The sequence below is a fragment of the Lynx canadensis genome, chromosome X, assembly GCF_007474595.2.
Source record: "Lynx canadensis isolate LIC74 chromosome X, mLynCan4.pri.v2, whole genome shotgun sequence".
Classification (NCBI taxonomy): Eukaryota; Metazoa; Chordata; class Mammalia; order Carnivora; family Felidae; genus Lynx; species Lynx canadensis.
In genome coordinates, this window is record NC_044321.2 from 93,809,053 (window position 1) to 93,881,141 (window position 72,089).

Consider the following 72,089-nt stretch of genomic DNA (forward strand, 5'->3'; position numbering starts at 1 on the left):
AAACAGATTTGCACCACCTTTGTGATGTTTGATTTAAAGAGTGTGTAGGATGCTAGGATATGTACGTCTCGTAAATACATCTGTACGTACATCTTGGCACCACTGTTTAATTAACTCCTTAGACTAAGTTTGCGGAGGTAGTGGTGTCGAAACACTTCTTTCGTTGCGATTATTGCCACCCCGGTCCTCATCTTCTTGGGAGGGCGTGGTGACACTGCTCCTTACGGATAAATCTACTCGAATATGTACCCACATAACTCGGTACACATACTGCGATCTTCGGCTTCCCAAAACATCACTTTGTACGTATTATCTTCCGGTTTAGACAACCTCCGTGGTAGCCTAAATTGCTCACCTCATACGCAAGTTCCTCCAAATACGCTTCCTGCTTGCTTCGATTGTATGGTGCCAGCGACATGTAACATCCTATATAAAGATCTCTCCTTGGGCCAAAGTAGTCTATGCTCCCTCAACTTGCCACACACATCTCTGCCTCGTCTTTCCTCATTATTTATAATCCCCTTGGCTCCCAGACCTCTAAGTCTGGCTTGTACTCCCAAAGATCTGGCCCGAGTTCCACTCACCAGTCCCGACTCCCATCATCCTGGAGCCTGTTAGATCTTCAGTTGCCCTCACTGATCATTTCCTTCTTTGACCTCTTCTAGCATCATCTGTGTCACTCACCTGGTGCCCAGCCACACCATCCTTTATTGTTTATTTTTATGTACCTATTCCCGATCAACCCGGCTAGACTATACCATTTCTCTAGTTACATTTCGTCTTGGTCCAGAAAGGATGCAAGGTGGTTCGACTGGACTGTAAACATCTCAAGGCACTGGTGCAGGTTCTTCCGGCACCAAGGGTAGTACTCCACAAATGACCAACATTAGAAACTCCATGAGAGGAAGAACCGTGGTATTTTGTAGTACTTATTACGCACCCAACGACCATTTGTTGTTGAGTGACAGAATAAATGAACGGGCCTTATAATTTTGTTATAATGATCAATGATGCTTCCCGGTACCAAAGACTACTTGAGTTGTGGAGAATGATTGAGGCACCCGAACACATCAGAAACTCCACAGTCCACACCGTTAGCTCCCCCAAACTGTTGACGGTCTGCATAAATCTGCTGCGTGCCTCTTATTCCAACGCAAGATCGATAGCTAACATTAACTGGCTGCTTGATGTGGACTGGGGCCGTGCAAAGCAATATTGCATGTAGGATAGAATCTTTAGAATGGTCATGTGGGGCAGGCACTCGGATTGTTCCAGATTACAGATGAGGAAACTCAAGCACCGAGAATATATAACCTGACCTACATGTCACGGTTAATGAACGGGCAAGTCACGACTTGGAAGCATGACATCCAAGTGAACACTCTTAAGCACACTGGGACCATATGGAAAAGATAATGATGGGTTCAAACAGGTACATGTGAAGAAGGTTAGTATCTGGTTCCAAATGAATCAATGCATTCAATCGCTTGTTTGCAAACTGGTTTGTGTCTGTAAAAGAAAAGGAAACACTGACTGGGCTTCTACTAACATCAGGTGCTCTCACGTTCCCTATTGCGCTTGTCTGTATCTCCAACCCCAGCTTCGAGAAGGAGGGGTCACCTTTGTTGCACAAAGTCCGCAACAGGCAGAGCTTGGTTTGGACTCCAAGTCTGGGTGTTTTACCCTAATTGCTCATCTCAGACACATTCAGAGGTTATAAAGGCTTCCGTGTGCTATACAACTCGAAGGTCTCCTAATGCTCATTGTTGCAGTGTGTTATCTAATACCCTAGCAACCTACGTAAGGGGAAGAAAGTGCTAGCCCATGTAATATCCATAGACCATAACTTCCACGTTTTGGGCATCTAGTCAACGTCCCTATAACTCAATTAGCCTTCAGGACCATAAAATACCGATTTTCCGCAGATCCCAGGACAGGCCAACACGCAAATCAACGTCCAGTACATATTATTAGCTGACAGACCTCTTTAGACCAGCTGAAGAAAAGGCGGTACCCATCAAGACCCTAATTCTATTTACCGTATATATCTTAGAATCAGAGTGATAGTTATTTGCAGCCTGGGACATCTTACAGATTTCGTGAAATATGACCTTTGGTGAAACGCTTTGTGGCTCACTGCCACTATATCTTGTTTATGCAATATTCAATTAGTAACATGGCATGCCATTTATCTCAATAATTATCTCACTAATTATTCTATTAAATCTAAATGAGTATTCTTAACTCAATCTATATGCTAGAAGGTTCTCCCCCATGCTGGGGTCCGTCATCTGTTTACAGAAGTAGCTCCCTCGGAGGCTACACAGCAAGCCAGCATGTAGGCAACTGAGGAGAACCAAGTCTTTGTGGGTCTTACCCATTGTTTAGGCAGAAGAATTAGCCAGATGCTTTGCATACGAAAAATTACTCAGTGCATGAGTCTGTCCGCTCACCCCCCACCTCCAAACTCAAAAGAGATGCTTAAGCATAGTGCACGCCGTCCTAGCCAGGGCAGGAAAGAACTCAGTCAAAGGAACGGAAACTAGTGGCCACTCAGACAGAGGGAGGAAAACGGGTTGGGTCTCTTTCTTACTGTCCCCCACTCACTGCACCATGCCTGCCAGACTTGCGGGAAGACAAAATTGAAGATATTTAAAAAAAAAAAAATTTTTAATGTTTTTATTTATTTTTGAGGCAGAGAGAGAGCATGAGCAGGGGAGGAGCGGGGGGGGGGGGCGGCCACAGACTGGGAAGCAGGCTCCAGGCTCCGAGCTGTCAGCACAGAGCCCGACGCGGGGCTCGGACTCACACACCTCGAGATCGTGACCTGAGCCGAAGTCGGACGCTTAACCGACTGAGCCACCCAGGCGCCCCCTCAAATCGAAGGTATTTTAGCTGCCTCAACGCTCCTATTCTGGACCAACGGTGCTGCGGTCCCCCATCTTCTATTAGTGGGGAAAGGAAATTGTACATGGAGACCGTACATTTCATTCCCCCACAAATCGTTTTCTGTGGTGTTCTTCCGGCAAGCCTCCCAAACTCAAAAGAATCAGGAGCCCACGCGACGTTATGAAGCCGAACCGTGATGCGTTTTCCCTCTCAGTGCCACGCCACGATCCTTCGTTCAATGGAGGGGTAACGTGCAGGAACTCGGGTGGTGGTGAGCCAGGGGTGGGGAAAGGTGCAATCTCCCGCCTCACTGCCACCTGCCGCGCACCTCGCCTCTGAAGATGGGGACGGAGGGAAGTACCGATTAGTGCTCGCATCCATCATCTCCCCTATTTCAACCTCTAAAATAACTTGAAAGTTAGAGCTCGAGGCCGTCTGGAGACCCACGGGGATCTAAGGAACAGTGGGAGATACTTGTGGTAAAGGTATTATTCCTTTTTTTATATGGTCAAAACGGGGGGGGGGGGGGGGGGGGGGGGGAGGGAACATTGGAGGCCTGACAGGAGAGGCAAGTCACGGCCTGTCGAACCCACCCTGGGAGAACAGGTGTTTGCTCTCCGCATACGTGCTCTCTATATAAAAGAGGAAACGGGGGAAGATATATTAAGTACCAGTAACAGTCATTTCTTTAATGCCGGCAGTAATGGCCAGACCGTGAAATTACGCAGGTCTTTCAAGTATCATAAAAAGGATATTAAATTTACAGTCAAGTACAAATTAGAAGAGACTTTAGGGAGCACGGCTCCGAGCCCACCTGAGATGAAAGAACCTTTTACAGCACCACCCCCCCCCCAGAAATGGGTCCTGTTGGCCACCGGGTCACTCTCCTCTCCGAGCCTCAGTTTCTCTATCTGTACAAAGCCATCGCCGGACCAGGCCGGTGGTTCTCAAAGTGTGCTGTATGAAACACCTGTATCAAAATCACCTGGGTGGCTCAGTCAAGTCAAGGGTCTGGACTCTTGATTTCAGTTCAGGCCACGATCGCATGGTTCGTGGGTTCGAGCCGCGCATCGGCTTCTGTGCAGACAACACGGAGCCTGCTTGGGATGCTCTCCCTCCCTCTTTCTCAGGCCCCTCGCCCCCCTTGATAAACAAGCCTTGTGATTCTTAAGTGCTTGGAAATGGAAAACTCTGAGGCTGGGGCCCAGGAATCTGTATTTCGAACACATCTCTTCCCCTTCACCCAAAACGGTCCGGGTCTGTACTTCACAAGTTAGAAAAATGCTTCGCACCACGGTGATTAGGTTCAGATTGCTACTTTTTTCTAGACTGCACTTTTCCCTCCGACGTTTATCTGTAGGTGTCCTGCCGGTGTTTCTGGACTCAGGTCAAATTCCATCTCCTCGGTGATACCCTCCTTCGCTGAATTGAACAGATGTCAGCTCCCCTCAAGCCCAAGATGACATCTGTACCAGAATGATGCTGTACCAGAATACCACCAACTGTGTGGCTGATAACAGAAATTCACCACCGCTCACAATGCCGGAGGCTGAAGACCAAGGTCAGGGTGCCGGCGCAGTCAGGTGAGCGCCCTCTTCTCAGCGTACCTTCGCACGGCGGAAGGGGCTAAGGAGCTCAGTGAGATCTCTTTTGCAAGAGTACTGATTCCGGGGCGCCCGGGTGGCTCAGCCGGTTAAGCGTCCAACCCTCGATTTCGGCTCAGGTCATGATCTCACGGTTCGTGAGTTCAAGCCCCGCGTCGGGCTCTACGCTGACCGTGCGGAGCCTACTTGGGATTCTCTCTCTCCCGGTCTCTCTGCCCCTCCCCAGCTCAAAGTAAATAAACTTTAAGAAGAAAAAGGAAATACATACGGAGTGTATAAAAATGCACGTGTCTGTGAATCACAGTCTCCAGAGCCCAATAATCACCATGTGGGGGCACCAGATGGGCTCCTCTCGACATTCAACTCTTCACGCGTCAAGTTTCTCATCTTTCGAGTTCTGGAAGCTTTGAGAGAAGAGCCAGAAGCACAAGCCATGAGAATCCGTGCCCAGGAGATGAGAGGCTCGGGGGGAGAATTCCAGTCTCTCGACTTGGTCAGAAGGATTCAGGTAAATCCCACCGACAGACATCGCCACAATGGGGTTTCTTTTCAGACCCTTTCCTGATTAATATTTTCAACCTCCCCCCCCACCCCCCACCTGCCTCCAAACAGAAAAATAAACCAACCAAGTGCCTTGGTCAAGGACATTCTGCCTTTGTTGCTTCTGTAGGAACAGTAGAGTGCCACTGTTTATTTTTCCACAGACCTTCAATTATCTTCTTAATAACCTCCCATATACAATAAAATTGTCAAGCCCAGGCTCCTCTATGGACTTTGCTAATTTATGCCAGCAGACTCACCATCTGCACCCATAGGTTTACATGCAAACGATCTCCCCAACTCCGGCTCATTATTACTTATCAAGCCAGGTGTCTAATATTCCTAATACCTCCTAGAGCCTGTTTAACGGAACTCAGAACTCCAAAGCTCTATCTACATTCAAGGTGAGGCATAGGAAATTACGTGGGTAATTTAATATTTAAAAAAAAAAAAAAAGGTTTACCTTACAGCCACACAAGTTGTTGCCAAATAGACAGCCTATTTTTTAAATATTTGATGCAGCTTCTAAAAAGAAATGCTATGCAGGAGGACGGTACAACATTAGGATTCTTTTCCAGTTAGAGCTGTAATCTTTTCTAACAAGTTATGGGCCCGTCATCTGAAGACGGTTCCGTACCATGGTGGGATACCACTCTCGGCCATAACAACAATCCCAAAAGGCAAAGATCTTCGCCATATCCATCCATCCGACAAATATTCATTCTAGTATTCCCCCAAAGTCCTCATCTAGATGCTGGGATACAGCAATGAGGGGCACCTGGGTGGCTCAGTGGGTTGAGCGTCCGACTCTTGATTTCAGCTCAGGTCATGATCTCACGGTTCAGGAGTTCGAGCCCTGCGTGGGGCTCTGTGCCAACAGCATGGAGCCTGCTTGGGATTCTCGCTCTCTCGTGTTCGTGTGCATTCTCTCCCCCCCCCCAAAATAAACAAACATGTAAAAAACATCTTTTAATTGAAGGAAAGAAAGGAAAGAAAGGAAAGAAAGGAAAGAAAGAGAGAGAGAGAGAGAAAGAAAGAAAGAAAGAAAGAAAGAAAGAAAGAAAGAAAGAAAGAAAGAAACCAAAGCGGAAGTCAGAGAAGTCAGAGAGGGGGAAATTATGGGGTGGTCGAGAGAGGCCTCCCTGAGCACATAACAGGAGAACTAAAACCTGAGTGACAAGAAGGATCCTCCAACTGGAGGGAAGAGAAAATGCAAAGACTCTGAAGCAAGAAAGAGCTTGATGTGACTGCGGAGTGACAAGAAGGTCAATGCGTAACGGAACGTGTTACAGGGAGAGAGTGGCTGGAGAGGAGGTCAGGTAGGCAGGCAGAGCCAGATTGCGCGGAACTCTCTCGGCCTTGGAGAGAAGGCCAGACTTTATTCTGTGAACAAACGAGAAGGCGACGAGCTTGTGTGCACTGGTGTAAACGTCATAACTGAAGCCATCTTTGCCTTCTCAGTAGCTTCAGAAAGTGTCTAGTTTAAACCTCTCAACAAACCTAGAAAGCATAACCGGTCCTAGAGGAGGCAGGAAACTTAAAGAGTTCACCCGAGGTCACAGCTAATAAATGGTGAAGCCAAGGGGCGCCCCGGGGGGCTCAGTGGGCTCAGCGGCCGACTTCGGCTCAGGTCATGATGTCGCGGTTCGTGCGTTCGAGCCCCGCGTCGGGCTCTGGGCCGACGGCTCGGAGCCTGGAGCCTGCTTCGGATTCCGTGTCTCCCTCTCTCTCTGCCCTCCCCTGCTCGCATGGTCTCTCCTTCTCTTTAAAAAATAAATACATGTTGAAAATTTTTTTAAAAATAGTAAGTGGTGAAGCCAAGATTCAAACCTCTGAATCCAGAGTCAGAAGGGATTAATTGCTACACAAAGTAAGATGTCCTCTTCGGGGATACCCAACTTGCTGTGTGTGAAGAGTTCGCTGTATGCCAGGAAGTGAACTAGACTGTTCTGACTCAGCCTTACTCTTTCAGACAGGCGCTATTATTAGGCCATTTTGCAGACGAGCCAAATGAGGAAGAGAGGGGCTAACGAGCCAACCAAAGTGCTTACCGACAGTATTTTCCCACCATGCCAAACGTCACTTGTTTTCAGAAGAATCTGAATTCAAATGTGACTCTCGTTCAGACACTTGTCACTATCCTGCTCCTTTACGCACAGTCAGCGAGGGCTCTGGAGGTGCGGCACACGTCCCACAATCAGAGTTGAAATGTATAGGGACGCTTCGGTGGCTCAGTCAGTTGCCTGTCCGTCTCTTGATTTCAGCTCAGGTCATGGGATCGAGCCTCACATCGGGCTCTGTGCTGAGTGTCAAGCCTGCTTGGGATTCTCTCTCTCTCTCTCTCTCTCTCTCTCTCTCTCTCTCTCTCTCCCCCTCTGCCCTTCTCCCCCACTCACGCTCGCTCTCTAAAATAAAATAAATAAACAAAAGATCTGAAATGGTGTAGAAGGCAAGGCAACATTTGTAAGCTAGCCCTCTTCTCTGGGCTCTTTGCAGGCAGAGGACGCTGCACATCTGTGTGAGACTCTTATGTCTTAGCTGTGAATAAGAAACAATCTGGAGCGCTTGGGTGGCTCAGCCGGTTGAGCATCCGACTCCGGCTCAGGTCACGATCTCGCGCTCGGTGCGTTCAAGCCCCACGTCGGACTCTGTGCGGACAGCTCGGAGCCTGGAGCCTGCTTGGGATTCTGGGTCTCCCTCTCTCTCTCTCTGCCCTTCCCCCACTTGTGCTCTGCCTGTCTCTGTCTCTAAAAAATAAATAAATGCAATAAAAATTAAAAAAAAAAAAAAAAAAGGAAAGAAACGATCGGGTAGGTCTGTAACGTCTGCAACTGTACATGAATGCTAAGGCCCAAGCAGCCGATATGGTAACGCACCCGCAACAACTTCTGGTATCCACCCCTCCCCACGTGCCCCACAATGCCTGCCACTCCCCAAAGCCCCTTCTACTAGCGCCAGGGAAGAGAAGAAAGAACCACCAGGAGGGCACCGAACAAGTTGGAGGGTGAAGGCAGAGATTACGGAAGCATGGGAAAGCACCAGACAATGAAATATTATTCGGCCATGAAAACGAATAAAGTTCTAACACACGCTGCAGTTTGAGTGAACCTTGAAAACGTTATACCAAACGAAGGAAGTCAGACACAAAATGCCACGCATTACGGGATTCCATTTCAATGAAATGTCTAGACGGGGCGCCTGGCTGGCTCAGTCAGTAGAGTGTGAGACTCTACATGTCAGGATTGTAAGTTCAAGCCCCAAGCTGGGTGTAGACATTACATAAAAATAAGATCTTTTAAATCCTAAATAAATAAATAGATAGATAGTCCAGAATAGACAATTCCACAGAGACAGGGATTAGATTGGTGGTTGCCTAGGGCTGGAGGGGTTACGGGGAATAAGGAGTGATGGCTGAGGAGTTTGGGTTTCTTGCAGGCGGGGGCTGAGGGGATTTAAAAAAAAACTACTCCACTTAGCGGTGCTGGTCACACAACACTGAATCTACTAAAAACCAGTGAATTTTATACTTCAAATAAAATGAATTTTCCAGTATATAAATTATACCTCAATGGAGCTCTCATAAAAATTACGCATTTGGGGAAATCATCATACTTATTATTACATATTATACATTTTATATATATATATATATACACACGTATCAAGTTCAACATCGATACAAGTCTCAGAAGCTATCTAGACTAAAGCAATCCTGGCCAATGGCACCCAGGCTGTGTGAGAACTTACTCCTGGGCACCTGGGTGGCTCAGTCGGCTAATTGTCCGACTTGGGCTCAAGTCACGATCTCACGGTTGGTGAGCTAGGGCTCTGTGCTCACCGTGCGGATCCTGCTTGGGATTCTCTCTCTCTCTCTCTGCCCCTCCTCCCCCCCCCCAACATAAATACACTGTAAACGAAAAAACAAAATATTCCTGATCATGTTTTCCTTCCTTGCATCTCTTCTCACTTAGCGTCCTAACAAAGAGTCTTCTTACGACATCCCAAGAGAGCAAGCGATGGTGTCATTTGAGAATGGTGCCAGGACCCCTTACATCGTTACGCTGGAAAGGCCCTCCCAAGGCCCGACTCGTTATTAATTACCATGATGGCTTCCTCAGGGATAACTAAACGAGCCCCCGATATCTGAGTGTTCGCTACGTGCCAGGCACTACGTTAACTGCTTTATGTACGTGGTCTCATTCGCCCCCTCCCAAACCTCCTGTTAGACAAGGACTGCCGTGCCCCCCACCCCGCCATGTGACAGGTGCGGAAAACGAGACACCAAAGCGAAGCCACTTCCCCTGTGTCAAAAACCCGGCGCGTGGTGGGACGAGAACAGAAGCCCCGTTATTCTGATGCCGGACTCACGGGTCGGCCCCGACCCTACACACCGCTTCCTAAGGCGGTGGTAAATACTAATAGGAGAAATAGCAGCGAAAATGCGTGTTCTACCTGACGTCGATGACCTTACTGATCTAGCAGTTGGCAGGCGAGGAGACAGAAGCACCCCATGGGGAGATTCGGCACCTGCCCGACACCACGAGAGCCAACTGCGTTCATGGTCCAGCTGACTGCACCTTGTAAAACTGGCCCACGCGGGTGCCTGATGGCCCTCTCCTCCTCTCGCTGCCTTGCCTGCGGCTGCCCTCTGGACCACCCCGGGCTTCTGGCCTGTCTGCAGAAGAGACTGATTTTTCTCCCAAACATAAATCATCCAGCAGCGAGCACCTGGACCAGATCGGAAGTGCACAAAGGCAGCCCTGGGTTTGTTGTTGTTGTTGTTGTTTTTCCTTTTCATGTATTTTGCACAACAGAGAGCCACAGGGGCAGGCGAAGCCCCACTGCCTAGAAGCTCCAACAGGAGTTTTACAGGGCTCCTCATCTAATTAAGGAAAGGGGAGATTTCTCTGGGTCTGAAAAATCCCTTTAGTCTGAAATACATCCATTATACTCATTGGGGGGGGGGGGGAAAGGCTTCCTACAATGAGGCATTAAATAAGAGCGCTGATTGAATTTTATCACCCTAAGTAATTAGAAAATAAAAGGGAATCTGAGAATAGATTTTTAAATGATACTACCCTTCACACACAATAAATTCCTTTGATTTTTATCCCTCGTATATACCTTCAGATCTGCATAACCTACTTTAAAGCAAATGCTACTTTAATGCGGGTGCTCCGGCGTCGCCTGTCAGATATAAATCTAAAATGTGTTCTAACGTTAGGACACAGGCAGTGCCGGAGTCAGGGTGCTGAGGAGAGCGAAGAAAAGGCCAGATATCTAGAAGGTCAGAGTAGGGGGAACGTGTAGGTCTCTACAGTCTGGATTCGAGGAGGTCTGACGGAGGAAAAAATACTAAGAATCGTACTACACGCAAGGACTCCTACAAGCCTGAGACCGGGATAGAGTTTCATTGCCAGAGGTCTTTTGCACGCGTACGTGTGGGCACACACACCCTCTCCGCCCACAGCAACCAGGCAGGAAATGGTCTTAATGTATGAGTGGAGCCGGCTTCAAAAGGGTCAGAAGAGTGGCAGCAGCTGGCAATGCAAAGAGGGAGAAATCGATGGCTACAGCCGGGTCCTAATAAATGTCAAAAAGTCCTTCACTAAGGCAGTGTTGTTCTCCATCATGAATATGCATGGACTGAGCTGCTGGGCAGCAGATCGCGTGAATGGCCCTTTCAACAGGGACCCAATGTCAGGCCGGAGTCACCGAGCCAGGGATGGCACACAGGACGCTGCTGTCAACAGCACCTGCTCTAGACTCTTCTCTCGTCAGATGGTGGCCTTCCAAAGGCCAGACTGCGTTAAGCACGTCTTATACAATGCGGAATGCTTTCCGATGGAATGTCCCCGATGGAAGGAAAACGGTTACTTTTGTGCCCCTTCAAAGAAATCTTGTATTATTTAGAGGAAAGGACAGTGGAACACTTGGTGCCACGCTGGTGGCCTTAGAAAATGCTTTCATGAGACCGGACCAGCCCAGTGGGTGTGGGCGAAAATCCCGACGGCCCATCTTTTATGAGTGTTGCATTTTTCAAGCATTTGTATTGTGCTACATCCTGTTTTTGTAATATCCTCGGTAGAAAGTGCGTCAGAAAGTTTATGTACGTGACGGCTGGAGGGAGGGGGGATGAGGAGTTGACTCCTTAATGGGTAGGTGGTTACGCAATTTCCTTTTGGTGTGATGAACAGGTTTTGGAACCAGACAGAGAAACGCACTCAACACCACTGAACTGGACACATTCAAAAGCTTGATTTTATACTACGTCAATTCAGTTCTAATTAAAAAAAATGACGACGCTCCGCGCCAAAGAAGACCGTACTGAATCCCTGATTTGCGCCAGAGATCGCGCTAGGTTCTGGGGATACAAATAATAATCACAATTAAGTGTTAAGTCCTTACAAGATTCCAAGAAGCGATCTGAACACTGCGTATGTATTAACGAATCTCTTCGTTACAGCAATCCTCTGAGGAAGGCACGATTATTCCCATTTTACAGATGAGGAGACTGAGGAATAGGGAGATTGAGGAACCTGCTCAAGATATATATAACTCGTAAGGGGTGGAGCCAGGATTTAGACCAGCCCATTTGGCCCCAGAGACCGTGCATTTAAAAATTGTGCTACCTTGCCTCAGATGCAGACACCGGCCTCAAGAGGTACACAATCTGATGGTGAGTGCTGAGATCAAGTCCAGTAGAGGCACCTGAAGGTTGGCGGAGATCAGGAAAGTAGCCCAGGAGAGAGGGCACGTGAGAGGAATCCTAAATGATTAATCTGAATTAAACACACGAAGAGGAAGAAGAAAGAGTGTTTCAGATTGAGGGGTTGGATCCTGAATAGCACAGAGAGTGGGACTAGGTCATAAGCACTTGGGAGTCACTGGAGTAGGAAGATTTGGCAAGTGGCAGAAAGGCTGAGACCTGGACAGAAAAAGGGGACAGACCATAGAGGCTTTCTTTTAACTGAAGTGTGTATTTTTGGGAGAGAGCGCGAGCGAGTAGGGGAGGGGCAGAGAGAGAAGGTGAGAGGATCCATGGAAGGCTTTCTACTCACCTTGTGGAGGAAAGCTATTGACGGGTTTTAAGCAGGGGTGACAGTGACGGAGGACTGTGTTTTGGAAATACCATTTTGGTGGCTCTCTGGTGGTTGGAATGTAGAGGGGCAAGACAGCAGGGCACCAAGAGGCTCGGAAGGAGTGAATATTTAGTAATTCAAATGCAGCGAAGACGCCTCAGAAACTGCCAGAAAGATCAAAAGCAAACCATTTCCCTTGGTAAGTGTCACCTCCCTATTGTTCTTTAAGAAGTGTTAAACATCGTCATTTCTAAACAGCTCAGGAATCGCTAGTCTTCTTCGTTTTCAGGAGCCATCCCCTTGAAATTCTCAGCGCAAACCAGGCTTTCTAAAGCAGCACTCGCGAATACCAAGTCTCCTTAGGGAAGAAACATCCAGATTCGGTGCGTAAATAGAGTCCGTGCTTTCCCAGAGGCTTGAAGAGAGACCGGTTTGAAATGAAGATCGGAAATTAATGATGCCGCGCGTGGTTGTCCGGATGGCTTTGTCCTCCGAACTGCATGTGGTTTCAAGGTAGCAGGAATTCGAAAACACCACGCCAGCAGAGTTAAGACCTCCACTGGGAAATGGACTTGGCCTCAGAAAGAAGAACTGAAAGTTCATCAATCACACGAACAAGTGGTGATTTGTTCATCCGTCTCGTGAACCCGAGGACCCTTCGGTCCTCGTGATGTGCTGGGCTACTGAGACACCACAAAATAAAAAAATAAAAAAATAATTCCATCCTCCCACCCTCGACGAATGAACAGAGTCACCGAGGACATGAGATGTACTCAAATGAAGCAGTTAGAAAGAGAGGAGATTCAATATGGCGAAGGGTCGCTGTGAGTGTCATTGGAGAGCATCAGTATTGTGAAGTCAGGGCAAGGAGGGTGGTTGGGGGAGCTGCAGGGTCCCCCCACCCAACATTCACAGCAAAGCAGCAGCAGAAACCACAAGGAGTGTGCAAGTGGGATGGCCAGAGGAGAAGGGGGAATCACGAAAAAGTGTAGAAGCAACTGAAGAGACTGAAGGCTGTGGGCAGCCTCAGGGAGGTAGGGACAAGAGGAACAGGCACAAGGACACCTTTGGATGAGTAAGATGGGGTCAGATGGCTTTGGACGCTAGGTAAACACGTTGGCTCAAAGGTTTCTTCCTGGCACAGGGCCGTTTTTCTTTTAATATTTATTTTGGAAGAGACTGCGTGCACGCAGAAGCCAGGAAGGGGCAGAGAGAGAGAGAGAGAGAGAGAGAGAGAGAGAGAGAGAGAGAATCCCAAGCAGGCTCCATGCTGTTGGTGCAGAGCTTGACTCGGGGTTTGATCCCATGACCCTGGGATCACGACCCGGGCCAAAGTCGAGAGTCAGAAGCTTAACCGACTGAGCCACCTGCGGGGGGGGGGGGGGGGGGGGGGGCGGTCTCACACACTTTCTCCTTCTGTAAAACACATCAATCCTTTCCTGCAAGTAGAATTATTCACGTGGAGGGTCAATCGAAACCAGAGAAGTTACGAAAGGATCGTCAAGTTCCTTCTGCCCAGCTCACCCCAGGAAACGGACTTGCGTTGTTCTACGGTTTTAATTTCATAGTCATCAGGGACCGGGGATCTGAGCATTGCATGGTTCTGTGTGACTCTTAGAATGCCACCTCACTTTTGACCCCTGTCCCATTAGCCTGACAGTTTCCCTGGGCAGGGAGGAGCGTGGCAGATTGTCTGAAGTTTACGGAGGGCCAGACTTCGTGGTGAAGTGGGGCGAGGAGGCGGTGGGGGACAGTCTGTCCTACATTCAGGTGCACGGCGCGCGTGGCAGGACAGGATGCCCAGAGAAAATTCGAGCATTTGTCATTTGTCAGTGCTTCACTCTGGAAGAGAATTGGTGATAGAAGCCTCTGACCTCATTCAGGCTACAGAAACCTCTGTAGTCCGGAGGCAGGCTGCATCTGACAGGAATGGCTGAAGGGCACAGCAGAGAACGGACAACCTCTGGTCTCGGAGACGTGCTCGCCAGCCCCGCTCCCCGGCACGGCCCTTAAGCACCTTAACGCTCCTCGAGCTTCACAGCATGGCTGCCTACCTGGATCTCCGATACCTTCCATAAGTGACTTTCTAGCATCTACCCCTCAGCCGTCTACACTTGTCATATGGGTCACCCTCCACCTACTTGGATGGGTTCCAGAGCTGCTCCAGCCCGACCCTTATGATCAACCGCCTCCCTGAAATCCAAGGTCAGGTGTGCAAGGGACCAGACAGGTCATCCACTAGCGCCCCCTCCCTTAGAATCCTCCAGATAAATCCTGTCGAAGAGGAAGATTCTAGAAGAGAGCCAAAGCAGGTGTTCCTCTGCAACACGACAGCATGCTCTCTTTTTGTTCCCGTGGCCCAAACACAAAGGGGAGTAACCTGACGAGGTGGATCCTGCACTTGGACAATGACCCGTAGACGACCCTGCATAATTATGCTGCCTATTTGTTGCCTACGATAAGTCAAATCAGACCCTCCTTGCTAAGACAACGCCGTCCAGGAAGAGCTTAATATCAGCATACAGGATAATACATATATAATCCCACCCAAGTGGCCAGCCCCAAATTGGGATCAATAGGATAAAAAGAAGAGAAAAAAAGAAAAACAAATGTGAAAAAAATGTGAGGTCTTTGGTGTTTCTATCCAAAAGGCAGATGATGCGGAAGTGAACGGTTGGATTCATTGAGAAGGGCTGTGATCGTCACCGCTGGACGCCTGCAGCTGGGCCTAGACCACTAATGCCACCAGAGGATGCACTGCAGAAAGCCGAGAGCCCTCCAAGAAAAACCGGTTTAAGAAAAGAGTGGGGCGCCTGGCTGGCTTAGAGCATACAACTCTCGATAGCGCAGTCGTCGAGGTCAAGTCCTAGGTGGGGTGCAGAGATTATTTAAAAATAAAAGCTTTAAGGGCGCCTGGGTGTCTCAGTCGGTTGAGCGGCCAACTCTTGATTTCAGCTCAGGTCGTGATCCCAGCGTCATGCGATCGAGCCCCGCATCGGGCTCCGTGCTGAGCGCAAAGCCCGCTTGAGAATTCTCTCTCTCCCTCTGCGCCTCTGCCCCTCGCCCCAGCTCGTGCTCTCAGTCTCTCTAAAATAAATAAATAAAAATAAAAATAAACTCTTTAAAAACCAAAGAAAAAGAGACAGCCTCCCTGGAAGAGAACCATACTCACAACCCTCCCAACTCTTGGCTTCCCATTTGAAAGGAGCAGCGAAAACTCATTTGGGGGAAGTATTGCCTTTGGGGGACCTCTAAGGAGCTGGGGCCACCGTGGAGCTCCATTTTATTACAGCTTATAACATCGATATTTCTAAACTCGTCCGCTGTATTTACTTGCCTTTCAAACACCCAGGGTCTTCCCCTCCCCCTCTCCCAAGTGATTTGGTCATAGTTGTTGGCAAGGTCCAAAAGAGGTAGCTATAATCAGTGAAATTGTTAGAGCTCTCTGCTTTGCTGATTCAGCAGATGTGCTTAAGATCTATAAAAATATAATGATCTTGTGTAAATAGTCAGGGCTGGCAGTTCCAAAAGGAATAAAAATAAAGGTATAATCATTAATCATTTTCATATGCAGTACTTGGAGGGGGCTGGAAATGAACGGAGAAATTACCACAGGCAAAATGCTATGCTGACAGACTAAATACCTGTTATATTTGAAGGAAATGTTTGCATTACCAGCGTCCTGGGCATCCTCCCTAATAAAAACAGAATGCCAAATGAGGTAGCCCCCAACTGACTCACTGCTGAGACAACTAACAATTCATGGGGGAAAAAAAAAATCAGGATGCATTTGCTAAGGATACGAATTTCCTTGGCATCTAAAACTATCCACCAAATCAAAAAGGGTTGGTCTCCCATAGCAGTTCTAACGAGCTCTCTGAAAAAGCCTATCAAAATCTTGATTTTTTTGGGGGGGGGGGTAACTGTTTAATGGAAGATTTTTCTGTCTTTGGGACACGCGGCCCCAAAAGAGACGACCAACGTTAAGTACGTAAGCCCCGCTTTCACCAAAGGCTGCTGTGGAGACCTTCAGCGTTTCCTCCCGGTGAAAATTACTTTTAACCATTTTTAAAGATGTATGAGTGGAGAAAAATTGAAATTGCCAACCCTGATGAATGCGAAGGCGTGAACAGCGGACTCCCGTTGGACTTTCGCCTTCTGTCGAGAAATCCCATCTTGTGCGGCTTTTTCAGGAGAAAGAGATGGATTTCCTTTTCTAGCCCCACCCAAGCCACACAGGCAAGAGACGCAGGAGGCCATCACTCAGTCACCGGCAACTTGGATTTTTGAAAGCATCGCTAATTGCACTTACGAGGTACGGAGCGCTGAGGCTGGGCCAGCTTCGGAAGCAGAGCCTAAGAATATTGTACTTCCTGATGGCCTTCATCTTTTGTTTGTAAACCCGAGACGGAGAGTAATTTAGGGTGCGTGTGAATTACTCCCCGAATCACAAACAAAAACAAAAACAAAAAAACCAAAAAACCCACACTGGACGTTTGCGCAACGGCGAGAAAATGTCACCTTGCCGAACATCAGACTAAGCTGCGGACAGCGATGTTAATTGGGACCATAATGTGCTATATTAATTACGCAGGAAGGATGTAAACAAGAATAAAGAATAACCTCGGGTTTAAGGTGTTTGCCCAATGTGAATTAGCTCCCTCGCCTCTTTCTCTCAGATAGACAAGCTAAAGCCACGAAAACGAAATTTTCAATAGGAGCACGTAGCATTCTTCCAGCTTTAAAGGGACGTTATTACCCAAACCCTGATGACCCTATAAGCCTCTGACCCTGTAAGGTATCTAGGGGACGTGATTTTCATCCGAGGCCAGCAACAGGAGAGACCCTGTCTGGCACTTGAGAGGATGTGGCACAGCAAAATGTCAGAGCAGGGCCAGGAGTGGGCTTTGGGGATTCGGTCACACCCGTGAGGAAAACGGTTTTCTCCACTGCATTAGAAAAAGTCTTCATGAAATGAAGGCAAGAAAATGAGGAGAGTTCTTGAGGGAGAAAAAAAATAGCGTAAACATTGTAGGTTTTTACTCTCTCCTAAACATCCCCGTGTCTTTTCATTGTCCTTTGTTTTCACCGCCTTTGGAGTTTTTGTTTTTAGCAGGACAGCGTATAATTTTTCAAGCCTGTAACCTGACTAGACAGGGCTTGAATCCCCCTCGAAGAAATCAAAAGTCCTTTGTGAGTGTGTGTGTGTGTGTGTGCGCGCGTGTGTGTGTGCGTGCATGCTTCATCGTCTCCTACCCACAAGAACAGAGGAGTTAGAATTTTCCATTTAAATCCAGGGATGTATATATATATATCTTGCCCCCGACCACACCTCATCGTGTTTTTTGTTGTTTCTGGTCTGTTTTTTCTTCCCCCCAGACCTCTCCAAACCATCGGCATCTGGATGTATCCCAGGTAAACATCTATGGTCAGGCCATTTGTGACTGAATCACTATTGTCTGGGGCCAAGTATGTGCCAGGTAACATTAACCCTTTTGCACCATTAAATTAATCCTCTTGGGGCGCCTGAGTGGCTCAGTCGGTTGGGCGTCCGACTTCAGCTCAGGTCATGATCTCCTGCTCTGTGGGTTCGAGCCCCGCGTCGGGCTCTGTGCTGACAGCTCAGAGCCTGGAGCCTGCTTGAGATTCTGTGTCTCCCTCTCTCTCTGGCCCTCCCCCGTTCATGCTCTGTCTCTCTCTGTCTCAAAAATAAATAAACGTTTAAAAAAAATTTTTTTAAATAAATTAATCCTCTTGATGGCCCTGATTGCTTTATCTTCCAAGAGGTAGAACATGGACACGAAGAGGACCATTTACTGCCATGTTGTTGGACTACTACTGACCGCCCCTTCTAAATGAGTTCTTTCGTGAGAAACAGCCCTCTTCCCAACTTCCTGCATGTTCTACACAAACATTTTTTTTTAATTTTTTTTTTAATGTTTATTTTTGAGAGAGAGAGACAGCGCACGAGCAGGAGAGAGAGAGGGAGACACAGCATCCGAAGCAAGCTCCAGGCTGCGAGCTGTCAGCACAGAGCCGGCCATGGGGCTTGAACTCACAAACTGCAAGATCACGACCCGAGCCAAAGTGGGACATTTAACCGACTGAGCCACCCAGGCACCCCCATACACAGGCATTTTTAACGAAGCCCACAAAATCTGATCTGTTTGCTCGCACAAATGGATATCCACATGCAAAAAGAAAAAAAGTTAGACCCAAATACCTTCATACCACCTACCAAACTGGATCCATTTTGAGTGAACAATCTATATACTCAGAGCCCAAACTCTAGAATCCTTAGAATGAAACCTAGGAATACATATTCATGACCTTGGATTTGGCCGTTATTTCCCTAGATAGGACACCAACGGCACACGCAACGAAAGAGAAAGCAGACTAATTTGATTTCTTCAAAATTAGAAAGAGTTGCACCCCATGATGCCATTAAGGGAAAATACGACTGAACCACAGGAGAAAACATGTGCAAATCCTCTGCTTGATAAAAGACTTGTGGTAGAATGAACAACTATTACAATGACGTCAAACTAAATATCACAATTAAAAAATGGATAAAGGGGCGCCCGGGTGGCTCAGTTGGTTAAGCATCCCAGCTCTTGCCCTCGACTCAGGTCTTGGTCTCAGGGCCATGGGTTCGAGCCCCACATTGGGCTCCACGCCCAGCATAGAGCCTATTTAAAAAAAATTTTTAATAATAAATAAAAATAAATAAAACAAAGCGTCTGACTAGACATTTCTCCACAGAAGATATGCGAACGGCCAATAAGCACATGAGTAGATGTGCCCCGTCATTAGCCGTCAGGGAAATGTAAATCAAAATCCCACTGAGGGACACCTGGGTTACACGTCCAACTCTTGGTTTCAGCTCAGGTTGTGATCTCTCGTTTGTGAGCTCGAGCCCCGAGTCGGGCTCTGCGCTGACAGTGTAGAGCCTGCTCGGGATTATCTCTCTCCCTCTTTCTCTCTGCCCCTCCCCCACTTGCTCGCGCGAGCGCTCTCTCTCTCTCTCTCTCTCTCTCTCTCAAAATAAACATTTTTTTAAAAACCCATTGAGGGGCACCTGGGTGGCTCAGTCGGTTAAGTGTCCGACTTCAGCTCAGGTCATGATCTCAGGGTTCATGAGTTCGGGCCCCACATCAGGCTCTGTACTCAGAGCCTGGAGCCTGCTTCGGATTCTCTGTTTCCCTCTCTCTCCACCCCTCCTCCGCTGGCACTCTGTCTCTCTCTAGCTCTCAAAAATAAACAAACATTAAAAAAAAAATTTTTTTTTAATTTTTTTTTTTTTTTTTTTTTACCGTTTATTTATTTTTGAGACAGAGAGAGACAGAGCATGAACGGGGGAGGGGCAGAGAGAGAGGGAAACACAGAATCCGAAACAGGCTCCAGGCTCTGAGCTGTCAGCACAGAGCCCCACTCGGGGCTCGAACTCACGGACCGCGAGATCGTGACCTGAGCCGAAGTCGGCCGCTTAACCGACTGAGCCACCCAGGTGCCCCTAAAAAAAAAAATTTTTTTTTTAAAGAAAACACCATTGAGATACATGTTCACACCCACCAAAGTACCTAAAATCTAAAAGGCTGATAATCATAAGTGTTAGTGAGGATACGAGGAACACTGGTACCCTCACATATTGCTGAAAGAAATATGAAATCGTACAGCATCTATAGATTACAGTCTGACAGTCTCTTAAAAAGTGAGACCTAGAGTTACCACGTGACCCAGTAATCTCACTACTAGGTATATACCCAATACCAATAAAGCCATAGGTCCATGCCAAAACTTGTACGGGAATTTCCATAGCTGCCCTTCACAATCGCCAAGTGTGGAAACAACCCACACGTCCATTAAGTGATGACTGGATAAACAAAGTATACAATGGAATATTGAGGAGATATTCTGGAATTAGATAACGGTGGTAGCTGCATAACTATGTGAATATGCCAGAAGTCATTTAATTGCTTTTTTTTTTTAAGATCTTATTTTTAAGTAATCGCTACACCCAACTCAGGTCTCGAACTCACCACCCCCAGATCAAGAGTCACCTACTCCGCCAACTGAGCCAGCCAGGCGCCCCTTCATTATAGACTTGAAATGGACATATTGTATAGTATGTAAATTATACATCAGTAAAGCTTTTATTACACACATTTTTTTTTCCGCGCCACAAACATATGCCTCAGGAGAACTCAAATTTCTCACATAGAAGTGTTTCGTAATAGGACAATATAATGTTCATTTGGGCCGAGTGGCATCATTGACTAGATATGGTCAATGAGAGCAAGGATGGACGGTAAGAGCATGGTGTGAGCGCCGAGAAAGGAAGAATTGAAGTCATTGTCGACCCTCCTACTTCTTAACCCTCTTCCTCTTCCTTCACGATAAGTAAGATTTTCTTCCACTGGATGAGCATTAAACTTTTCTCTTCCCTATATGGGGCACCTGGGTGGCTCCGTCGGTTAAGCGACCGACTTCGGCTCAGGTCATGATCTCACAGTTCGTGAGTTCAAGCCCTGCGTCGGGCTCTTTGCTGACCGCTCGGAGCCTGGAGCCTGCTTCAGATTCTGTGTCTCCCTCTCTGCTCCTCCTCTGCTCGTGCTCTGTCTCTCAATAATAAATAAACGTTAAAAAAAATTAAAAAAAAAAAAAGAAAGTGATCTCTTCATGCTCTATGGAAAATGAAATAGAAGGGGAGATGATAAACAGCGGCTCAAAAACCACTGATGCAGGGGCACCTGGGTGGCTCAGTCGGTTGAGCGTCCGACTTCGGCTCAGGTCATGATCTCGCAGTTCGAGCGTTCGAGCCCCACATCGGGCTTGCTGCTGTCAGCCTGTCAGTGCGGAGCCTGCTTTGAATCCTCTGCCCCCTCTCTCTGCCCTTCCCCGCTTGCGCTCTCCCCCAAATATGTAAATATTAAAAAAAAAACCACTGCTGATTGTCACCCTATCAGAGTCACCCATGGGAAACTAATACCTCCAGGATCTCCCTTATCTCGATGACCTTCTCAACTGAGCCCCTTAAGACAGAGGACATTATTTATCCCTGGTGCTTTGTCGGAGGTCTACATGGGCACCCACTACTGGAAATGAAGGACTCTCTCCTAGGCGGTGGTGGCAGAAACGACACCCTCCCCGCTCCTTCACGACTGTTAAAAAGAAGTGGGGCGCCTGGGTGGCGCAGTCGGTTAAGCGTCCGACTTCGGCCAGGTCACGATCTCGCGGTCCGGGAGTTCGAGCCCCGTGTCGGGCTCTGGGCTGATGGCTCGGAGCCTGGAGCCTGTTTCCGATTCTGTGTCTCCCTCTCTCTCTGCCCCTCCCCCGTTCATGCTCTGTCTCTCTCTGTCCCAAAAATAAATAAACGTTGAAAAAAAAAAATTAAAAAAAAAAAAAAAAAAAGAAGTAACACAAGATGATTTTGTTGGCCCATCCATACATCTGAATTCTCCACCCTCCTCTACCTTGGTCTTCATCAACAGGCTGACCTTGATGGATTAAGTCAGATGAGCTCCCTTGCCCTCTGGCTTCCTGCCGAGTCTGGCCAATGAGAAGCCCCACAGGAGACCTGGCTGTCTTCCTGCCAGGCCGTGGGTCAGCAGTGGCTGTGGGCCTGGATCCTAGGCCACGACACCCGGTGCGCGGCCCGCTCCGACCATGAGTCCTCTGGTAGAGTTGCGGCAACGATGCCCTCCCCAAAGCCCTTGGGAACCAGAAAGGGCAGCAGCTCCTTGGGGGCGCCTCACCAACCCTTATTTCCATTAACCCTGCCCACACAGCCTTAATAAGTCCCTTGACTCAATTCCCTTCAATCACCCCCTGTGAAGGTACCACCTGCTTTCTGTCGGGACGAGGAAGGATGCTGGAGTTTTTTTTTTTCTTTTCCTTATGGCAATTCCATCATACATGGCTGTCGCAGATTAAACCTCTACGTTGCCTGGAGCAACGGAGCCCAGGTCACTTAGGCCATTTAAGTAGTAGGTTCCTTGACATTTTAAAGAAAGACCAAGCGGTGCCCTTTTCAAAGGCTCTGGTTAAACGCCCCCGCAGAATGAAAGCGCACCTCAATCTGAAAATGACTATTCGTGAAGCCAAAGGCCCACTTCAGTTGTAGCTAATCACTGCTATTAGGGAGCGATTTCACAATTGCTAAGGCAGGGACTTTTCGGTCGTCCGCGCCTAAATGTATGAATTTAGCACGCAGTCGTGCTTAACGCACAAAAATACAGGCTACTTGCCACCCATCCCTCGACTCCTGTCTTTCGAGCCAACGGTTCTTTCTAGAATCTCCTGGGACCTTGAATTTGCAGCTTGGGGTTTTAAAAATGCGTTTACTGTGTGATTTCATTAGTGAAATTAGTATCAGCAACACCACTGCGGGCATAATAATGTTCTGTTATTTAGATTTCCACCTGCTTTGTGCTTGTTTATAAAAACCTTCCACCGAAGTTAAAGTAACCGTCATTCGTAGCAGCCTTGAAACCAAGAAATTACGCGATCCACCACCACGTTCTCTGACCTTTCCTCATCTCTACAAATAGGCAGTCGAGGCTTCCTTTTGTGAATTAATCGCCCCTGCACTTAATCCTCTGAGAACGAACAGGAATGTGACCCTGGTGTGTAGGCATTTACTGCAACGCTGGGGAGGTTTTCCAAGCCTATCCGACACCTGCATTCATCGGATTTCCTAGTAAGCCCTAAACTTGCACCCTTCCTTTTAACCCCTTCCTCCTCCCCCCATCTTTCTCCTTGCCCGGACCCCTTACTATATCAGAACGTAACCAAGGTCACTAGGCTTCCACTGAATTGGAAGGATAATTTGAGTGCTCGGGGCCTTCTAGTCTTCCACAAACATTACACGGTACGTGCATTTTGTCCTCACACTTCTCACCTCTCATGCTCCCTCCATCAGCCCCTCATGTACCCAGACTATGGCTCACGCGGAAAAGAGATCCAATGAACCAGGAGATGTCAGAGATGCCAAGCGTCACATCTTCCAGGGGGATCATTTCATTTTAAAAGAGGACAAGAGCCACATTGCACTAAAAGGATTTTTGTTTGTCTTATTAGGTAGTACCTACAGCCAACAGGAGGCTCGAACGCACGATGCTGAGGTTCGAGAGTCGCACGCTCAGCCAACGGAGCCAGCCGGGCACCCCGTCCACTAAAAAGACTTGTGGACGGTGGAACTTCAAACATCTGGAAGAGATTTGTGCAGAAAGGACCATTCGGTGTTTGTCAGCGTTCTCTGAAACGTCTTTATTCCAAGTGTTCTTAAACACGTCTCTACATCCTTTGCAGAATGGGTAGAACACCCATGCATCGGTAGAACTCCGTTTTCAAAGCAGGGTGCAGGTAGGGTTCATTGCAACCTATTCCAAGTCGGGTGTTGGTGGTGATGGTGGTGGCGGTTTTTAATTGAAATGTATTTGGCATGTAACACTGTGAAAATTTAAGCTATACAACAGGTTGATTTGATACCCTTGTGTGTTGTAATATAATTGCCAGTGTAGTAATAATTAGCAGCACTATCATGTCAGAGGATTATCATTCCCCTTAGTGGTTGGGATAAGATCTTGTCTCTTCAATTCGATGGTGATCATACAACATTGTTGTCTGTGTTGACGATACTGGGCATTAAGTCCAGCATTCTTAAAGTCACACAGCACGTAGGTGGTGCCCACTTGGCTTATAGACCATCTGGCTGTATTCCAGGTAGAAAAGAGGCATAAAAGGAGGATTCACCTAATCGTTTCCTAACACTGTTTCAATTCAAAGCATCTCAAAGAAAAATAGAAAGGTTTTTCCCCTGAAAAGGATTTAAACGATCAGCTCTTACATCTCACATAATCACTGACGGAAGCCAGGGTCTCAAAGTTATAATAATTCTGCGTTCACGAATATGAAAGAAGAGACATACGGTATTGAAAAATACATGAAATATTAATCCAAACCAGGAACAAACAAATCCTCATCGCGGTCCTCCTTGACAAAAACGACCGGCTTTGAGAACCAACAACGTAGGTGCCTGTAGGATCAACAGTTATTCATGCTCGGCGACCTGATAACAGGAACAAAAGGCACAATGGGCCACTCATAGAAAAAAAAACAATATATACGCCACATTCCGCGATGAGCCATAGCTGGTACAGAAGTTGCCTCCCAAGAAGGCTCGTCCGGCAAAAAGGCTGGACTTTTCTGTCAACGTTGATTTCTCCTACTCCAGTGGCTGGAGTCTGGCCCAACATCTTTTATTGTACTTAAAAAGTCTTGGTGTGCCCGGGTGGCTCAGTCCATTAGGTGTTGGGGCTCTTGATCTCGGCTCAGGCCATGATCTCACGGCTTGTGGGATCAAGCCCCAACTTGCACTCTGTGCTGAGAGTGTGGAGCCTGCTTGGGATTCTCTCTCTCCCTCTCGCTCTCTCTGCCCCTCCCCCCACTTCTCTCTCTCCGTCATGATGAATAAATACACTTAAAAAAAAAAAGTCTTTATCATTCTTCTTTGGACCATAATAGCTAAACAAGGACCTATCATCCCATGAGCTACTGGTTGGCCCAAGAATCAACCAAGGTCAAGTAAAATACATAGTGTTATTTGGACTACCACAGTGAAAGTTCCAAGCAGGCTGGGATAACACAAAATACAATGACAGATGTAAGTTCAACTGTATCAGTAATCATAATAAATTTAAATGACCTAAAATGTTCCAGTTAAGAGGCAAACGTCATCAGACGGGGAAAACAAGAAATTTCAGTTCTATGCTGTTTACAATAAACATACAGAAGCCATGTGAATCTAAAAAGAGTGACAATTAAAAGCTGGAAAAAACTTACCAGACGAATTTTACCCAAGATTAAGAGGTTATGATTATGTTCATATCCAGCAAAGCAAACTACCTGGCAGAAAGCATTCATAGATACTGACCCTCCCAATTTCCTTTGATGGAAAAAGCTGCTCTTAGGGTGAATGCTTCTGGCACAGCTTGGTTTACCCGTCCAGGTTTGGACTCTAACTCACCTTTTTGACCTAAAAAAAAAAAAATTTTTTTTGGCCCTAACCATTGGTGAATTTAAGGGGACTTTTACAAGATATTTTGCACAGGGTTCGCTTGCTTTCAAAAGGAAAGTTGAGGGGCGCCTGGGTGGCTCAGTCGGTTGAGCGTCCGACTTCAGCTCAGGTCACGATCTCGCGGTCCGTGAGTTCGAGCCCCGCGTCGGGCTCTGGGCTGATGGCTCAGAGCCTGGAGCCTGTTTCCGATTCTGTGTCTCCCTCTCTCTCTGCCCCTCCCCCGTTCATGCTCTGTCTCTGTCTCAAAAATAAATAAAATGTTAAAAAAAATTAAAAAAAAAAAAAAGGGAAGTTGATCTAAGTGCCTAACCTAATACTCAAAACAGAAATCTACATGTTGGGTTTCTCCTACAGTTCAATTTATTTAAAGGACTAGGTTTAGTCTGAAATCACATCTATAATACTTTAAGTTCATGTTATAACATTTACATTTTTAAAAATGAGGGAAATTAGTAATAATGGTCTTTTTCTTTTTAAAGATTTATTTATTTTTGAGAGAGAGAGAGAGAGAAAGCAGGGGAGGGGCAGAGAATAAGGGGGACGGAAGATCCAAAGCGGGCTCTGTGCTGACAGCACAGAGCCCGACGTGGGGCTCCGAACTCACAAACCATGAGATCGTGACCTGAGCCAAAGTCAGACACCCCACCAACTGAGTCATCCGGGTGCCCAAGTAATAATGGTCTTAAAAATTGGGGGTAGCTGAGTGAGGGGGAGGTTGTTACAGGCAGCTGAGTCCATTCCCCAACAGCACCCAAGAACCCTTTTTTGTCTTCCAACCTTGAAGCCAGCATAAGATAAATACAGATGTTTCCCATACGTTAACTCACAGCTCAGCAAACCGACTCTGCCAAAAGGTGGGCTAGCCAAGCAAATTCTATCTTTTGTTTATTTGCAGATGAAAGTTAGAGTACTTTTCTAGAACGGAGAACTCAGGTTTTATAAATATTAAGAGATAAACCTCAACTTTTCTAATTTGAAGAAAAGCATATTAGATTTTATTTATTGATGTTCTCCTTAGGCTGTGTTATTCCTTATTAATGAAACGGGGCAAACACACAAACAATAAGATGACCCAAGACAGGCTTTTCCCCGTTACGGGAAATGCAATTCAGAAGCCGAATGAGGTGTACCAGAAACCTTTCTGTTGATGAATACTTCAGCTCAATCAATCACACATAATAGAGGATTATGGATGAATTTGAAATCATGTCAAGTAGGATGGGATTTTCCGCGGTAAACAGACTAATGAAAACTCGACTGGTCTGAGTCGAGAATCTGATGAAACAAAATAACCTTTATGGTATCACGATTAAAAAAACAAGGCATTTAAAGACCATCAACCATGGGGGAGTCCCAGGAAGAAATCCTTCAATCAAGCACTTAAAAAGAAGATACTTTCTGGTGGCACGCTTCCAATAATTAGTTCAGATGGTAGAGTCTGGCTTGTAACCTGCATACGTTTCTTTCTCACGGTGTTTGAATGTTTCTTGGCATAAAAATGGTAACTGGGCTTTCTCTGTGTTTATGTTTCACTTTTTTGTTCTTTTGTGTGTTTTTCATTCTTCCACTGGAACTATGATCATGGTGGTAAAAATAAAAACAGGGATCTTTTCTTCCACTTTTACCGATTCTTTTTTTTTTTTAATGTTTATTTATTTTTGAAGGAGAGAGAGACAGAGTGTGAGTGGGGGAGGGGCAGAGAGAGAGGGAGACACAGAATCCGAAGCGGGCTCCAGGCTCCGAGCTGTCAGCACAGAGCCCGACGCGGGGCTTGAACCCACGAACCGCGAGATCATGACCTGAGCCAAAGTCGGAGGCCTAACCGACGGAGCCACCCAGGTGCCCCCAACTTTGACCAATTCTTGAGTGAACAAGAAGCACATCGGATGATGTCTCATATTGTTCGAATATTATTGTTCAAAAAGAATGACAAAGGCCTTTTTACGTTTGGAATAAAAAAAAAAAAGTTGGGCTGGACTCCAGCCACCCTACTCGGTAAGAAAAGCAAATACACCCGTGGGGAGAACAACAGAGCCTAGAGAAGTTCCATCCCTACGTTGTACACCCGAAACCAATGTAACAACTTGGCTGCCAACTTTACCTCCCCGCCCCCCATTCAAAATTTTGATGAAAAAACCAAAAAGCTAAGGAAAGTCAAGCAGGGATGAGGTTTAGAAGGAAACCTTTGGGGACGCCTGGGTGGCTCAGTCGGTTAAGCATCCGACTCTTGATTTCAGCGCAGGTTGTGATCTCGAGGTTTGTGAGTTCGAGCTCGGGGCTGACCGAGCGGAGCCTGCCTGGGATGCTCGCTCTCTCCCTCTGTCTTTGCCCCTCCCCTACTCGCACCCTCTCGCGCAAAATAAACTTTAAAGAAGAAAAGGAAACCTTGGTATGAGCTAAGCCTGATAGCGGAATGTAACATCCAAATCAAACTCCCAACGTTTCTCTTTTGTGAAATTTGGCAAGCGAATTCTCAAGTTAATAAGGAAGGACAAAGGGCCGAAAATAGCCAACGCACACATGACGGACAAGAACGAGCTGAGGACATTTCCCTACCAGACATCCAGAGTTGTCACGGAACCAGAGTAATTAAGAACATGGTCACCAGGATAAAGGGAGAGGCCAATAAATCAATGGAACTCAATAAAAAGCCCGGAAACAGAACTGTGCATACGTGGGCACATGATATAGGCCAGTGGTGTTAATGCAAATCAGTAGGAGAATGGACGGACTCTTGGTTTTAATTAAGCTCTATGCCCAATGTGGGGCTTGAACTCACGACCACAAGATCAAGAGTCACAAGTTCTACCGAACGAGCCAGTCAGGCACCCCTGGAAATGGACAGACTTCTTTTTTTTTTTTTTTTCCAACGTTTATTTATTTTGGGGACAGAGAGAGACAGAGCATGAACGGGGGAGGGGCAGAGAGAGAGGGAGACACAGAATCGGAAACAGGCTCCAGGCTCTGAGCCGTCAGCCCAGAGCCCGACGCGGGGCTCGAACTCCCGGACCGCGAGATCGTGACCTGGCTGAAGTCGGACGCTTAACCGACTGCGCCACCCAGGCGCCCCGAAATGGACAGACTTCTTAAAAACTGGTGCTGGAGGGGCGCCTGGGTGTCTCAGTTAAGCACCTGACTTTGGCCTCAGGTCATGATTTCACAGTTCGTGGGTTTGAACCCCACCTTGGGCTCCATGCTGACGGTGTGGAAGCCTGCTTGGGATTCTCTCCCTTTCACCCTTCTTTCTCTCTCTCTCTCTCTGCTGCCCCACCCCCACCACCCCCTCAAAAAAAATAAATAACCTTTAAATAAACAAGCAAACTGGTGCTGGAACATTTGGGGGGAAAAAAGAACCGCCTGAATCTTACTCAAACCATACACAAAAAAATAAGTTCCCAGTGGATTAAACATGTAAAAGCAAAGGATAAAAATCAGAGTAATTACCACACAAGAAAGGAGACTAGAGTTACCACATTCAAGTAAGGAAAGGCTTCATGAAACACAAAGTACAAGTTCATACAGGAAAAGACTAATAAATTTGCCGATTTCCTAAATTCAGAACCTTCACGGGGATACCCTAAAGCAAATAAAAAGCCACAAAGTGAAAGATCTGTACGTAACACTACATGTTCCTTTTAGGAAGAAGGGAAAAACTTAATGAAACCCTCAATAGCAACGAGCACGATGCAAAATTAAAATCTTAATTATATGCCCACAAATATTCACCAGATTGGTAAAAAAAAAAAAAATTATAGTCCAACAAAATACCAACTACTGAGTCTGTGATGCTTTGCTATTTCTTAGGTACCTTAGAAAATTCTAGAAACTTTAGAAAACATATTGGCATTACTACGTGAAGTTGAACACGCACATATGCTTTAACCCAGCCATTCTACTCCTGGGTGAATGCCCAAGAGAAACCCTCACATATATACAGTGAGAGACAAGGAAAATAATGTTTATGATGGTATTTGCTTGTAATACAAGAACCGCTGGGGAAAAAAAAGAAATCAAGCGTCTACAGATAATGGACCGGCCAAAAGAATCGTGTTGTATTCCCACACAGAAATAGAAATAAACTACCGTGGGGCACCTGGGTGGTTCAGTCCGTTAAGCATCCGATTCTTGGTTTCAGATCACGTCATGATCTCACGGTTTCGGGAGTTCAAGCCCCGCATCGGGCTCTGTGCTGGCATCACAGAGCCTGCTTGGGATTCTCCCTCTCCTCCCTCTCTCTGCCTCCCCCCCCCTTCCCCTGCACTCACACACTCACGCTCTCTCTCTCTCCCTAAATAAACAAACTTAAAAAGAAAGTAAACTACAGCAGGAGTAAAACCTAAAGGTGCAATTGAGGATGACCCAGCCCATCGGTGGAATTGTAAGGTAGTGGAAATACTCTATGTGTTTACCTGGGGTAATTTTTTTCCCTTCAAACTATATTTATAGGTCTTAGGACATATACATAAAATTATTGCCAAGTGAAGACACAATACACTTGAACTACATCATATCAATGTGGCTAGATCTCACCCTGCCCAGCGCCGCCCCCCCCCCCACCACCAAAAAAGGCTCGCTGCATACTGATCTCATTCTGCAACCTTTGTGAAGACCGGCGAAGGCTTGATCACAGATTGCAGCAGTCTACCTTTTAGGAATCACCGTTTCCCTCATTCCTGTCCTTAGAAATCTCCCTGTCAACCTCTGCACATGAAAAGGATCAGGGCTGAACGTTTCAGAAATGGACTCTTTCAGAGAAGCATTCAGACAAGGTCATTTTGATCAAGTCCGCCCTCCTTTGGAGGCAGGACGTCACGCTTGGCCTTTAGAAGGGCTAGAGGTGAAGTTAATCCCGGACGTGGCCACACTCTCCTCCCGAGATCCTAACTTTCCGGAGGAAACCCCGAGTTACCGCTGTAAAAAAGAAAGAGCCCGAGAGCATTGCCAATACAACTCCGTGGTTGAGCCCTTACGATAGCATCCAAACACCCTACCTCTTCTCAGTTCTTTTGTCTCCCCGGTAACAACCAACCTTGGCTTCCCGACCACTTGGCTGCCTAGTCATCATCTGTCTCTTCCAGTTTATAATTCAAAACATTTCACGTTGGGCTGCTGGCTCCAGGGAAGAATTTGGACTCAATTACTGCTCATGATCCTGCCTTGGCCACTAATCCAACTCCTTCCTTTCTCGCTCTTGGCCACTTTGATCCACACCTGCTAGCATCAGCTGGCATTGGCCTTGCTTCTTTCCAGCATCCTGCCACCCCAATTCCCAGGCCCAAGTCCATGACCTTCTGCCGTTACTTTTCTCCAAACACCTTCAAGTAGCCCTTTCTTTCTACACCACCGCCAATTTGACAAGTGTGAAAATTGCCACCTTGCCACACCTTAACTGACACGCACGACAGAGAGACTCCTGGAGAGTTCGAGATGCCCGTCTCGAGATGCACAAGATGGACGTATGCTAGGCTGTCCTAACCAGCGCCAAAGAGACAAAGTGTGACTGGCCAGGGCCTGAACACCACACGGACCCACGGGGCACATCCTTGGGAAAAGCCCACATGAGTGGACCTTATCAAGATATTTCCTTTAATGTTTATTTTTTAGAGAGAGAGACCACACACGAGCAGGGAAGGGGCAGGGAAAGAGGGGGACAGAGGATCTGAGGCAGGCTCCATGCTGACAACAGAGAGCCCGACGCAGCGATCAGACTCACAAACTGTGAGATTATGACCCGAGCCGAAGTCAGACGCTTAACCGACCGAGCCACCCAACGTGCCTCAATCATCAAGACATTAATCTGTGGGCCAAAAGTGGATGCTCTGAGAAGAGGGAAAACACAATATTATGGTGAATAGCAGGCACCAAGATTGAACACAGGCGGAACATCTAAGAAGCACAAGAAATCTCTTCCAGTCTCTTCTAACTTGTTCTGCCTGGTTAACTTGTATGCTCATTTTTCAAACCTCAGATTAAACATCACCTCCTCTATAAAGTTCCAGCCCCACTGAATTAGGAGATTCTACTATGTGCTCCAATCCAGAACATCCTGTGCTCACTCTTTTTTTTTAAATGTTTATTTTTGAGAGACAGCACGAGGGGGAGGGGCAGAGAGGGAGACAGACGATCCGAAGCAGGTTCTGCACCGTCAGCACAGAGTTCAAGGCGGGGTTCGAACCCACGAACTGCGAGATCATGACCTGAGCTGAACTGGGACGCTTAACCGACCGAGCCACCCAATGGCCGTGTGCTCACTCTTATGGGATTATATATAATACATCACACAGTATTACAATGACCTCTTCACTTATTCCGTTTCCCCTGTTAGAAACATAAGCACCATCAGGACTGGGCAGCATTTAACAGCGTCTAACCCGTGGGAAATCTAAATACAGTACTTGTAAACACAAGAAACCTTTTTGAATAAACCAGTGACTCCTTTAAAAGACTGGAATGGGAGTGCGCCTAGGGGGCTCAGTCAGTTAGGCGTCTGACCCTTGATTTCAGCTCAGGTCATGACCTCGTGGTTTCAGGAGTTCAAGGCCCACCTGCAGTGCGGAGCCTGCTTGGGATTCTCTCTTCTCTTCTCTTCTCTTCTCTTCTCTTCTCTTCTCTCTCTCTCTCTCTCTCTCTCTCCTCTCTCTGCCCCACCCCTGCTCTCTGTCTCTCAAAATAATTAAGTTTTTAAAGGACTAGAATGGGGGGGCACCTGGGTGACTCAGTCGGTTGAGCGTCCAAGTTCGGCTCAGGTCATGATCTCCCAGTTCGTGGGTTCGAGCCCCACGTCGGGCTCTGTGCTGACAGCTCCGAGCCTGGAGCCTGCTTGGGATTCTGTGTCTCCCTCCCTCTCTCTCTGTCCCTCCCCTGCTCATTCTCTGTCTCTGTCTCCCAAAAATAAATAAAGACCGGAATGGGTGGTTGGGAGCAAAGACAAAGGATCTGAATTCCAGGGCATGTGGGCCAAGAGGACACAACCCCAAATGCAAATCAAGGAGCATCTTGGCCAGGAGCAGTATCTTCAGTACAAAGTCAGACAAGGGTTAGCAACCGGGTTCATGATGCTCAGTCTCCAAGAGCTACTCACTGAACTTTGCTCAAAAGCATGGGAACAAAAAGAAAGAAAGAAAAGGAAAATGGTGGTCCCAAGCCCTAGGGTAGGGCAGAGACATTAAAGGAGGGCCTAGTCCTATGCCAACAGCAGGGTCCAAGGTGGCCAGTAGATCTCTGCAGCTGTTGAAGCTCTTCCAGGGTGACAGGTACAAACCAAAGACTCGAGGGCTGCTCGGGAAAAGCAGTTCGTTCCACAGTACGCAGAATTACTAATACTTCAAATCCTTCCTAAAAGCACGCAACGAATAATTTATGAAGTCATTAACGGACTACATCGCCACTCTACTCGTGGCTTTCTCAGGACTCCCAGGGAAAGAGAGCCCCAACAAGGCCAGTTCTTCTCCTCAAGGTAAGGCAGTTTCCCTTCCCCTTACCGTGCACCCTTCCTAAGGCAGTTTACAGAGGACCCTCACTATTGCCTTGCAGGGTCCACCCCAGCCCCAGAAATTAAGTGTACCTAGAAATAATGGCAATTTGTCTTTAAAGGCTCCCCAAAGTGAACTAGGTTAAGAATTGCTTCGGTCTAGGGGTGCCTGAGTGGCTCAGTCGGTTGAGCATCCAACTTTGGCTCAGGTCATGATCTTACGATCTGTGGCTTCAAGCCCCGTATCAGTCTCTGCACTGACAGCTCAGAGACCCTGGAACCTGCTTCGGATTCTGTGTGTCACTCTCTACCCACCCCCACACCCCTACCACCCATGCTCTCTCTCTCTCTCCCAAAAATAAACATTAAAACTGAAAAAAAAATGTTTTAAATATGTTAAAAAGAATGGATGCAGGATAAGTACAAAAGTGTACCCCTCGTCCGATTAAGTCAATTGACCTGTCTAAAGTCATGCAGCTTAACATTAGCAGATCTCAAACTACAAGTTCTCCCCAATTCCTCATCCATTGATTTTTTTTCTTTTTTTTAACATTTATTCATTTTGGAGAGACAGGGAGAGACGGAGCGTGAGCAGGGGGGAGGCAGAGAGAGGGGGTGACACAGAATCTGAAACAGCTTCCAGGCTCCAGCTGTCAGCACAGAGCCCGACACGGAACTCGAACCCATGAACTGCGAGATCATGACCCGAATCAACATCGGGGACGCTTAACTGACTGAGCCACCCAAGTTGCCCCCATTGATCTTTTCATTATATGAACCTAGGGACAGACCAACAGGAAGAGAATAAGGGCTTAAACAATGAAACAGTTGATCAGCAATTTCATACCGTGTCACTTAAAAAATGGATTTTGAGATAACGGAGAATGAAGAGTATCTAAACATATAATTTTATTTAAACCTTTGTATAAACACTGGACAACATTACTATGAGGGTCTCTTAAATATGCTGTGAACAAAAGTACTTTCAGCTAATAATCATCTTAACAGATGTGAAGGATATCTCATTGTGGTTTTGATTTTCATTTCCCTGATGATTGGCATTGCTGAGCAGATTTCATATACACGTCGACCATGTGTAAGTCTTTTTTTTTTTTTTTTAGAAAAATCTCTATTTAAGTCCTTTGCCCAGTTATTAATCAAGTTATTTGGTTTCTGGGTGCCTGGCTGGCTCAGTCGTGATCTCAGGGTCATTGGTTCAAGTGCCATATTTGGCATAGAGCTTACTTATGTGAAGATTTTTTTTAAAAAGAACTCCGGGGCGCCTGGGTGGCGCAGTCGGTTAAGCGTCCGACTTCAGCCAGGTCACGATCTCGCGGTCCGTGAGTTCGAGCCCCGCGTCGGGCTCTGGGCTGATGGCTCAGAGCCTGGAGCCTGTTTCCGATTCTGTGTCTCCCTCTCTCTCTGCCCCTCCCCCGTTCATGCTCTGTCTCTCTCTGTCCCAAAAATAAATAAACGTTGAAAAAAAAAAAAAAATTTAAAAAGAACTCCAAGGGCAAATATCCCTTACTGCCTTAAAAACAAGAACTAATCTGGGTTTTTTTTGTTTTTTGTTTTTGTTTTTTTGTTTTTTTGGCTATTGAGATCTAGGAATTCTTTATCTATTTTGGAGATTAACCCCTTATCAGATGTATTGTGTGCAAATATTTTCTCCCATTCCATCAGTTGACTTTTCATTTTGTTGACTGTTTCTTTTGCTGTGCAGATGCTTTTTAGTGTAATTGCCATTTGTTTATTTTTGCTTTTGCTACCTGAGCTCTTGGTGCCATAATCCCAAAAATCACTGCCAAGTCCAATTGCAACGTTTTCTGTTTTCTTCTAGGATTTTTTATGGCTCCAGGTCTAAGGTTTACATCTTTAATCCATTCCGAGTCGATTCTGGTGTATGGTGTAAGATAAGGGTCCACTTTCATTCATTTGCATGGATATTCAATTTTCCCAGTATCATTAACTGAAGAGACCTTTCTTTCCCCATTGTGTATTCTCTGTGCCCTTATCAAAAGTTAGTTGATCATATATGCTTGAGTTTATTTCTTCGCTCCTTATTCTGTTCCATTGGTCTAGGTTTCTCCCTTTATGCCAGTACCACACCGTTTTGATAACCATAGCTTGGTAATACAGTTTGAAATCAGGATGTGTGATGCCTTCAGTTTGTTCCTCTTTCTTAAGACTGCTTTAGTCACTCAGGATCTTTCTTGGTTCCATACAAATTTTAGAGTTGTTTTCTTTTTCCTATTTCTGTCAAAAATGTCATGGCTGTAGAGACAAGGGATCCCTTGTACGCTATTGGTAGGAATGTAAATTGGCACAGCCATTATGGAAGGCAGTACGGAAGTTTCTCAAAAATTTAACATGAGAACTACTATCTGATCCAACAATATGTCTTCTTTATTCCCGAAGGAAATAAAATCAACACCTTGGAGAACAAGCTACTCCCTCATGTTCATTATAGCCAAGATAGGGAGACAACCTAAGCTTACGTCACTAGATGAATGGATAAAGAAATTGTGTGTGTGTGTGTGCGCGCGCGCGCGTGTGTGTGTAATGGAATGTTATTCAGCCTTCAAAAAAGAAGATCCTGTCTTTTGCAACAACGTAGATGAAACTGGAGGGCATTATGCTAAGTGAAACAAACCAGACACAGAAAGAAGAAAACGGGGAGAGATTAATCAAAGGGTACAGAGTGACTTATGTAGGATGAATAGATCTACAGTCTAATGTACAGCATGATGATTATAACTAATATTACTGTACTGAATACTGGAAATCTGTTCAGACCGCAGATTTTAGGAGCTCTTACCACAAAAAACAAAGTGTCAACTAGGCGAGGAGATATATTAGCACGACTGAAGTAATCAATTTTTGTTTTAAGAAATATTGGTAAGAATAAATGTATGCCAATCCTAATTATTATGATATAAAATTGTCTTAATAAAAATCTTTTGTTATACGGGGCATCTGGCTGGCTCACGCCATTAGAGCGCACGACTCTTGGTCTCACGGGTTGGGAGTTCCAGCCCCACTTTGGATGTAGATTTTACTTAAAAATAAAATCTTGGGGAAAAAAAAAAAGTCTTTTGTTAGAAGCAAGTGCTTTCAGCTTATCATAAAAAGGAACTACTGTTTCAGTTTATTGCGAATCAACATAGAATAGAAAATACGTTTTTGGGAATGCTACTTTATAATGGAAGCTACAAAGTAGCAAAAAGAGAAGCCCCAGTTCCTGGGACTTTCAAAATTCGTCCCCATAGATCAGGGGATCAGGGAAGAGCGATCAACAAAACTGTGCCCTTCTGGGGCACCTGAGTGGCTCGGTTGGTTAAGCATCTGACTCCTGATATAGGCTCAGATCATGATCTCACGGTGGTGGCACTGAGCCCAATGTCAGGCTCCGCGCTGACGGCATGGAGCCTGCTTCGAATTCTCTCTGCCCCTCCCTTGCTCGCATGCTCGCTCTCTCTCTCTCTCTCTCTCAATAAAAAGAAAGAAAGAAACTTAAAAAAAAAAAGAAAATTGGGCCCTACTTCAAGTAGTATTGCTCAGCCCCCACTGATCTCTCCCCTTCCCCCTACAACCAGAACCAAAACATTCATAATACTAGCTGCCCTTGTACTGGCCTTCCGAAGCCTTTCCAAACTACAGCCTGTCGTCAGCTAGCTGATAAAATTATCCATCCTTTCTCATGATAAATTCACGCTCACATTAAACACAACTAACTTGGGAGTAGGAATCTCATCACCGTGTATACATACATCAAATCATCGAGTTCTACACTCTATATCAGAATTGTATTTGTCAATTAGAACTCGAAGCAGAAAAAATACGATGTTAAAAGGAAATGAAGAAACACAACAAGAGCTCGTCTGTCGTTTCAGCCTTTAGGTTAATTCACCAAAACAACCAAATCGCCCAAAGCCAATCCTCTGAAATTCACCTTACAAAACAAGCCATCTATCAACGGCTGTTAGCGGCCATCGGGTTTCAGAACAACCCCAGTCTTTCTGCCCTCCTGCCTGCCCCACAGAGCCTCGCGAGGGGCAGAAAAGGACATCGAAGACACCCAAGCCTCTGCCATGGCACACAGCCTCCCCTGCCCCTGTCGACCCTCGTTCATCACCCATCTCCAGCCGCAGGGAAACAAATGGTTACAAAACGCAGCAAACCTAAAGCTTCAGAAAAGGCATCCAAAATGATTCAGTCTATGCGTTGATCTTCGTGGTCACCAATTCCTGGTCCCCATTCAGCAAAAGGGACCTAGCTCGTCAGCCGTTAGGTGGGAATACGTGACTAGTTCTGGCTAATCAAACACAGACACAAATTACACGTATCACTTCCCGCCTAAAAACAGGCAAAAGCCTCTAGTGGCCCTCCAGCTTCTGCTCTTACGTGGCACGTGTTCCAAATCGTGCATCTTCAAGAGAGTAGAATCTCGATCAACCTGGGTTCATCCTTCATCAGCCTGGGTCCCTGAGTATCTGAGCTTTTTCCGAAACTCCAACTTGCACTGGTATCACCCATATGGGAGAAACAGACCTTTTTCCTATTTTAGGACACGGAGAATCCAAGGTTAGTTACTATAGAGTAGTCTGGCCCTTTGGCTAATACGTTATCCCATAGAACGCAAATTACATTTTTAAATGTTAAGTTGTTGATTGAAACAAGTCTTCGGTGAGTCCGTAAACAATTTCAGGGGCGCCTGGGTGGCTCAGTCGGTTAAGCGTCCGACTCTTGGCTTCGGCTCGGGTCGTGATCTCACAGTTTGTGAGTCCCAGCCGCATCAGGCTCCACGCGGACGGTACGAAGCCTGCTTGAGATGCCCTCTCTCTCTGCCCTCCTCCGCTCACTCTCTGTCTCTCTCAAAATAAAAAGCCACATGAAAAAAAATAATAATTCAACAATTTCAGAGAGCCTAGCTAGCTAGCTCAGTGGGCAGAGCCACGTGACTCTTGATCTCAGGGTCGGGAGTTCAAGCCCCCATGTAGAGATTACTTAAAAAAATAAAAAATAAAATCCTTTGGGGTGCCTGGGTGGCTCAGTCGGTAAAGTGTCTTGACTCCTGATTTCAGCTCAGATCAGGATTCTACGGTTCACAAGATCGAGCCCCGCATCGGGCTCTGTGCCGACAGCAGGGAGCCTGCTTGGGATTCTCACACTCTCAAAATAAATTTTAAAAAATGTTTTCAAAAACTTAATGTCAGAGGGAGTGGAGGCAGGGAGACAGGGAGAGAGAGAGGGAGACACAAAATCCGAAGCAGGCACCAGGTTCCGAGCTGTCAGCGCAGGGCCCGATGTGGGGCTTGAACTCACGAACCGTGAGGTCATGGCCTGAGCTGAAGTCAGACGCCTAGCCGACTGAGCCATCCAGGTGCCTTCAAAAAATGTTTCTTCCTAGTAGCACCTAAAGAAGTTTTCCTTCATGAAAACGCAACAATGCTCCAGCCTCTAAGGTTACTTCCCATGAGTATTTCCACAGAGTACTCAGATTTGCTGGTCTTAAAAGAACAAGATCTATGGGGCGCCTGGGTGGCGCAGTCGGTTAAGCGTCCGACTTCAGCCAGGTCACGATCTCGCGGTCCCTGAGTTCGAGCCCCGCGTCAGGCTCTGGGCTGATGGCTCGGAGCCTGGAGCCTGTTTCCGATTCTGTGTCTCCCTCTCTCTCTGCCCCTCCCCCGTTCATGCTCTGTCTCTCTCTGTCCCAAAAATAAATAAACGTTGAAAAAAAAAAAATTAAAAAAAAAAAAAAAAAAAAAAAAAAAAAAAAAAAAAAGAACAAGATCTAAATGTTTCCCTGATAGTCTCCTCTGAATTAAGTTTTGGGTACTAGGGAGCTAATAGAAGGGTAGAAAAACGTCAGAGCCTGGGCACTAAGGGAGGTAAAGACCTGAAGTTTGGGGAGTATTAGGTCCCTGGATCCTATATTCTCCTATTACTTTCTATTTCTTTGTAGTGCATAACATATGTTTGTAACCTCCCTCAGTGCCAACTCGAGAGCCTAGCAAACTATAAGCCCCTCAAATATTTGCGGACAAAGTCAGGGGACGACTGAATGGATGGATGGATGATCAATTCTTGGCTCTAGCTCTCCAGGATCACACCCACCCTAACAGGAGCAGGTGCAGGTGAGGAGAAACTTTCAGGTAATAAGTTCCCAGAGTGCTACATTGTGTGTGCACGCATGTATGTATTGGCGGGGGGCGGGGGGGAGGGGGGGAGACGAGAGGACCGTTGGCCTTTGGTCCAGGAAGTATTTGCAGCCATAGCCCTTACACCTGAACTACAGATCCCAGAAAACCACGAAGGGAACGGAATCCCGAGAAAGCAGTACGTCTAGGGATCCGTGTGCCGGGGCGGCCGTGGCTCGGCGTGAGAGTGACTCCCTGGGAGGTTTTGTTCCTCAGAGTTTCTAGCTGTTCTCGCCTGGGCAGCAGACTGTCTGCTGTTTGCCCCATTCCTGTTTTCTAATACAGGACAATAGCTCGCTTCCTTTTACAGATAAGAACACTTTTCAGAGACCTCATCTCCAATTTGTTAAGAGATTTAGGTATAGATGGAAACAAGAGGTTCAAGGAGACCCTTCCTTAATGTGTGGTCCATCCCGGCTCAGCCCCTTCCAGCCCCAAGGTCACACAGCCCAGTGGAGGCCAGACGCAGAGTCCCTGCCACTTAGCCCTCGCCTCTAGCTGCGGGGAAGGAAAGATGGTTCAACAAAGCCCCTTTTGGTCAGATTAGTAATGTGTGATTTTAACTCAAAGATGTACTACTTCTAAGAGTCAGATGATGGGGCGCCTGGGTGGCGCAGTCGGTTAAGCGTCCGACTTCAGCCAGGTCACGATCTCGCGGTCCGTGAGTTCGAGCCCCGCGTCGGGCTCTGGGCTGGTGGCTCGGAGCCGGGAGCCTGTTTCCGATTCGGTGTCTCCCTCTCTCTCTGCCCCTCCCCCGTTCATGCTCTGTCTCTCTCTGTCCCAAAAATAAATAAAATTTGAAAAAAAAAAATTTAAAAAAAAAATAAAAAGAAAAGAAATAAACAAACTTAAAAAAAAAAGAATGTAGAGCAACACGAACTCATCATACACCGCTGACAGGAACGCAAAATGGTGCAGCCACTTTGGAAGACAGCTTAGCGATTTCTTACAAAACTACACATGCTCTTAGTGTATGTTCCAGCAATTGTGTTCCTTGGTATCTGCCCAAAGGAGTTGAAAACTTATGTTCACGCAAAAACCTGCCCAGGGAAGTTTATAGCAGTATTCAGAATTGCCAAAACTTGGAAGCAACAAAAACGTCGTTTAGTAGGTGAATGGATAAACTGTGGTACGTCCAGACAATGGCATATTATTCAGTGCTCAAAGAAATGATGGGGCGCCTGGGTGGCGCAGTCGGTTAAGCGTCCGACTTCAGCCAGGTCACGATCTCGCGGACCGTGAGTTCGAGCCCCGCGTCGGGCTCTGGGCTGACGGCTCGGAGCCTGGAGCCCGTTTCCGATTCTGTGTCTCCCTCTCTCTCTGCCCCTCCCCTGTTCATGCTCTGTCTCTCTCTGTCCCAAAAATAAATAAACGTTGAAAAAAAAAAAAAAAACAAAAAAAAACAAATGAGCTGTCAGGCCATGAAAACCTATGAAGGAACCTTGAATGCATGCTACTAAGTGAAAGAAGCCAATCTGAAAAGGCTACATTCTGTGGGATTGATTCCAACTGTACGAAAAACTGGAAAAGACAAAACTACACACATAATTAAACAGGCAGAGTACAGAAGATTTTTAGCGTAATGAATAGACTCCATAACATTATTAAGACAGGTATGTGACGTTATGGATTTGTCTAAACCCACAGAATGTACAACACCAATAAAAAAAGAAAAGGGTTTTTTTTTTTAATCTGGGGAATTACTGTGGGATGGAAAGTGCTCCGAACCGAGTCAGGAGACCCTGGTTCTAATTAGGATTCAGCCACTTACCAGCTTACTAGGCAAGTCCTCACCTCTGTAGACCTCAATTTCCTTTACTATCAAATGGAGTAAATACTTGTAGACAGGAGACAGCACAGGTATTTACAAACAAAGAACTACAAATTAATCAACATAAAATGGTGATTCTGTGACTTCATCAAAATATAAATGGTTCCTTCTTTAAAACAATTCCAGGGGCGCCTGGGTGGCCCAGTCAGTTGAGCGTCCGACTTTCGGCTCAGGTCATGATCTCACAGTCCGTGAGTTCGAGCCCCGCATCAGGCTCTGTGCTGACGGCTCGGAGCCTGGAACCTGCTTCGGATTCTGTGTCTCCCTCTCTCTCTCTGCCCCTCCCCTGCTCACACTGTGTCTCTCAAAAATAAATAAACATTAAAAAAAAAAAAAAGTCCAGGAGCACCTGGCTGGCTCAGTCAGAACAGCATGTGACTCTCGACCTCGCGGTCCGTGAGTTCGAGCCCCGCATCGGGCTCTGTGCTGACAGCTCGGAGGCTGGAGCCTGCTTCAGATTCTGGGTCTACCCCTCTCTCTACCCCTCCCATGCTCATGCTCTGTCTCTGTCTCTCCATAATAAATAAACGTTAAAAAAAATTTTTAATAAATAAAAAAATAATAAAGCACATGTTTCATCCCCCACCTCCCAATATTCCACGCTGCCACCCATTAGATAGATAAGCCAGAGAGCCTCTAAGATCCCTCCCAAGCCTGACCATTCTATTTCAGGACCCTACCAGGGCTGTGGTTAGGCTTACCTAATACATCACTGATTTCACAGTCCTCACAAGCCCTGTCCCTTTATTTTACCATGACATTCTTAAACTCTCTTTCTCAACATTTGCTCACGTCTTCATTGAGGACCTTGAACAATTACCTCTTAGCAAAATGAGCTCGGGTACTTTTGCAACTTTTGGAGAAAACCTTAGCCCTTTCGTTGAATCAGGAGACAGGGGAAACACCTGCTCTGGAACAGATCCCTGCCTGGCTTCAGAGAAAATCCCACCATCATTATAAATGCCGGTTATTTTCCCTGGAGAATGGGGCTGCCTCTGGGGGGGGGGGGGGGCACGGAGAATGATGCACACCCTTCTGCGATATTCCACCACTAGGGAGACAGTCCCTTGCTCTTCCAAGGGTTTAAGTCTTTTAAGAGGTCCCTGTTAAAATAGCAAAACCCACCAAAACAGAGTACCTTAAGCCTGGAGGGGAGCGAGAAACAAAATTAGTTGCATTCCAGGCAATTATATAATAATATAATAAATAACATAAGCCCACTGTGTATGGGTGGGGTCACAGTTTCAATTCCTGATGAAGAAAGAATTCTCCCAGGAGAGAGGAGTGGAGTGGAGAGTGAGAGCGTGTCAAGATCAGCTTGGCAGGCTTCCAGTTTTGCTGCACATGAATCCTGCCCATGGAAAACTAAGAGAACTCTGACAAGTGAGAAAGAATGAACCTGACAGCACCATTAAAATGGGAGAAACAATGGTCAGAAATTAGAGACTTGCTAACTTTCATACCTAGAAAAAGCCTGGAACAAAAAAAAAAAAAAAAGGAAAATAATCAATTGACAAAGATTTTGAGGTACACAGGGCAATCTATCAAGCTGACAATGAAGAATACGATGTCAGACAAACCTAATTTCCTTCTATGACAGAATGACAAGCCCAGCAGTTTGGAGAAAGTAACAAATGTAGTATACTTTTCATGAGCCTTTATATTCTACCCCCGTGGTGACGGAGGGAAAGGAGGTCCTCAAACAGCTTGCCACCTCCGGGTCCCCAGGACTGAGTCAGAGCCATATAACAAGCAAAGGGGCTATAACTGCATGGTCACTTAAAGCCTACCACACATACACACACACACACACACATGGCTATTCAACTTTTTTAAGTTTCTTTATTTTGAGAGAGAAACAGCACGCGAGTAGGGAAAGGGAGGAGGAGAGGGCGGGGAGAATCCTAAGCGGGGCTCTGCACCGTCAACGCAGAGCCCAACGTGGGGCTCGATCTCACAAACCGGGAGATCACGACCTGAGCCGAAACCAAGAGTTGGACACTTAATCGACTGAGCCAACCAGGTGCCCCTGTCATTCAACTTCTATTACGACTGTCCAGAATGGGAGAGGATTTTTACGTGGGCTCTACAGGTCTTGCATAGGGATTTTACCTCAGCCCCCAGCTCTCACTCCAAGTGCTAGAAGGAATCTAACTGCTGGTCAACCAAGGAATAAGCATAAAACTGCAATAGTTTACATCACAAACTAAATAAAAATCCAAGCTACTTATTTATAAGCCAAAAGTATCATCTACGTAATTAGTAAATGAAACTGAAGTTAAGAAATACCCATTAGGGCAAATCCAGAAACACAAAATCTTTTCTCTTACTGATTTTTGCATTGACTTACACCCAACCTCTCAAAGACCAGTTTCTTTTCCAACTTTAGCCTTGCCAGGCACTGAACTGACTTGCCTTCCTGACCACCCTGTCTTGACAGACCAATGGCAGGCTTTATAAAGTGAGTTATGGGCAAAGCTGCTTGGTTTTCTCCACCATATGTTGAAGAATCCTTACAATTTCACCAGTGGAAAGAGAATCCTTTCAGTTACCCTCCACCATCTGACCATCGCGGGGGCCCCACACTATCTCGTTTTGTTACAAGTCCCACCTCAGAACCCCCGGGGCCTGCATCTAACAGATAGTCCAGTGGGGTGGTATGATAGGAGGTGCTGTCTCGCCACCGTAATTCATATGCTGAAGCCCTAAAGCCCAATGCTACTGTATTTGGAGGAGGGCCTTTAAAGAGGTTAACTAGGGGCGCCTGGGTGGCTCAGTCGCTTAAGCATCAGACTCTTGATCCCCGCTCCAGTCGCGATCTCATGGTGTGAGGAGTTTGAGCCCCGCGTCGGGCTTTACGCTAGCACTTTGTGCGCGCTTTGAAGATAAATAAACTTTTTTTTTAAATTTTTTTTTTTAACGTTTATTTTTGAGACAGAGAGAGACAGAGCATGAACGGGGGAGGGTCAGAGAGAGAGGGAGACACAGAATCCGAAACAGGCTCCAGGCTCTGAGCTGTCAGCACAGAGCCCGACGCGGGGCTCGAACTCACGGACCGCGAGATCATGACCTGAGCCAAAGTCGGCCGCCCGACCGACTGAGCCACCCAGGCGCCCCAAGATAAATAAACTTTTAAGACATTTGTTAAAAAAAATAAAGAGGTTAACTAAAAAGGCCATAAGGGTGGAGCTCTAATATATACATGGAGCATATATATATATATATATATGCTCCATATATATATATATATATTTTTTTTTTTAATTCATTTATTTTGAGAGAGACCACGATCTGGACAGAGGGGCAGGGAGAGAGACAGAGAATCCCAAGCAGGCTCTTTGCAGTCAGTGCAGAGCCTAACACGGGGCTCGAACTCACCAACAGGGAGATCATGACTTGAGTGAAATCAAGAGATGCTTAACCCACTGAGCCACCTGGGCACCCCCGGGCGTATTTTTTTTTTTTTCACAAGCCTCATCGGAATTTCTATGGCTCTCCGGAGCTTTGATCAGAGTCCCCTTCCCCATCACAGACAGAACCCCACTGTACCTCCCACAATGGCGGTGCACACCAAACCAGCATGTAGGCACAGGCCAATTTGACTTCACATCACCAGACAGCAGTGATGGAGAGATATAATAAATGTAATTCAAACATTTACAGTAAAAAAAAAAAAAAAAAAAATCACATGAGATTGATTTCCTGTTGTTCTCTAATCAGAGCTAAAGCTTGCTTGTTTAGAAATGGCAGAAAATATGCAAAAACAGAAGTATATAAACACAAATCATCCGAATTAAAGACCAAATACAACTTACGCCCATAATCCGGGACAAACGTGCTTATCAGATGAGGTTCCACAGATACTGCTGTTGTCCTAAATAATCGTTAAAGAAGCTTGCCCTCGAAGGCCATCGGCGGCCATGAGAAAATGAAAATATGGGAGTTTCCAGAATCTAGCATAGCATCGGATAGACCTCAGTTCCAGCCCCACCTGGGCCTCTTGTAACCCGTGTAAGTTGCAGACTGTAGGTGCTCAATGAATACTAGCTTTCTTTATTCCCCTTCAGAGTAGGGACTAAGGCAAAATTTTAGAGTAGACACCAAAAAGTCGAGTCCTATAGTTTTACTGGTTATCTTCACTCAAGTTATACATTAAAGGACTCGCAGGGAGAGGCGCCTCCATGGCTCAGTCAGTTAAGCATCCACCTCTGGGTTTCGACTCAGGTCATGATCTCACAGTTTATGAGTTCGAGGCCCACATCGGGCTCTGTGCTGGCAGCGCAGAGCCTTCTTCGGATTCTCTCCCTCTCTGCCCCTTCCGGCTTGCTCGCTCTCTCAAAAAATAACTGAATGGGGCGCCTGGGTGGCGCAGTCGGTTAAGCGTCCGACTTCAGCCAGGTCGCGATCTCGCGGTCCGTGAGTTCGAGCCCCGCGTCGGGCTCTGGGCTGATGGCTCAGAGCCTGGAGCCTGTTTCCGATTCTGTGTCTCCCTCTCTCTCTGCCCCTCCCCCATTCATGTTCTGTCTCTCTCTGTCCCAAAAATAAATAAACGTTGAAAAAAAAAAAGAAAAAAAAATAACTGAATAAACATCAAAAAAAAAAAAGAAAAAAAAGGACTTGCCAGTTTTTCCTCACGATGCAAATATTATTGTTTATTCTTCAACACGCTCTTCAAAGAGCTGGACTAAACAGCGGAGCACACAGATGACGGATGCTCATATTGCGAGAGCAAGTCATCGCACGGTGCCAGGGGTAGAACGCGTGTACGTATTTCTACACCTCAGAGGCACAGAGAGGATTCCAGCTCTTTCTTAAAGTATAGTCCCTGAAGTCACTTATCCTTTGTGGATAAGCAGAGGTGGCAGGAAGGTGGCAGAGGCAATAAAGGATGCTTGATGAGCATAGGTGACCAGGTCAGCAGCAGAAACAGGAATTGACAGAGTAGGATGCTAAGTGAAGGTCAAAAACAGAAACCAGAGTCCTTTAGCCAGGCCACGTAAGAGACGGACAGAGCGGTTAGCCCCGCCGAGTTGGCTAACGCTAAGGAGCTACGTACAGGGGCACCCGGGTGGCTCAGTTAAGCGCCTGACTCTGGATTTCGGCTCAGGTCATGAGATCTCAGGGTTTGGGAGTTCAAGCCCCACGTGGGGATCTGCGCTCACAGCACGGAGCCTGCTTGGGATTCTCTGTCTCCTTCTCTCTCTGCCGCTGCCCCGCTTGTGTTCGTTCTCTCTCTCAAACACTTTAAAAAATAAATAAAAATAAAGAGCTATGTACAGACACGTTGGGCACTAGTCCGGACGTAACTGAATTTTAACAATTTCGGTCTCTTCCCATGGATAAAGTAGGTCTGTGGTTACTGGCACGGACTTTGAAACAAAGAGATACCAGAGTTAAACAGGAGGATGTGTTTTAACCCTGGAAAGACTCCAGCGGCACGTATTCAATTTTGCGAAAAGACACAGCAGTGGGGGCTCTGGACTGAGCCAGGTCACCACCGTGAGAGTTCACCAGAACTCAGGAATCACATGGTTTTCCGATTTTGCATCACCCACTTAACAACGACGGCAATAAGGATACATCAGCTATCGTTGCATGGCATTGCATTCCTAGCCGTCCTTGATTATACCCAGGTAGAGTATCAGATAGGGTGGCATAAGGCAGCTCGTAGCGGGAATGAGCTTTACAGGGCTACCAGGGATCCTGCCAATGTTACGAACTCCTCTAATGATCAATTACAACTGACATATTAACGGTCCTTGCCGTCATATGGGAGGGATAGTCTTTTGTGGTGGGGTTTCTCAAGCTTTTATGTGCACCAGAATAGTGGGATTTTTTTTTTTTTTCTGAAAGTACAGATGTTCGGGCCTCACTTCTAGGGATTCTACATCAACTAGGGCTCACTCAGGAATCTCCATTTTTACCAAGCACCCCAGGTTGATGCAAATGGCCCAGGGATTACACTTTGGAAAATACGGAGCATGTGTTTGCACAAAAAAGAAAAATTCCTCATTTCAAACCAGCTCATTGAGCCTTTCTGTGAAATGTGGATTTTAAACCGAACCACAGAAATACTCTCAACAATGGATTTGGCTCGCCTGCTGGCCTAGGGCATCCCACGCAATGTTAAACTAAGGACATCTGACACTCAGTTTGCAGATCTCGCGCACAAACTCCAACGTCCCCAACCAACTCTTGGCCTTTGGTTCTCGTACAGATTCTAATCCACTGACTACCTATCAGGACATATTTGGCATCATCATCACACATTACCAAGCTGTGGAGAAGCAAAGCAGGGATAATCGTGCCTAACGTTTTTCCTCGATATTCATTCGGTTGGAAGGTGAAGAAACAGGTCCCGGGCCACACAGGAAGGGGAAGAACTGGGATTTAACTACTGGTCAGAGCGCACACGCTGAACCCCTCCGGCGGCCACGACACCAGCACGGTCCCCCAGCAGCATTATTAGCCTTACCCGCTAACTTCTTAGAAGTTCCAATTCTTGGCCTACCTGGGTGGCTTAGTCGGTTGGGCGCCCCGCTCCAGCTCAGGTCATGAGCTCGCGGTTGGTGGGTTCGAGCCCCGCATCGGGCTCTGTGCCGACAGCCTGGAGCCTGCTGTGGAGTCTGTGTCTCCCTCTCCTCCCATCCCCCACTCATGACGTCTCTGTGTCTCTGTCTCTCTCTCTCTCTCTCAAAAATAAATAAGTAAACATTTTTAAAAAATTAAAAAAGGAATTTCCAATTCTTGGGCCCCACTCCAGACGGAATAAATCAAAAAACTCTGAGGTTAGGTGCAATCTGTTTTCACAAGCCATCCAGGTGCTTCTCCTGCACCCAGGAGTATGAGCAGCACCGAATTAAAGACCCGGCTTCAACACTCTCAGTCTTAGAAACTGATTTGATGGGGTGCCTGGGTGGCTCAGTGGGTTGAGCTTCCGACGCTTGCTTTCAGCTCACGATCTCGCGGTTCGTGGGATCGAGCCCCACATCGGGCTCCATGCTGACAGCACAGTGCCTTCTCTCCCTCCTTCTCTCTCCGCCCAACACCCCCCTCCACCCCCCCCACCGGCAACTCACACACGCACACCCTTTCTCTCTCCCTCTGTGAAAATAAACTTAAAAAAAAAAAAAAAGCGTCTTCGATCAACTCTGGCCCCTCGCTACCCTTATCACAATTCCCCCACGGGGAGAAGTACAACCTCAAAACCCAGGGCAGCACCACCCATCGACCCACGTGGTCCGCACCTTTCCTTATTTTAAGGGACACTAGATTCCACCAGTGCAGCAAGAACCGACATTCCTCCCGTTTGCCAACAGAAGAAGCTATCCGGAAGGCTCCCATTTGCTCATTCATTTATTCCTCAACGATTTAAGAGCCGGGCAGGTGTATGGCAGGCGAGCCGCCTGCTGCCGATACTTAAAAGGTAACGACAGGGGCGCCTGGGTGGCGCAGTCGGTTAAGCGTCCGACTTCAGCCAGGTCACGATCTCACGGTCCGTGAGTTCGAGCCCCGCGTCGGGCTCTGGGCTGATGGCTCAGAGCCTGGAGCCTGTTTCCGATTCTGTGTCTCCCTCTCTCTCTGCCCCTCCCCCGTTCATGCTCTCTCTATGTCCCAAAAATAAAAAAATAAACGTTGAAAAAAAAAATTAAAAGGTAACGACAAAAGGTAACGACGGCACACAGAACCGTCCTTGGAGATGCGGCAGCAGACCCACCACTTCGAAGCCTGTGACAATATAAGCAGCGCCTACATCAGTTCAAACGACAACAAAGGTCCCAACAAAGGTGTGCTTCGGGCAGGAGATAAAGTCACCCAAGGACTACCGTCCAGTTCTCTATTCCCCATGCAGGGGCCAGCCAGAGCCAACAGCCAGGTGGCTTTCCCAACACCTCCCCTGTGAAACAGAGAGACGAGTACTCCTGCAAATAGCAGATCTTACTTCAAAGTTTATTCACGAAAATGCTGACACCTGGAAAGACCTTGCGTTGTAAAAACATCCCAGGAAGGGCCTTTGAACGTTTGAGGATTTATAGCCCTACTTCTAGAATGTAGCTCCAGAAGGCCAGAGACACTGGTTTTTATTTGGTGCCCTGATAGATTTCAAAGACCAAGAACAGTGCCTGGTACGTAACTGACGCTCAGCAAGTATTTGTTGTGAACTATCCGCGTCTGTTCTAATTTCAGAAACTCCTGTATGTACTTTTCAATAAAGATGACTTGTCGGGGGCGCCTGGATGGCTCGGCCCATTGAGTGTCCAGCTCTTGATTTCAGCTCAGGTCATGATCTCACGATTCAGGACATTCGCGAGATTCACGATTCATGAGCCCCTTGTCGGATACCCTGCTGACTCTCCATGCTAACTCTTGGGACGCTCTCTCTCTGCCCCTCCCCCACACGCATAGGCATCTCAAAATAAACATTTTTTTAAAAACGATTTGTCAAATTTGTTAACTACATACTTCATTTTCATACCTTTGTAAGACTTTTCATATATATATATATATATATATATATATATATATATTCCTGCCCCACAACCCACGATTGGACCACCTAACCAACTTTTGGTTCAGCAAATATCGTCATCCTACTTACAACACACACCCACTGAATCTTGAGCAATAAGGCACGAATTAGCTTTGGGAAAATAAGCCGCTGAAACGCACACGAGCCAGATCCAGTTTCCGGCCTCTAGAAAGTCTTTCCAACTGGAGCAGCTCGGATTTTCTGGCGACGAGCCAGGCAAAGCAGAAACACGGGGTGCGCTCCCACCACCCCCAACCCCACCCCCGGCTGGCCTCCGGAAAGACCAGGCTGACCTAAGATTGTGGTGCCTGTTTTGTGGGTAGCTGCCGGCATGGATACTCACGGCTAGAACGCAGTGGTCACAGAGCATCAGAAGCCCGGGATCGGGGAGCGCCTGGGCAGCTCAGTCGGTTGGGCGTCCGACTTCGGCTCAGGCCATGATCTCGCGGGTTCGTGAGTTCGAGCCCCGCGTCGGGCTGTGTGCTGACGGCTCGGAGCCTGGAGCCTGCTTCGGATTCTGTGTCTCCCTCTCTCTCTGCTCCTCCCCTGTGCACGCACTCTCTCTCTCAAAAATAAATAAACATTTAAAAAAAATTAAAAAAAAAAAAAAGAAGCCCGGGATCAGGACGCCGGCTCAGGGCACGGAGGCAGAAAGGCAGGGAGAAGCGAGGGCAGAACCGGTGGCCCCCGGGAAGGTCTTGCCAACACCTCCCTGAGCTCTGCTGAGTCGCTTTATCCTAAAGCACCTGGCAGGGGCCAAGGCCAAACATTAATAAACTGAATTCATCTGGGTAGGGCTTGCTCCCAATGACTCATCTGATACAGCTGAGAGCAGGGCGAGTTACACTTGAGGCTTCACGTTGGAAGGGGCCAAATAACTTCCAGTCTATAGGACGCTGCGGGGGGGGGGGGGGGGGGGGGGGAGACAGTCCTCAGCCCATTGTATTGACCAAACACCTCCAAACATCCACGCACACCACATCCCTGTGAAGAAGGGGAGAAGTGGGCACGTGTGACCTGACTTTACAAACACACAAGAGAACATCCGCCCAGTTTCACCCGCCCTTGGCGGGCAGCTCCGAGCTCTGCCCATCATCTCCACCTTCTCGGGCAGCACGTGGCTTCGGGGCTTGCTCTGGGGACCCACGATTTCCATCCTCCAGCGAACTTCAGACTGTCGAGCCTTCCAAAACGCCTGACATGTTGTGAGTTCACCAGCCGTGTGTTTGTTCCTCCCTCTACGGAACGCACGCTTAGCTGCAATGTTTCGGTGGAGGAAGGGCCTTGGTTTACCAGGGCTGCTGTGACAAAGGACCCCAAACTGAGTAGCTAGAACAACAGAAACTTCCTGTGTCCGTTCTGGAGGCCGGAAGTCTGAGATCGAGGGGTCGGCAAGGTTGGTTCTTTCGAAGGGCTGGGAGGGAAAATCCGTCCCATGCCTCTCTCCTAAGTCCTGGTGGCTTTGCTGACCATCTTTGGTGTTCTTTGGTTTGTAGAAACAGTACCCTGATTTCTGCCTTCACCTTTACCTGGTGTTCCTTCCGGTAGGTGTCTCCAAATACCTCCCCCACTTTTTTTTTAAAGATTTTATTTTTAAGTAAACTCTGCACCCAACGCGGGGCTTGAACTCACGACCCCGAGATCAAGAGTCACGTGCTCTACTGTGTGAGCCAGCGAGGCGCCCCCTCTGAATTCCCTTTTTCATAAGGACACCACTCATTGCATACGGGCCCGCCCTACTGCCCTGCTCCAATATGACCTCACTTAACTAATTACATTTGCAGGGACCCTATTTCCAAATTAGGTCACATTCTGAGATACCGAGAGGACTTCAACACAGGAATTCTGGGAGGACACAATTCAACACAGAACGTCAAGTTTCTAAACAGAAAACCTTGGTTTCCCCACTGACTTTCACAAAAATATTCTAAATGGTGTAATTGTCAACAGATAATATAAATTACATTAGATAACACAGCAAACATCTTGAAATGGCATAATTAAAGAAAAAAAAAATCGGGGCGCCTGGGTGGCGCAGTCGGTTAAGCATCCGACTTCAGCCAGGTCGCGATCTCGCGGTCCGGGAGTTCGAGCCCCGCGTCGGGCTCTGGGCTGATGGCTCGGAGCCTGGAGCCTGGTTCCGATTCTGTGTCTCCCTCTCTCTCTGCCCCTCCCCCGTTCATGCTCTGTCTCTCTCTGTCTCAAAAATAAACGTAGGAAAAAAAATCGTTGCGGGGAGGGAGGGGCACAGAATGAGGGTGCAAAGTGGTGGTGTTTCTCTTATCGTAGCAATAGATTCGGGGGATAAAAAGACAGGGACAGTTTAGCAGCACAAAACATACTGGATGACCATGAATGGATTTCCCCCAGCCCTCCACCCTCGCTGACGTCATTGCAACAGGGGAAAAACCAAAGCTCTGGTTACCCAGCCCCGGCTTTCTAGCACGCCGTGGAAGCTGCTGGCTCGTCAAAACGAACAGATTGCTCCGAACTGAAGGATGGAAAAGACACAAACACAGCTGAGGCATTTGTAAAATGCGAGAAGAAATGGGCAAACAAGAGGAACACCCCCAACCGCGATGGATGGGGGGGGTGGAGCGCGCCAAGGAGACATTTGCTGGCATCTGAAGACTCTCCCATCTGGCTTAAGGCAGGGCAAAGCCGGTCGGTCCCCCTCGCCGTAACCGGAGAAGGGCAGCCAGGCGGTGGAGGGGTGTCCGAAGGGAAAGCTGACCAGCCAGCCGGCCAAAAGGCTTTTCAGGGAACCTCTGGCAAATACACCATCGTTCAGAACTTGTTCCCAGAAACTCCATCCCGCGTGTGTTTCCGAGTGAGTCAGACCCGGGGGCAAACCCATCCACCCTACCAAAGTCATAAGAGATTGTCCTGGTTAGCAGAATGTCCATGTAATCATTCATGGAGGACTCCTTTACAGAGACCAAAGTGGGGTGTGTGTGCGTGTGTGTGTGTGCGCGCGCGCACGTGCATGCGTGTGCTGTCCAAACCTCTTCTTGCAGACTGCCATCCGTCATCAGAAGATGAGTTGGGATGGGCATAGACTCGGGAGTTCAGAGAAGACGCCGCTCAAGGATAGCTCACCCAGGCCAGAGTAAAGCCTAAGACCTCCCGACTGGGACAATGACCTTCCTAGTGCCTGGAATGTGTATGCCCTCCTAGAATCTGAGTCCCTCTGGCCCCGGCTCGCCTGGGTTTCCATACTGACTACTCGCTTCCCGTTGGCCCAGTCTCCCTTTCAGTCGGTATCACTGATTATACCAAAACCGGGTCTTTTCTCTACACCTCTAGTCCGACCTGCAGTATTCTGTCTCTATGTCGGTCTGTAGGCGTCAATATCTCTACAGTCTCATGGTCCTTGACAATTACCTCCATGCACGGGCTTCAACCTCACTTAAAACTTCTGTATTCCTGGGGCACCTGGGTGGCTCAGTTGGTTAAGCTCCTGACTCTTGACTTCGGCTCAGGTCAGGATCTCACAGTTGGTGGACCCAAGCCCCGTGTCGGGCTCTGAGCTGACAGTGCAGAGCCTGCTTGAGATTCTCTCTCTCTCTCTCTCTCTCTCTCTCTCTCTCTCTCTGCCCCTCCCTTGATCATGCTCTCTCTGTCTCTCAATAAGTAAATAAAAATTCAGTATTTCAAATTGTTTGTTGATCCTCTAGGCATATCGTTTACTCACCAGGATCCAGAGAAAGACACAGGGACAAAAAGGGGAGAACAAGACTTGGCATCTGTGATCAGAGCTACAGGTAAAATAAAAACACCAACGTCACCTAATGAACTTGGATTCCATTCCTCTCCATGCTTTGCACAGCCCCGCTTCCAGCTACCCCCACGCTGTCCTGCCAAGTGCACCTACGAAGGCAGACGCCATGAAGTCCTCTTTGCTCGTTCCGATGGCCCCCCTCTTCCGGACTCGGGGTGACAGTTGTCTTGGCTCTCTGGGGTTGTATCCCGCCCCTGCTCATGGGACTTTGTTCAAGTGTGGGTCACGCGGCCATAGGATCCCCAGTGAAAGTGTCACGGCCACGCCATACTTTATTGCTATTTGTTTTCCCTGCTTCGAATGGAAACCAAACAAATCATTCTTTCTGAAACTGCTCTCTTTCCTAGGGACTCGGGCGAATTGTTGCACAAAGCCAAGAGCTGCTCCGCCAGAAATCAAAGTCTTTCCATCACAGTAGGAGACTGGTTGTTGCCCAGCCACAAAAAGGAAGCTTCACAACGGTTAGTGTCACAGACGATGGGGAGGGATCGATAACGACGAGAGACGTTATAATAGACGTCGACAACAACAACAATCTCAAAATAATAGACGACAACGACAACAACAACCTCAAAAGCTCCTTCTTCATCCACTGTCAATTCAAGTCACCAGAGATTGAGTACCCTTAAGTACTATGGGGGACAAAACGATGAGTGAGACAAGGTCTCTGCCCTCAGAGGGCTTAAAGTCTAGAGAGGAAGGTGTATACCTGAGGGAGGCAGGGAGGCAAGGCAGCAACTGAAGGATGTCACAAAATGCCTGAAGAATATAGAGAGAGCGATTACAGTGATTAAAAATTGCTTTGGGATAGCGTGCCAGGCCAACAGACTGGCACCATTTATTTTTTCAGAGCAGTGTTGAAGCACATCCTGTCTGCTCCGGTGAAAGTCCCCCAGCTTGCCTGCCTCTTTGGTGGAAACAGCAAGGTTCTCTGCCAGTATGAAGAGAGAAAGCCAGAGCTCAAGGTGGGAGGAGAGGGGAGATGCTAGGAAGAATGGGAGGGGGAAGGCATTCTTTGGTTTATGCCGAAGCACAAGCTTAGAAAAATGAATAGGACTGAAAGGGATCGGAGTAGTCACCTGACTCGGCCACCACCTAACGGCCACCACCTAACGCTTGAGTTCCCTTCACAATATCCTTGCCAAACAAATGCCCCCAGAGGAGCGATCAGAAAGCTTAACACAGAAAAAAAGGTGGCATTTAAATTGGGTCCTAGGGACACTGAATTTTGACGCTTGAAAACAAAAAGTAAAGACAAGGAAATGACCAAATCCTAAAGGCTCTAAGAAATGATAATGGCATTTGCGGAGACTAAATGTTATAGGCTGGATGGAGTATTAAAGAATATTAGGGGAAAGAGGATGGAAATCTTGATAGGCATGAGATCACAAAGACTTCTAAATACCAGGTCAAGAAGTCTGGACTTGATGTCATAGGTACTAGGGAGCTACTGAAGATTTCAGAGCAGAGGAGGAGAGCCATGATGAAGCGTGGATTTTGGAAAACGAGTCCGACAGTACAGTGGAGAATCTATCGTAGAAGGGAGACTGGAGGTAGAAAGAGAAATCAGGAGGCATGTGCAGTAACCCAGAAAAAGCGTATGAACTCTGGTTGGAGCAGAAAGGGGCAGATAGAAAAGGGACAGAATTTCACAATTATTCTCCAGTGGGACGTGGTGACGGATGGTGTGTGTGGGTGTGTGTCTAGCATTCCACGGGTTTCAAAGAACCAGAACATCTATTATTTCCTTGATTGCCGCAACACCCTGCGAAGTAGGTAAGACAGGCTATTTCCCCCCATGTTCTAGGAGCAGTGGGCGTCATGCTGAATAAAATCAGTCACAGGACGGGGTGCCCCGGGTGGCTCATTCGCTTAAGCGTCCGACTCAGGTCGCGATCTCACGGTTGGCGAGTTCGAGTCCCGCTGACGCGGAGCCTGCTTGGGGTTCTCTTTCTCCCTCTCTCCCTGCCCCTCCCCGACTTGTGCTCACAGTCTCTCTCAAAATAAATAAATCAACGTAAAAACCAAACAAACAAACAAAAAAAAGTCACAGGGCCAGGGCAGGTAATGAGGGCCCCCCACCCCCCACGACAGTCACAGCAACACGTTTCCTTCACGGTCACGTTCCTACACATCCACCCAGGTTTTGTGCAACATTCTGCCAATAAGGCAGCTCCCCCTCGCTATGGCGCATTCTCTTTTCAAAACAAACAAACAGATATCGGCTCTTGTTTGCAGAGTATAAATTGCTCATGACAGACTAACCAGCTTTCATGAGCTGGTCTCCTTATCTTCGACGTAGCTCCAGCTGGAGGTAACCCAATCCCCGCAGCACTGCAGTGCCGATCTCTGGAAGAAATACACCAAAGGAAAAGCATCCTTCACTCGGCCTGTCCCCCACCACGAGTGGCCGCTGGGACAATCTAGTGAGAGGAGCCCAGGCTAATATTAGGATCACCGTTACCTCTTTTTTCAACTATTGATTTTTGAGGGTTACTGCTAGAAATCAAACGAAAGCTAAAAAAACAAAAACAAAACAAACCAAACAAAAAATCCATCAGGGGCTACTAAAATTGCTTCCAAATGAAAAGCAACGGGATGAGTCACCACCAGGCCCGGCCCGGCCCCGAGAATAGACGTAAATGGACACAGAGGGAACTACTGGGTCAGCTCCACGCAGAACATGGCACGATCCCTGGACAGGGGACAAAATGAAGGGCAGTAGAAAGGGCTCATAAAAGAACTGTTTAAGACTCTACCAAAAGGCCTTCCAGGGTGCTCCCAAGGCCACAACGCTGGAAGGGAACCGAGATTGGAAACCACGTGATGGTTCAGCCAGGTGTTAAGGCACAGCAACGTGGGTTACGGATAAGGCCATTCATTCAGTACTTTTTCCTCCTATAAAAAGTCAACTGCCTTGGGCCTCCTGATGTCCGTAAGGAGCCACTCAGATAGGGGCGCCTGGGCGGCTCAGTCATTTGACCATCCGACATCAGCTCTGGTCGTGATCTCACGGTTCATGAGTTCGAGCCCCACGTCGGGCTCACTGCTGTCAGTGCAGAGCCGAGCTTCGGATCCTCTGTCTGCCACCCCCCCCTCCCGCCCCTCCCCCATCACTCTCGCTCTCTCAAAAATGAATAAACATAAAAAAAAAAGGAGCCACTCAGATATGTACCATTCATAACTCTTCCCCTGTGAACAAAAAACATTCTTGTCTCTGCCTTTACGCCATAGCGATGTGTCAAGACCCACTTTTTTAGGATTCTGGATGCTGATTGAGAAATTCGGGAAGGCATCAACCACCTAGAGATAAGTCATCTATGAAGTATAACCACGGGGGCTGCCTGGCTGGCTCAATTGGTAGAGCATGCAACTCTTGATCCTGGGGTCGTGAGTTCGAGCCCTGAGTTGGGCATAGAGCTTCCTTAAAAAATAAATACCAAGGGGCACCTGGGTGGCTCAGTCAGTTAAGCATCTGACGTCAGCTCAGGTCACGATCTCGTGGCCCGTGAGTTCGAGCCCCGCGTCGGGCTCTGGGCCGACAGCTCGGAGCCTGGAGCCTGCTTGGGATTCCGTGTCTCCCTCTCTCTCTGCCCTTCTGCTGCCCATGCTCTGTCTCTCTCTGTCTCAAAAATAAATACACATTAAAATTTTTTTAAATAAAAATAAATAGATACACATTACAAAAAACAACTACTCGGGCATCTCAATATGTTTAATTCAGTTGTATCCCTGAGCTCACCATACAGAGCTCCTCTAAGCCACGAACGGGAGGCACTATGACGCGGTAGAAAGACTGCCAAACTAAAGACTTTAAGTCACACCTCTACGCATGACCCCACGTCTATCCCGAAGCCACACACTAAACTCGCTGACCCTCAGCACATCATCCATAGGAGAAGGGTGTTTTCTTCCCCCTAGTTTAGAGTTAAGTGCGGGTGCAGCTCAGTGGTTTACAAACTCGCACTTTTGACCAGGAACTAGTTGAAACCCCATCGTTAAACACACGTCTCCTGGGGTTAAGGATTGACACCTCAAGAAGCCCTCTGCCACACCCCCTTCCTCCAAAGGGTGACATTCAGAACTCTGGTCAGTGACGTTGCATTTCAGGGTGAGTAGAGGACATCAGAAAGGACTTTTTGGAGCACCTGGGTGGCTCAGTCACTTAAGTGTCTGACTCTTGATTTCAGCTCAGGTCACGATCTCACAGGTTTGGGGGTTCGAGCCCCGCGTCGGGCTCTGTGCTGACAGCTCACAGCCTGGAACCCGCTTCGGATTCTGCGTCTCCCTCTCTCTCTCTGCCCTTCCCCCACTCGTGCTGTCTCTCTCTCTCTCAAGAATAAACAAACATTAAAAAAAAATTAAAAACAAAGGAAAAACATAAATTAAAAAGGCAACTTTCCCTACAAACCCCCCCCCCCCACACACACCTGCCACCAGATAAATCGATGGCCTTTGCTAAACATCCTTCTGGGCTTTTTTTTTTTAATTTTATTTATTTCGAGAGAGAGAGAGCACAAGCAGGGCAGGAACAGAGCAACGGGGAGAGAGAGAATCCCAAGCAGGCTCCACACCACCAGCATGGAGCCTGATGTGGGGCTCGAACCCACAGTGAGATCATGACCTGAGCTGAAGTCAAGAGTCAGAGGCTTGGGGCGCCTGGGTGGCGCAGTCGGTTACGCGTCCGACTTCAGCCAGGTCACGATCTCACGGTCCGTGAGTTCGAGCCCCGCGTCGGGCTCTGGGCTGATGGCTCAGAGCCTGGAGCCTGTTTCCGAGTCTGTGTCTCCCTCTCTCTCTGCCCCTCCCCCGTTCATGCTCTGTCTCTCTCTGTCCCAAAAATAAATAAAAAAAAAAAAAAGTTGAAAAAAAATTAAAAAAAAAAAAAAAAGAGAGGCTTAACTGACTGAGCCACCCAGGTGCCCCAATCTGTCTTCTTTTGAAAGAACTGCTTTGCTTCTGGTTGCAACCTAAGTAAATTTATCTAATTCATTCTCGATGGATCTGTAAGGGTTTCTACTTTTGGGGGGGGGGGTGGCTGTTGCAAACACTGTGCAGTGCAGCCTTTTTCAATCTTCTCTCAATTTTGGGTGGGAGTGGAAAACTTGGGGGCCCTGGTCCCCGGTGGTAAAAATACCAATCGGCACCAAAGCCAAAAAGGGCAGGCAATGGGGCACCTGGGTGGCTCAGTCAGTTAAGCGTCCGACTGGCTCAGGTCATGATCTCGTGGTCCATGCGTTCAAGCCCTGCGTGGGGCTCTGTGCTGACAGCCCAGAGCCTGGAGCCTGCTTTGGATTCTGTGTCTCCCTCTCTCTGCCCTCCCCTGCTCACACTCTGTCTCTCTCTCTCTCTCTCTCTCTCCTTCAAAAATAAATAAACATTAATTTTTTTTTTTTTTAAAAGGACAGGCAAGTTTGAGGACCACAATTCAGGCTTGGCCTCCTTCACCGTGTCGGAGGCTCTAAATGATTCCTTTAATCCCCGCAAAAGCCGCAGCCACTTTTTATTAGCACACAGCTCTGAAATCCAGCAATGATTTCCCAGTTTCCTCAAAGGTTTGTACTGACAGCATGGGTTCCATTCCAGACTTTCTGGATCACCAGAGGAAACCGAATGACCCACTTAGAAGAATTACTCTTCAAGCCTCAAGCTCATCTATCAACTCACCTATGATAGAAGCGGACCTCTTGGTGACGTCCCCTCTCCGACCCTCCGGCCCTCCACACTCGTGGACAGGAAGTGGTGCATAACTGGTCTTGAAATTTCTTCAGGGTGAGAGAGCAAAACGGCCATAAACCTCACCGTAATTAGTCACTGATTACACTAACCATGCACATTCATTGCAGAGCTTCCCAGGTTATGGGTTTTCACTCCATTTACTTTTCAAAGCCCATCCTGTTGAATATGAAATTTAGCACCAGCCGAGGCTGCTGGGGGACTGACGTCAGTACTGATCTGGAAGCAAAACGAAAGGAATAAAGGTTCCGTGCCAACATCGCGGACTGAGGGAAAAATCTACTTTTCTGACTTTCCTAGAGCGTGGTCCGGGTGGACGCTTCCTGAATGCTTACCAAAACACGCTGTGATGCATTTCTGAAATGCATTTCTAGGAAATGCTTTTTTTTTTTTTTTTTTTTTTTTTTGTGAACTCCTAGAGTTCAGCTTTACAGCAAGGTTGATTTCACGGACCAGTCAAGTAAGCATCTAAGTTCCTTCCTAACAGGAGCAAGACAGTAGGTGGTGTTGAGGAGGCTGCAAAAGTGAATAAAGTAAGATCCCTGTCCTCAAGGAGCTTGGACTTCGGGGAGCGCCTAAGTAAGCCTCGCACACACCATTACCACAAAGCCAAGGAAGAAATACATTTCGTGTAGTCTAGGAGGAAAAAAAGGGGGGGGGGGACAGCGAGAAATTTCAGGTCATGATCAGATCTAGGAAGGCTTTCATGGGGGAGAAGGAATTTGAGATGGCCTTGAACGACCAGCAGGATTTAAACTGCAGTGGGGGCGGTCTCAAAGCAAAATGCCTTCGGGAGCCCAGCAGAGGCCAGAGATCTGTATAAATGTTCTAAGTGAGGAAGAGAATGGGGGTGGTTCGGGAACAGGCAATGATGAAATCAAGGGCACGGAGGTTGGAAAGGGTAGATTGCGCTCAAGGAAGAGTAACTAAACCAGTCTGACCAGAGCACCCTGGCAAAGGGGGAGGAGGGGTAGGGGTGGGGGTGGGGAAACGGAAGAGGGAAGTCAAGGAGACGGGAGTAAATAACATTCCTCTGAAGGCCAACAGCATCACCTATACCGTGGCTCACGGGCTCTCTGCAGGGGCCTTTCTAAAGTAGGTGTTATGGCTCCTGTTTTAAAGAAAAATAAAACTCAGATATAAAGAGGTAGGTAAGGGGTGCCTGCGTGGCTCAGGTGATTTAGCATCCGACTCTATTTTTCTTTTTTTAATATCTTTGTTTAATTTTTTTATAAGTTTATTTTTGAGAGAGAGAGAGAGAGAGCGCAAGCGAGCACAAGTGGGGGAGGGGCAGAGAGCAACAGAGACACAGAATCCGAAGCAGGCTCCAGGCTCTGGGCTGTCGGCACAGAGCCCGACGCGGGGCTCGAACTCACGGACCGTGAGATCATGACCTGAGCCAAAGTCGGCCGCTTAGCCGACTGAGCCACCCAGGCGCCCCAAGGATCTGTTGATTTGAGCTCAGGTCATAATTTTACGGTTTCTGTGCTGACAATGCGGAACCAGTTTGGGATTCTGTCTCCCTCTCTCTCTCTGTCTCTCTGCCCCTCCCCTGCCTATACTCTCTGTCTCTCAAAATAAATAAAAAACTTTAAAAAAAAGCTTTAGGGGCGCCTGGGTGGCTCCGTCGGTTAAGCGTCCGACTTCGGCTCAGGTCACGATCTCACGGTTCGTGGGTTCAAGCCCCACGTCGGGCTCTGCGCTGACAGCTCGGAGCCTGGAGCCTGCTTCAGATTCTGTGTCTCCCCGTCTCTCAGCCCCTCCCCTGCCTGTTCTCTCTCTCCCTTTTCTCGCTCAAAAATGAATAAACTTTTAAAAAATAAATAAGTAAAAAAATAGTTAAAAAAAGAAAAAAAAAAAACCTTGAAACCCAAACTTGCCAATTTCTAAAACTTCTCAGGTCGTCACACTGGGTGGTAGGAGGTAAGGTAATGTGAAAAGGTGAGGCCAGACCGTGAAGGTCCTCGACTGGCAAACCAATTAACTCAATAAAAAAAAAAACATACGCGTATCAAATCAAATATTTCAAGTACGACGCGATACCCGTGTTCCATCTGTTGTGAATACGGAATTTACCCACATTTCATACGGGAGACGTGCTGCTTTGAGGGTGCCTCTCTCTCCTCCTTTCCCACTTGTCCTCATTCCCTTTCGCCAACTCTAAGCAAACCAACCGGTGCTGTGTTCATAAGCAGGTTCTGGCCTCCAATTGCTTGCCTTTGGGGGTGCCGGGGTGACTCGGTCGGTTGAGGTCACGATTCCAGGGTTGTGAGATTGGGCCCCACGTCAGGCTCCAGGCTGAGCCTGGAGTCTGCTGACGATTCTCTTTGTCTCTCTTTCTCTCTCTCTCTGTCCTTCTGCTCCTCTCCCCCACTTGCTCTCTCTCTAAAATTAAAAATTAAAAACTGCTTGGTTTGAATCCTGAGTCTCCCACTACACAGGAACTTATTTAACCTCTCCGTGCCTCAATGTCCTCATCCGTGAAATGGGAATTCTAGTACACTCCACAGCACAGCATGACTGCCACACTTAGCATAGAATAAGTACTCAACGTTAGACGTTCCCTTCAATAGAACCAATAATCCCATCTAGGTACAAACAATGAAAGTAGGAGGAAACTTACTTTCCTGAGAAAAAGGAAAGTCACAAATGTGGATAAGAATTTACACAAAGGGGGCGCCTGGGTGGCTCAGTCGGTTAAGCGTCTGACTCTTGATTTGGGCCCAGGTCGTGATCCCACGGTTCTTGAGTCTGAGCCGCGCGTCGGGCTCCGTGCGGACGGTAAGAAACCTGCTTGGGATTCTCTCTCCCTCTTTCTGCCCCCTCCCCTGCTTGTGTGCACTCTCCCCTGCTCTCTCTCAAAAGAAATAAGCTTTAAAAGTACGAATAAAAAAAAAGAATTTACACAAAGAACTGGATTGGCACGTTGGCACAGATTGCCAAATCTTCCCAATATCCATTTCCCCCCCTTCTTGTTTAGTAAAGAGAATCTTAATGGTTAGCTGAGCATATTCAACACAGAAAACCATATTGTCTAGCTTCCCTTGCAGCTAGGTGAAGTCCGAAGTCAGTCAAGCACCTAACTTCGGCTCAGGTCGTGATCTCACCGTTTGTGGGTTCAGGTCCCGCATCGGGCCCTGTGCTGCCAGCTCGGAGCCGGGAGCCTGCTGCAGATTCTGTGTCTCCTCCACTCTCTGCCCCTCCCCCGCTCACCCTCTGTCTCTCCCTTTCTGTCAAAAATAAATAAAGATTTTGAAAAATTTTTTAAAGAAGAATAAGATGTAAGCACAAACATTACGTGGACTTTTTAGGAAGTCTCCTGGAAAGACAGAGGATACCGCCTTTCCCCTTTCTCCCTCCATTCTGCTACCTGGAAAATAGATGTGACAGCTGGAACTCCAGCAGCCGACTTGGATTCTGGTGATGGGGCTTCCAAGAGGATTCCCAAGGACAATTAAAATGTAACCACTGACCTGTATCTAACGTGAACTTTGCCTTCTGTAGAGATACAAATACATCAATAGACTGTTCCATTCACACTATGTCAAGCCCCACGTTGGGCATGGAGCCTACTTAAATAAATAAATAAATAAATAAATAAATAAATAAATAAAGTGCAAATCAGTAAACTCAACTGAACAGAAAAGAATTTTTTTTCAAAAAAGAAAATGTTATGAGGTATCACCTCACGCCGGTCAGAATGGCTAAAATCAACAACACGAGGGACAACAGGCGTTGGCGAGAATGTGGAGAAAGGGGAACCATCATGCACCGCTGGCGGGAAGGCAAACGGGGGAGCAGCCACTCTGGAGAACAGTACGGACCGTATGGACGTTCCTCAGAAAGTTAAAAACAGAACTACCCTACGACCCACCGATGGCACCACTCGGTATTCACCCAAAGAATACAAAAATACGAATTCAAAGAGATACGTGCATGCTGATGTTTGTAAAAGCATTCTCTACAATAGCCAAGCTATGGAAACAGCCCAAGTGTCCCTCGGCTGACGAATGCATAAAGATGTGGTGTATATATACAGGGCCATACAAAATGAACAGAATCTTGCCATTTGCAAGGACATGGATGGAGCCAGCAGAGTCAGTCAGTCAAAGACAAAGACCGTATGATTTCACTCGTATGCGGAATTTAAGAAACAAAACCAACGAGCAAAGGGAAAAAGACACAGAGGCAAAATAAGAAACAGATCCTTTAACTCTAGAGAACAAACCGATGGTTACGAGAGGGGAGGCGGGGGTGGGGGGAGTGTTGGGGAAAATAGGGGATGGGGAGTAAGGAGTGCGCTTGTCGAGATGAGCACCGGGTGTTGTATGGAAATGATGAGATCGCTATATTGTACGCCTGAAACTAATATTGCATTGTATGCTAACTAACTGGAATTTAAATAAAAACTTAAAATAAATAAATAAACAAACTCATCAAAAAAATGTTCAAAAGAGAACGTTCGGACAAGATATGAACAGTACCACAGTACCAGGATTCTGGATTCCTCAACCTATTGCCTTCACTTATCATGATCTAAAATATCTATCTTCCCATTTAACAGATGCAGAAACTAGGGAGCACAGCTGGTTAAGTAGCAATGTCCAGATTCAAATCCAGGCGGTCTGATTGCCAAGTATGTGTTTCTTTTGCTTTTTGTGTTTTTTTTCTTTCTCTTTTAGAGACAGAGAAAGCACGAGCCCTAGAGGGAAAGAGAGAATCTTAAGAAGGCTCCACACCCAGCAGGGAGCCCAAGACCACGACCTGAGCCAAAACCAAGGCGACCTGAGCCAAAACCAAGGCGCTTAACCCACTGAGCCCCCCGGGGCGCCCCCAACCAAGGGTGTGTTCTCAAGGGGTATTCTATACAACTGCCTTGTGAAAACTGCAGTCTTGCGTTGTTTACCACTTGTATTCTCAGTGCCTAGTACGAGGCTTCGCAAATACTCAAAGCTCAGTAAGTAGGTCTTCAACCAAGACAAGGACAAAGAACCAAAAACAGGAACAAACCAAGAGAACGAAAACACAACAAAGGGCGGGGAAGTTAGAGGACTCTGAATTTCATCTCGTGGATTTTGCAATCCCGGCTTCAAGCCACGTTCTTCCAGAGGTGACAGTGGATTTAGGAATCTCTACCATGGTGACTCAACATCCTACAAACAAGGCTCTGCAACCTCGTATCGGCTTTAACTAGGAACACCTTGTGGTTGGGCAAACAAGACCGAGGTTCCCTGATAAAAAAGGCCATGGATGGAGAAGCCTGGGCGGTTCGATCTGTTGGACGGCGGACTCTCAAGTTCGGGCTCGGGTCATGATCCCAGGGTCGTGGGATCGAGCCCCGCATCGGGCCGCACGCTGAACGTGGGGCCTGCCTGAGATTCTCTCCCTCTGCCCCTCTCCCCCCCCTTGCACTCTTGCTCGAAAATTTTTTAAAAATAACCGTAAAAAAAATAAAATGCCACGTACACATCGCTTGCTGAGTCACAAACTGGAGAGTGCTCAGGGATACTACAGGATTTGCCAATAGAATCACCTCACCTTTCTTTTCGGACAAGAGCATATCTTTCTTGGTCCCAATGGACTAGTTTTGTTTTTTGTTTTGTTTTTTAAGTCAAGTCTCTCCCCAGTGTGGGACTCAAACTCACAACCCCAAGATCAAGAATCGCATGCTCTCCTGACTGAGCCACCCAGGCGCCCCACCGAAGGGCTAATTTTAAGAGTTAAAGTTAACAGGGCGCCTGGGTGGCTCAGTCGGTTAAGCACCCAACTCTTTTTTTTTTTATTTTTTTTAATGTGTGTTTATTTTGAGAGAGAGAGAGAGAGAGAGAGAGAGAGAGAGAGACAGCATGAGCAGGGGAGATTCTGCTGCAGATTCTGTGTCTCCTCCACTCTCTGCCCCTCCCCCGCTCACCCTCTGTCTCTCCCTTTCTGTCAAAAATAAATAAAGAGCCCTTTCCATGACATTAATGGCTTCTCTCGACGGAAGTATTTTCCCCACTTGCAGATCAGAACGCTCCTTCTTCCACACCCTCATGAATTTGGGCCACTTTATTCCCTCTCGCTCTAGGAGTCTGTAACAGACTCTTACAGAGAGAGAGAGACAGACAGACAGAATTTCAAGCAGGCTCCAGGCTCTGAGCTGTCAGCACAGAGCTTGACATGGGGGCTCAAACCCGAGAACCGTGCGATCATGACCTGATCTGAAGTTGGACACTTAACCAACTGAGCCACCCAGGTGCTCCAAGCACCCAACACTGGATTTCAGCTCAGGTCACGATCTCACGGTTCGTGGGATCCAGTCCCACGTCGGGCTCTATCTGACCGTGTGGACTCTGCTTGGGTTTCTCTCTCTCTCTCTCACTGCCCACCCCCCCCAAAATAAATAAATAAACTTAAGAAAAAAAGAATTAAAGTTAAGAGTTTATAAGAGCTATTTCTAGGGGCGCCTGGGTGGCTCAGTCGAGCGCCCAACTTCGGCTCAGGTTACGATCTCGCGATTCGTGGGTTCGAGCCCCACGTCGGGCTCTGTGCTGACAGCTCGGAGCCTGGAGCCTGCTTCGGATTCTGTGTCTCCCTCTCTCTCTGCCACTCCCCCGCTCACGCTGTCTCTTAAAAAAATGAATAAATATTTTTTTTTAATTTTTTTAAAGAGCTATTTCTATCTAGAACTCAGCAATGAAAGCTACCCTCTCAACCTGATTTCAGAGGGAACTCTTAGGGGAGGACTCCTGCAGAGTTAACACAGTGACAACTATAAACTCAGGGGAGGAATGGCACCTTCAGATCCCCAGAGCTGGGAAAGGAGAGCAAACGGAGCCCTGTTGTCATCTCAGCCCCACCCCGTCCCGACCTTCAAGGAGCCAGAGAACCTTCCAGGCGCCAGGTCCCTTTGGTTCTTGATCTCAAGAGAAAGAAATACCCCCAAGAGGGGAAAAGAGGGCACATGTTGTCAAGTAGGAAAAAGAACCTCCTGCTGTTTTCCAACAGTCGCAACATTTGCGGAAACCTCTTAGGCACTCAGGGCTGGCTCTCCTAGCGGTCTGAGGCCATGTTGGCCCGGAGACTGAAAGAGCCCTTTCCATGACATTAATGGCTTCTCTCGACGGAAGTATTTTCCCCACTTGCAGATCAGAACGCTCCTTCTTCCACACCCTCATGAATTTGGGCCACTTTATTCCCTCTCGCTCTAGGAGTCTGTAACAGACTCTTAAAAGGTACAGGGCCTCCCAAAATTTGACATATGAAATACCAGCAAAAAGTAAAGATACTAAGGACACAGGCCGCGTGTCGGGACCTTTACCGTTATATGCGCTTGTTTTTGTAAGAACGGCGGCGATACCACTGGGCGGCAAATATCCCATCCCGTTGTTTCTGTAAGCACCCTGTCAGGCCACAGTTGGAAAATATGGTCACCACATCGATAGAGAGCTCGAACTATGCTCGGCAGCTGTTACATAAGCCCTAAGGAACGATGAGAGCGGAATAAAAACATACCACGAATCTGCCCCTGAGAAGCTGATAAAATGCAGAAGGGACCGGAGTCCTTCCCGTGGCTGCAAATAGGCGAACCACGCTTGGCTCCGTGAAGACTTCAGACACGCCATCTGGGTGTCAACCGACCCTCGGCAAAAAAGGGGACCTTCGTCACCTCCTCGGAAGGAAAGGACGTTCACGCGTCGGTCTATTTCAGGCGCCACGACCATAGGTATTTCTCCTTTGTCAAGCCTCCTTATTGTTTTTTTACGTTTATTTATTTATTTTGAGGCAGACAGAGAGCTTGAGCCGGGTAGGGGCAGAGAGACAGAGCGAGGGAGAGAATCCCAAGCAGGCTCCACGCAGAGTCCCGTGCAGGGCCCAATCCCACGAACCATGCGATCGTGACCCAAGCTTCCCACCGACCGTGAGATCCTGATGGGAGCCGACACCAAGAGTGGGGCGCTCAATCAACCGAGCCACCCAAGCCCACGGAGCCATCGTCAAGCTGCTAATTCAGCCTCGGCAGGGTTCTGGCACAAGGGACATCGGGAAGGGGAAACATCGGTATTCAAAGGGGAAGACGAATCATTTGAAAGACGAAATACTAGTTCAGGTCAGTGAATTTTTTCCAGACCTAAAACAACGGGCAACATGTGAGCTGTATGGCCAAGGGGTCGTGCACAGAGGTGAGAGGGAAAGGAAGGGGAAAACCCATTAAAACTGAAGAGTCAAGAAAAAAGCAAGAGCCACGGGCCAAAAGGAAATTGTATCAACTTAACTAATAAATGGAAATTAAAATTGCAGGGGATTGCTAATCATACTCAAGACGCTCTTCTACTCTGACATCTAAGTAGAGATACAAAAAGAAAAAACACCCTCCAGAGGAGCTTTTAATAAACGTCAGGAGGGGGCGCCTGGGTGGCTCGAGCCCCACATCGGACTCTGAGCGGACCGTGTGGAGCCTGCTTGGGATTCTCTCTCTCCCTCTCTCTCTGCCCCTCCGCTGCTCACGCTCTCTCTCTCTCTCTCAAAAATAAACTCAAAAAAAAAAAAAAAAAGAAGTCAGTAAACAATCGGAAAAAAAACAAAAATACTCACTCGGAAAGATATTTGCACCATGTTCATTGCAATATTATTGCAGTGGAATATTATTCAGCCTGAAAAAAAATGAGATCTTGCGATTTGCAACATGGTTGGACCTTGAGGGCATCATGCGAAGTGAAATAAGTCTAGAGGAAGACAAAAAATACAGGATGATCTCACTTCTATGTAGACTCTACAAAAAGGAAAAAAAAAATCCAGCTCACAGATACAGAGAACAGATCGGTGGTTGCCAGAGGCAGGAGGTGACCGGGGAGTGGGGGGGTTGTGAAATGGGTGAAGGTGGTCAAAAGATACATCCAGTTATAAAATAAGTCATGGGGGGGGGGCGCCTGGGTGGCTCAGTCGGTTAAGCGTCCGACTTCGGCTCAGGTCACGATCTCACGGTCCGTGAGTTCGAGCCCCGCGTCCGGCTCTGTGCTGACAGCTGGGAGCCCGGCGCCTGCTTTCTTAGTTGACCGAGGAGTACCTCTCCACCCACCCATGGGACCTAGCCCACATTCCTGCTCCCACCACTGTGACCCATAAATGCAACCATGCTGTGTTCTCAGACATGTGATATTCTAGACCTACCTTAAGATTTTCTGGAGGGATCCATGAGACAGCTTAAAGAGGTGTCATTAGCAATTCCTGTCACGGGTCGTAATATCCTTCTCTCCCTTCAATCGTCCATTAACTCAACAGTAAACCAGTCTCTGGATTCTATAAGACTAATGAAATTCCTCACAGCAGTGACCTCTTTAAACCAATCACCCAAGTCCAAAACAATCAAAATACCTTCTATACACTCCTGACGCTTCAATGAGAAGTTCCAGCTTGGTGACAAAAGTTCAGGTCACCGCGGGGCGCATGGGCGGCTCAGTCAGTTAAGCATCCAACTCCTGATTTCCGCTCAGGTCGTGATCGCGCAGTTCATGGGTTCATGTTGGGCTCTGTGCTGACAGCATGGAGCCTACTTGGGATTCTCTCTCTCTCTCTCTCTCTCTCTCTCTCTCTCTCCCTCTCTCTGTCTCTCTCTCTCTCTCTCTCTCTCTGACCCTCCCCTGCTCATGCTCTCGCTCTCTCAAAATAAATAAATCAACACATTCTAAAAAGAGACGGTTCAGGTCACGGGGGCCTGAGGCTCTCCAACAGCCTTTCACTCCTGAGTTAGGGAGAACACCCATCCTCACACACCAAACGGTGGTTTTAAAGTTCTAGAACCCTCCCTCTGTGATATCATTAGAGCTATGATGTCTGTTAATCATCACTTCTAGGCTAAATACACATTCAAAGCTTGAACATTTTTTTTTTATGTTTATTGTTGAGAGAGAATGAGCAGGGAAGGGGGCAAAGAGTGGAAGGGGCAGAGAGTGAGGGAGACAAGGGATCCAAAGCAGGCTCCGTGCCCACAGCAACGAGCCCGATGTGGGGCTGCAATTCACAGAAGCGTGAGACTATGACCTGAGCCAAAGTGGGACGCTCACCCGACTGAGCCAGCCGGGCACCTGAAAGCTTGAACATCTTTAACACTTTCATGGTCCAGGGTGCTAAGATGGGCCCATCACACAGACTATTTTATTTTTCACATTTACATAAAGCAGTTAAAAATAATCACGTACGGTGGGGCGCCTGGGTGGCTTGGTAGGTTAAGCGTCCAACTTCGGCTCGGGCCGTGCTCTCGCAGTTTGTGAGTTCGAGCCCCGCGTCGGGCTCCATGCTGACAGCTCAGAGCCTGGAGCCCGCTTCGGATTCTGTGTCTCAATCTCTCTCTGCCCCCTCCCCCACTCACACTCTCTCTCTGTCTCTCTCTCTCTCTCTCTCTCAAAATAAATACAATAAACATTTAAAATTTTTTTCAAAATCATGTATAGTGAGGAATTCTAAGTGGTGCTTCACGATGAATAAGGGCCGTTTGAAGGACACAACAAAGTGAGAGATCACTCTCAAGTCTTCTAAGAAGCTCTGTGACCCCCAGCATCCTGGACAGCCCTCACCAACATGGTGTGGCAGAGCATGTACTGAAAAGTCAGATGGGTCCGGGGCACCTGGCTGGCTCAGTCTGAAGAGCATGCAACTCATGAGTTGTAAGTTTGAGCCCCATGTCAGGTGTAGACATTACTTAAATAAATAAAACTTAAAAAAAAAAAAAAAGTCACGTGGGTCCGGGTTCCTATCCCGATTCTGTTACTTCTTACCCATGTCATTTGGCCAAGTCACTGAACCTCTCTGAGACTCCATTTCCCTCAATAAAATGGAGATAATGGGGCGCCTGGGTGGCTCAGTCGGTTAAGCGTCCGACGTCAGCCCAGGTCATGATCTCACAGTCTGTGAGTTCAAGCCCCGCGTCGGGCTCTCTGCTGTCGGCACAGAGCCCACTTTGGATCCCCTGTCCCCTTCTCTCTGCCCTTCCCCTGCTCGTGCCCTCTCTCAAAAATAAAAATAAACATTAAAAAAAATTAAAAATAGGGGCGCCTAGGTGGCTCAGTCGGTTGAGTGCCTGACTCCTGATTTCACCTCAGGTCATGATCTCTCGGTTTCAGGAGTTCGAGCACCACGTAGGGTTCTGCGCAGGCAACACAGAGCCTGCTTGGGATTCACTCTCTCTCCCTCTCTCTCTGCCCCTCCCCCACGCGCGCGTTCTCCGTCTCTCTCAGAGATAAATAAATACACTTCAAAAAGTACATTAAAAGATAAATTAGTTAAAAATTAAAAATGGAGATCATGAAGACAGTAACGGCCGTATTAAAGGGTTTTATGAGAAACACGGGTATAAAGTACGTAAAGCACGTGGACTAATCCCAGTACGTAGTCAGAATTCCACAAAGGAGACACTCCAGGGTTACGTTCTAGTTCAAAGGGGCAGATACGCAAGGGTCACAGATCACATGCTGTTTTTTGCATTGGTTGATCTCCATTTAGCATAGTTTGTGGTACTAAAGACATTAAAGCCTCCCACTAACCTTGACACAGCCACTCATAGAGCCTCATAAATGTAGTTCTCCCCAACGCCCACACCATCACAAAGGTCAGAGAGTCAACATCTTCCGAGGCCAAGCAGGGGAGGGGCAGAGAGAGGGGGCGACAGAGGCTCCAAAGCAGGCTCTGCGCCGACCGCAACGAGCCCGATGCGGGGCTCAAACTCACAAAGCGTGAGATCATGACCTGAACCGAAGTCAGACGCTCAACCGACTAAGCCAACCGACTGAGCCCCAGCACCGTCTTCTTTAATCCCGACCCTTCTACCTTCCCCGAAAACAAAAGCCAGAAGGATTTCCTTACTGGGTTTTATCTAGCTGGGACCAACCCAGGGAGGCACATTCAGGAATGAGCCGGTCTCCTTCCAGCAACGTAGCAGAGTAGACGGTTCACAATCGCACGCGTTAACGTCCGGGCTCAAGCCCACAAATTCAAGTTCTCTCTCTTTTGCAAATGCTATAAGGAATTCGTACTTCTCTTCAGTCTTCTGCACACAACAGCGGGGAGCTACCTCGATCCAAACCCAGGCTGCTTCCAAACACGTAATGAGAAGTGCAGAAGCCTTATCAACCTACTGTTCACCTTGGCCCGTCTCTAGGGATGTCGATGAGAAGCACTGTGCCCCCACAGCAGAGACTCAGTCTGGGGGCTCCCCAATGTCTGTGCTTCCTTGGGTATTACCAGCTAGCGGCACACGGAAGGCAATCCCTGGCATTCAGGCAATAATTCCACTCGACTTCACATTTTGATGCAAACTTGGCTAAGCCTGTAAGCTGCACCAGTAACGTTTTCAATATAAACAAGCTAAAAATAGAACTTAAACCTTGGAAGCAAAAAAAAAAAAAAACCCACCAACAGCAAATAGGGGCGCCGGTTCAGCGTCCGACTCTCGATTTCGTCTCAGGTCACGATCTCATGGTGCGTGGGATTAAGCCCTGCCTCAGGCTCTGCCACTGACAGCACGACACCTGCTTGGGAATCTCGGTCTCCCTCTGTCTCTCTCTCTCTCTCTGCCCTCCCCCCGCTTGTGCACTCGCACGCGTGCGCGCACACTCTCTCTCTCTCTTAAAATAAACAAGCTTTAAATAAATAAATAGGGGCGCCTGGGTGGGTCAGTCGGTTAAGCGTCCATGACTTCCGCTCAGGTCATGATCTCACGGTTTCATGGGTTCGAGCCCGGCGCCGGGCTCTGTGCTGACAGCTCGGAACCTGGAGCCTGCTTCGGATTCTGTCTCCCTCTCTCTCTGCCCCTCCCCTGCTTGTACTCTGTCTCTCTCTCTCTCCCCCAAAAATAAACATTTAAAAAAATAATTGAATAAATTAATACAAGATAAATATGCAAGAGGAAAAGAAAGAGCAAATAATATTTATCAAGTGCCCACTACAAGCCAGGCACTATTCTAAGTGCTTTATATGTAAAAACAGTATTTGTGATACAGATAATGGAGAGCTATTTAGACTCTATAATAATAAAATGATAGCAAATACTTATTGAATGTTTAGTGCCTCGTACTATTTTTTTTGAAGATTTTACTTTTAAGTGATCAATACACCCAACGTGGGGCTCGAACCTCTAACTCTGAGATTAACAGTCACACACTCTACTGACTGAGCCACCCAGGCACCCCTGCCCTGCACTTTTCTAAAGACCTGTAAGGACTTTTTTTTAACAAAAGAGAGGGTGCGCATGTGCACAAGCAGGGGAGGGGCAGAGAGAGAAAGGGAGAGAATCTCATGCAGGTCTCGATGCAGCAGGTCCCAATCCCATGAGCGTGAGATCATAACCTGAGCCAAAATCAAGACTCGAAAGCT